Source organism: Suncus etruscus, chromosome 5, assembly GCF_024139225.1.
Source record: "Suncus etruscus isolate mSunEtr1 chromosome 5, mSunEtr1.pri.cur, whole genome shotgun sequence".
NCBI classification, from domain to species: domain Eukaryota; kingdom Metazoa; phylum Chordata; class Mammalia; order Eulipotyphla; family Soricidae; genus Suncus; species Suncus etruscus.
The window spans coordinates 155222973-155293457 of record NC_064852.1 but is presented as its reverse complement, the minus strand read 5'-3'; the positions used below and the strand labels follow the sequence as shown (position 1 = coordinate 155293457).

At 50.2% G+C, this 70485-nt stretch overlaps 1 protein-coding gene across 3 annotated transcripts; it reads left to right on the top strand.

The window, feature by feature from the left end:
• Positions 1 to 15529: 15529 nt before the first annotated feature.
• Positions 15530 to 63130, top strand: ESRP1 (epithelial splicing regulatory protein 1). Of its 3 annotated transcripts, none has more exons than XM_049773884.1 (15): positions 15530 to 15661; positions 15755 to 15883; positions 16088 to 16201; positions 20585 to 20699; positions 34178 to 34276; positions 34379 to 34433; positions 36996 to 37103; positions 37224 to 37356; positions 37433 to 37475; positions 40607 to 40908; positions 43351 to 43569; positions 49545 to 49743; positions 53982 to 54150; positions 58863 to 59013; positions 63056 to 63130. In XM_049773884.1, exons 1-15 carry the CDS (start codon positions 15530 to 15532, stop codon positions 63128 to 63130), a joined length of 2043 nt encoding a protein of 680 aa, XP_049629841.1. The 3 variants fall into 3 exon arrangements, with proteins under 3 accessions (XP_049629841.1, XP_049629842.1, XP_049629840.1); XM_049773885.1 differs by having other exon boundaries at positions 36993 to 37103; positions 49545 to 49731; XM_049773883.1 differs by having other exon boundaries at positions 36993 to 37103.
• Positions 63131 to 70485: the final 7355 nt, after the last annotated feature.

The following is a 70485-nucleotide window of genomic DNA, read 5'->3' as shown; positions in this document are numbered from 1 at the left end:
AGAGATAACATGGAGGTGAAGCGTTTGCCTTATATGCAGAAGGTCGGTGGTTCGAATCCTGACATCCCATATGGTACCCCTGAGCCTACCAGGAGCGATTTCTGAGCTTGGAGCCAAGAGTAACTCCTGAGCGCTGCCAGATGTGACCCCCCCCCCAAAAAAAAAAAAAAGAAAGGGTAAGCCCTGCGCACTGCCCAGTTTGGCACCGAAAACTAAAGAAAAAAAAACAAACCATCAGTCTTGCTCTCTGACCCATGCCTGAGTTCTTGCTTCTCTTTTGCTTTTCTTTTTATGCTACATTTTTTCCCCCTAAAGTGACCACAGGTGCGTGAACACACTGACATGACCTAGGTACCACTGGGAACCGCTGGGGGGGAAGGGATTTCTTGGGACTAGATTGCACAGTGGATAGGCATTTGCCTTGTACAAGTCTGACCCGGGGGGTGGGGGGGCCGGGCGGTGGCGCTAGAGGTAAGGTGTCTGCCTGCCTGCGCTAGCCTTGGACAGACCGCGGTTCGATCCCCCGGCGTCCCATATGGTCCCCCAAGCCAGGAGCGACTTATGAGCACATAGCCAGGAGTAACTCCTGAGCGTCACTGGGTGTGGCCCAAAAAGCAACAACAACAAAAAAAAAGGCTGACCCGGGTTCAATCCCCAGCATCTCATATGGTCCCCTGAGCCCGACCGGAATAACTTCTTAACCAGTAACACAGAACAGAACCAATATAACCCCTGAGCACTGATGGGATTACCCAAAACCAAAAAAAGGGGGGGTGGATTTCCCAGGAGCTGTAACTATAGCACAGCAGGTAGGGCATTTGCCTTGCACATAGCAGACACAGGTTTGATTCCAGGCATCCCATAGGGTCCCCTGAGCCTGCCAAGAGTGATTCCTGAGCACAGAGCAAGAGTAACACCTGATCAACCAAACACACAATATGGAGGGATTTCCCAAGCAGAACCCAGCCCTCAGGACCCCCAACCACATGACCTTCCCTTCCTCTCTGAAAAGCAAAGGGTCCCCTCCTTGAAGGCCCTGGAGTGGGGAAGGTGCTGGTCTTGCACACAGGCACCCAGCTTTGATCCCTGGCACCCCTGAGCACTGGGCTGAATCTGGAGCGGAGCACAGGGGTGGGCTGGCCGGGCCAGGGGAAGGAAGAGAAGCCCCAAAAGAGAGCCCAGAGCAGGTCTGGGGGGCTCCCACCAGCCCCTGAAACTCCTATAGGTCACAAGACTCTAACCCTGGGGCTCTGGGGCATCCGATCCTGGAGGCGTCTGATTTGGAACCTCAGGGACCTGGCCATGACTCAGTCAGGCAACTCTGGGACCCAGCAGTGGGCGGCCAGACAGGCCCAGCCAAGGGAGAAATGCTTCTCACGGGGCCAAGTGGCACCAGGCATGGGTGGAAACTGGACCAAAGGGAAAGGGAATGGGCTGAACCTAGGCTGGGGCTCCGGGCACCCACAAGCAGCGCCAGGAAGACCCAGGTGTGTGAGGGCAGGTGTGGCGACCAGACAGGGCTATGTCCAACACCCTGTGAGGCTCAGAACCCGTCCCACGATGTTCCCAGCAGCCGCTGCTCTGTGCCTTATGCCACTCGCCCACCTGTTTGCTAGGCATGGATGGAAAGTTCGAGTACAGAGTTGGGGGTCAGAGGGGGACTCCGCTGATTGCCAGGGCCAGCACAGACTTAGAGAAGATCTGGGCATCCCTGGGTCTGTCCACCCACTTCCTGGGACAGAGGTGTCCAGGTTCCAGCCTCCCAGCCACAGGTGGCATGGAAGTGCCTCCCATGAGTCCTACCTGGGCACCCACTGGCAGGGCATCAGCACTTAACTGCCTTTTGCTTGGTGTTTGGGCCTCACCTGGCAGTACTCAGGGCTTACTCCTGGCTCTGTGCTCAGGGATCTCCTGGCTTGAGGACACTCTATAATAGGATGCCAGAGATCGAACCTGGGTTGGCTGTGTGCAAGGCAAGTGCTCTCCCCATTGTGCTATTGCTCCAGCCCCCAGATTGTCAGTTTTGACCTATTTCATGACCACACATCTTTGCTTGGACAGCCCGCATGAGACTTAAGTATTCAGAGCTGAGTGGGCCACCTGGGTGACGCACTAATCTCCACTTAGTCACAAAACTTCAGGCTCTGTCAGGGGCGGGCCCTGCCCTGCCACCTCCCTGTGCCAGCCAGGACACGTTTGGCTCCTGCTTTTCTCTTCAACATTTTCCTTTTTTTTTTTTTTGTTTTTTGGGCTACACCTGGTGGTGCTCCGGGGTTACTCCTGGCTCTGCGCTCAGAAATCGCTCCTGGCAGGTTCAGGAGACCATATGGGATGCTGGGCAGTGTGCAAGGCAAACAAATACCCTACTGCTATCGTTCCAGTCCCATTTTTCCGTTTTTTAAATTGTTTGGTTTTTCCTTTTGTTTTGAGACCACAACCAGCAGGGCTGAGTCCTGGCTTTCGACTCAGTACTGAGCTGTGTTCAAGTCAAACACCCTAACCATTATACATTATAGTACTATCTCTCTGGCCCCTAACGTTCTGTTGTTTTGTGTTGGGGCCACACTGGGTGATGCTCAGAGGTTACTACTGGCTCTGCACTCAGGAATCATTCCTGGCATGCTCAGAGGACCATGTGGAAGGCCAGAGAGCCAATGTGGGTCAGCTGCTTATAAGGCAAGTGCCCTTCCCTCTGTACAGTGTTACAACTCCTGGCCTCTCTCTCTCTCTCTCTCTCTTTTATTTTTCATTTAAAAAACTGGGAGGGGATACCATAAAAAAAAAAAAAAACTGGGGGCCCGGAGAGATAGCACAGCGGCTTTTGCCTTGCAAGCAGCCAATCCAGGACCAAAGGTGGTTGGTTCGAATCCCGGTGTCCCATATGGTCCCCCATGCCTGCCAGGAGCTGTTTCTGAGCAGACAGCCAGGAGTAACCCCTGAGCATCGCCGGGTGTGGCCCAAAAACAAAAAAAAAAAAAAAAAAACTGGGAGGGGGGTTGGGGCACAATCTGCAGCTCTCATGGGTTACTCCTGGTTCTGTGTCAGGAATCACTCACTCCTGGCAAGCTCAGGAGACCATATGGGATGCCAGAGATGAAAGCTGGGTAGGATGCAATGCAAAGCAAAAGCCCTCCCCACTCTGACTCCTAATTAAAAACTTTTTATCAGCTGGAGAGAGAATACAGCAGGAAAAACATTTGCCTCACACAAGCCAATCAGGGCTCAATTCCTGACACTCCATATGGTCCCAGGAGTGATCCCTGAGCACAAAGTCAGGAGCAAGTCCTGAGGCCCCCTCCTCCAAATTTTTGCTTTGTTTTGGGGCCATGCCCAGCAGTACTCAGGGCTTACTCCTGGCAGGTTCAGGGGAACCATATAAGATGCCAGGAATCAAACTCGGGTTGGCCACATGCAAGGCAAATGCCCTCACTGCTATGCTATCCCTCCGACCCATCCCCCAGATTTTTAGTGTGAGAATTTGGCAGCCATACCCAACAGTGCTCACAGATCACTCCTGAGTGTGCCAGGGGGACCAGGTGATGACAAGGAGCAGCTTGGATCCTCACAGGCCACTTGGCCCATAGCTCCGGACTCTCAGTTGGTGCTCATGAGCAGGTCTGTGCCGGCTGACACAGTGCAAGGCCCCAGGATAGGGTGCTACACCTCAGCCATGTCCGAGGGACCCCACAGTGCCAGGTTGGCCACATGCAAGGTCTGTGTTCACATTTCTGGACCTGCGCTCCAGCCCGCGGTTCTTTGCTCCGCCCATTAAAGAAAACCTTCTGCAGTCACTTGGCTTTCCACGCACACCTTGGGCAACCTGCCTTTTCTTGCCTGTGAGTTCCGGATTGGGGCCACACCCAGGAGACAGTCCAGGCCTCCCACACTCAAAGCCTGAGACTCTCACTCTCTCTGTCTCTGCTTCTTTCTCTGCCTCTCTCTCCTCCCCCTCTTTCATTTCTTAGTTTTCATTTTTGAGCCAGACCCTGCTGGTCTGGCCCAAAAACCAAAGGGACCAAATAAAGCTGCAGGAGGGACCTGAGTGATGAGAGCATAGCAGGGAGGGTGTTTGCTTTGCACACTGCTGACCCGGGTTCGATCGTCGTCATCCCATATGGTCCTATGAGCCCTCCAATAAAAATTCCTGAGCACAGAATCAGGAGTAAACTCCTCCCCAAGACAACATTAACTTTGGAAGGTGGCAATGGTGGGGGGGGGTGGAAAGAGGGAGAGGGAGAGGGAGAGGGAGAGGGAGAGGGAGAGGGAGAGGAGAGGAGAGGGAGAGGGAGAGGAGAGGGAGAGGGAGAGGGAGAGGGGAGAGGGAGAGGGAGAGGGAGAGGGAGAGGGAGAGGGAGAGGGGAGGGAGAGGGAGAGGGAGAGGAGAGGGAGGGAGAGAGAGAGAGAGAGAGAGAGAGAGAGAGAGAGAGAGTACTTGTCTTGCTTGTATTTAGCTGACACTGGTTCAAACCCCAGCTGGTAGATTATAACCAGCTTTTGTCCTGAACAAAAAGCTGCTTCCCATCTTCCTCTTTCCTTTTCACTTGTCTCTTTGACATGTAAAAGTCCACCTAGTCTAGACTAACTTTTGTCTCTCACTCGACCCTCCCCCACCCTGTTGAGATTTGAAATGGTAAATAAAAACAACTTTGGGTTTGGTGGGCCCAGGAGACCAGGAGGGGAGAAGTCACCCGACTCCATGATTCTTTCCCTCATGACAGGCTTGGTTTATTATTTGCGCGGCTACCATGCTTCAGACTTGCCTCAGGCCCGCTCATCGCACGGAGATACATGCAGCATGTGGATTTATTCATACCCAGCAACACATACTATTCCCCCAAGCACCACCGGGAGTCACTCCTAAGCAGAAAGACAGGAATACTCCCTGAGTACCATAAGATGTGGCCCCAAATCCAATCCATCCCCCCTCGAAAAGAAAAGAGGGTGGGAAAAATAGCAGGTTTTCACGAAGAGGGCCCAAGCTCAGCCACCTGGGCCCGGTGAGATAGCACAGCGGCGTTTGCCTTGCATGCAGCCGATCCAGGACCAAAGGTGGTTGGTTCAAGTCCCACATGGTCCCCCGTGCCTGCCAGGAGCACTCCTGAGCAGACAGCCAGGAGTAACCCCTGAGCACTGCCGGGTGTGGCCCAAAAACCAAAATAAAAAAAGGATTTTTCTTTTTTGGGGGGGTGGGGGGAGAAGTTTGGTCACACCCAGTGACGCTCCGGGTTTACTCATGGCTCTGCGCTCAGAAATAGCTCCTAGCAGGCTCGGGGGACCACTGAGATGATGGGGGATCAAGCCCGGGTCCGTCCCGGGTCAACTGCATGCAAGGCAAATGCCCTACCACTGGACTATTGCTCCAGCCCCACCAACCACCACTTAAAACAAACAAGAAAAAAGCAACCCTGGGCTGGAGCCATAGCAAAGCATGTAAAGTATTTGCCCTGCACCCAACCAACCTGGGTTCAATCCCTTCATCGCATAGAGCCCCAGTCTGCCAGGAGTGATTTCTGAGCACAGAGCCAGGAGTAACTCCTGGTGTCACCATGTGTGGCCCAAAAACAAAAATCTTGTGGCATCATCCACTAGAGCCATGGACAATTCAGCAGACAGATAGCAGGTCTGGGGCCAGGAATCCCACTCAAAACAGGACCAGTGCTGTGGTCCCCTCCTGGGCCAAGTTCCTTCATGGCTTTGGTCTCTCATAAAACAAAAAGATGGAGTGAAATACCTACCAGTCTCTCCCACTCATGATATAAGTAAAAGCGGTAGTGCAAGTGGTAGGGCATTTGCCTGCAGGCACTAACGTAGGACGGACTGCAGTTTGATCCCCCAGCGTCCCATATGGTCCCTCAAGCCAGGAGTCAGTGCATAGCCAGAAGTAACTCCTGAGCGTCACTGGGTGTGGCCCTAAAAAACAAAAAACAAAACAAAGTCAAAGCTCTGATGAAACATGAGGCACCAACTCCATCGCCTCTATTTATAACAAAAGCACCAGCGAATGCCTATCGCTTGTTCCAGGCATCACCTTGATTTCCTAAATCATGCCCAGATGAGCATAAATGGCAGCTTATGGGGTGGGGGTGGGGGCTGGAGAGACAGTAGAGTGCATGCAAGTGGCATTTGCTTTGTAAACAGCCAATCTGGGTTTGACCCCATGCACCCCAAATAAAATGCAGGGAGGAAGACAGTACAGTAAGTCGGGCTCTGACCTGGAACAGAGCTAAAACCATATGGTCCCCTGAGCACATCAGGAATGACTTTGCGGTGAACACAAAGCCAGAAATAAGCCCTGGGATCACTAGGTGTGCCCCCAAAACCAACAGCAAAACAAACAAAAACCCCCAAGGGCTGGGAGAGGCCTTGTCCTCCCGAGTGGATTCAATGGAAAAACAAATTTCCTTTCTTCTTTTTCTTGTTTGTTTTTGTTTTGGGGCCACACCTGGTGGCTCTCAGGGGTTGCTTACTCCTAGCTCTGTGCTCAGAAATTGCTCCTGGCAGCCTCAGGAGACGATATGGGATGCCGGGGATTGAACCTGGCTCCATCCCAGGTTGTCGGCGTGCAAGGCAAACGCACTACAGATGTACTATCATTTCGGCTGGAAACACATATTTTCATTGTGCTGGGTATAGGGTATACGTAAAGGGGTCACTTCTCTTCTCTGTTCTCACTCCCATTAGCTCCTCAGCAGGTGTTGAGCCCCTCTCCTAGTTTTTGTTTTTTTGTTTTGCTTTGTTTTTTTGATTTTTGGGCCACACCCGGTAACGCTCAGGGGTTACTCCTGGCTATGTGCTCAGAAGTTGCTCCTGGCTTGGGGGACCATATGGGACACCGGGGGATCAAACCGCGGTCCGTCCAAGGCTAGCGCAGGCAAGGCAGGCACCTTACCTTTAGCGCCACCGCCCGGCCCCTCCTCTCCTAGTTTTTGTGGGACCTTCCAGAAAGATGACTGGATTAAATTTAGGTTAGTAGGAGGATCAGCAGGATAGTGCAGTGGGCAGGGAGCTTGCCCTGCAGGCAGCCAACCTTAGTTCCACTCCTGAGCCTCCTAAGAGTGATTCCTGCACTCAGAACTGTGAACAATGCAGCAATAGTACAGCAGTAAGGTGTTTGCCTTGCATGTGGCCAACCTGGAACAGAACTGGGCTCGATCCCTGGCATTCCATATGGTCCCCCAACCCCCAGCCTGCCAAGAGCAATTTCTGAGTACAAGCCAGGAGTAACCCCTGAGCGCCGTGTGTGTGTGTGTGTGTGTGTGTGTGTGTGTGTGTGTGTGTGTGTGTGTGTGTATGTGTGTATGTGTGTATGTGTGTGTGAGTCCCATGCAAAGAAACTACCCACTGTACCTCTATGGCCCCCATAGTTGTCTGCCTTTTGCAGTGCCAGGAACAGAAATCAGGACCTCACTCAGGCCAGGGACTGCTCAACCCCAGATATCCTGAGTGAGGGAAGGATGTGTCCAAAATAAGAGGTACCCGGGGATAGCAGGTGAGAGAGCAGCTCAGAGAGGGGAGGAGAGTGGTTCAGACAGGGATGTTCAAGCAGAGGAAAGGGGGCGCTGTCCTTTTTATGATTAAGCCCCATGTACTCTGACCTATGAGACCTTCCCAAATACTGTTTGCCTTAACGCACCCTAGTTCCGGGACTATCCTTTCTGGGGATTTTATGACCACAGAGGCCTGGCCCTGCCTGGAATCACTTCCTTCTAGGGGCAATTTAAATAAAATAATGTTTTGCTTTTTCATTTTCTGTAATGGGACAGGAGGCAAGAGGCTCAGCCCTTGTGCTCACCCTGTGGACCCTGCCGGTCACTGTGCAGGGCTCACTTGTGTAGCTTTGTCCCTGGCCCCAACTGTGGCAAGTGTTTGGGTGTTTATTTGTTTGGGGGCCACACCCAGCGGTGCTCAGGGCTTACTCCTGGTTCAGTGCTCAGGGATCCCTCCTGGTAAGGATGCTGGAGATCTAAGCCGGGTGGCCACAAGCAAGGCAACTCCTTAGCCTCTGGACTGTCTCTCTCACCCCTCTTCTTTTTGGTTTTTGGACCACACCTGATGGTGCTCAGGGGTTACTCCTGGTCCCGAGCTCAGAAATCATTCCTGGCAGACTAGGGGGTGCTGGAGATTGAATCCAGGTTAACCACTTGCAAGGCAAACACCCTACCCGCCACGCTAGGGTTCCAGCCCCCCTTTTACATTAAAGGTTGCCATTTTCCTCCTTCCCCCCCACCACTTTTCTCTCTTCTTCCCACACCCATGTTCAGGGGTCACCCTGCATACATTGTAGGAGTAGATCCTGGTGACCCTTCCAGGTTCATGGGCCATCAGGCCCAAATTCAAATCTCAACAGCCCTACCAGATGTGGTGCCTCACAGATCTCATTCCCGACAGTCCCTCTTGGGGAATGAAAGAAATGGCTTTTGAGCTGGGTTTGTCCTCAAGCATCCTCCATAGTCAACTCAAAACCAGAAACCCTCTTTGCTTTCATCCTCACCACTGAAAACCCCCATTCCCAGAACCTCTGGAGGGATGAGGGCAGCAAAGAGCCTCAATGGAGGTAGTCCCCATTTGGGGGGAAGGGGACAGGGAGCTTGCAATTCTGGACCAGAACAGCACATGGTGGGGTCAGATGGTGTGGCCATTGGAGAAGCTTCCAGTGGCTGGGGGTATTGGCTAGATGGGGATAAATGTGCTGCCCAGGGTTCCTTTTCTTGGGGAGCCCCAGCCCTGATGAGACCCTGCCCACGACCCCCACCCCTTCCTGGGCTCCTGTACTTGTTTCTCTCCCTTCTGGACTGACTAGCATCCCTGAGCTCCTCTTGGTCTTCCTTGGTGCTGCATCCCAGGTTGTGCCAGTCCTGAGTATTCAGTCCTTCTGAGCTAGTATCTGACTGTAGGGCTGGCTGGGAATCTGCAAGTTGCTTGCAATCGAAATGTTCCAGTGCACTAACTAACTACTTCCTGGGTGTAGGTAGAGAATTGGGGGTGGGGGGTCGAGCCACATCCAGTGGTGCTCAGGGTTTACTCCTGGCCCTGCGCTCAGAAATCACTTCTGGGGGCCGGAGAGATAGCATGGAGATAAGGCGTTTGCCTTTCATGCAGAAGGTTATTGGTTCGAATCCCAGCATCCCATATGGTCCCTGGCGGGCCTGCCAGGAGTGATTTCTAAGCACAGAGCCAGGAGTTACCCCTGAGCGCTGCTGGTGTGACCTAAAAACAAAACAAAACAAAACAAAACAAAATCACTCCTGGCAGGCTTGGAGAACTAGACGGGTGCTGGAGATCAAATCCAGGTCAGATGCATGCATGCAGGGCAAACTCCTTACCCTGTCCATCCTGGGTAGAGATTTTTATTTTTCTTTGTTTGGGGGCCACATCCGGTAGTGCTTAGGGGTTATTGTTCCTGGCTTTGCACTCAGAAATCACTCCCGGTTGCCTGGTGGGACCATATGGGACGCCTGGGATCAAACCCGGGTCGATTGTGTGCAAGGCAAGTGCCCTCCTCGCTGTGCTATGGCTCTAGCCCTCTGGGGAGTTATTTTGCCTTGGTCCCCAAGAACCAGATGGGTAAACGGATGCACAACCTTAGGTAAGACAACACTTCTTTTTTTGTTGTTTGTTTTTTGTTTTTGGGCCACACCCGACGATGCTCAGGGGTTACTTCTGGCTGTCTGCTCAGAAATAGCTCCTGGCAGGCATGGGGGACCGTATGGGACACCGGGATTTGAACCAACCACCTTTGGTCCTGGATCAGCTGCTTGCAAGGCAAACGCTGCTGTGCTATCTCTCCAGGCCCAAGACAACACTTCTTTCCTTTCTTTTTTTTCTTTTTTTTTCTTTTTGGTTTTTGAGTCACACCCAGTAGCGCTCAGGGGTTACTCCTGGCTCTACACTCAGAAATCGCTCCTGGGGGCTGGAGAGATAGCATGGAGGCAGGCTGTTTGCCTTGCATGCAGAAGGACAGTGGTTTGAATCCCGGTGTCCCATATGGTCCCCCGGGTCTGCCAGGAGTGATTTCTGAGCATAGAGCCAGAAGTAACCCCTGAGCGCTGCCGGGTGTGACCCAAAAACGAAAAACAAAAAAAAAAAAAAAAAACAAACACTCCTGGCAGGTTTGGGGGACTATAGGGGATGCAAGGATTCGAACCACCATCCTTCTGCATGCAAGGCAAATGCTCTATCTCCATGCTATCTCATGGGCCCCTGTTTTTCTTTTGTAAATTGTATTTGGACCACCCATGGGGTGCCAACTATATAACCCAGCACCCAAATCATGTGACAAGCACTCTGACCCAACTCACTGTTTTGTGTGGCTGCACCTGGCAGTGTTTCAGGGCTGTTGAAGCCCAGTGCTCATTCCCCAAAGTACTCAGGGCACTGTATGGTGTCAGGAATGGAACCTAGGCTTTCTGCCAGCAATTTCTATGTTCATGGCCAGAGAGTTCCTAAACTGAGTGAATGTCTTCCTATGGCAGTGGTCGGCAAGCTGTGGCTCACGAGCCACATGCGACTCTTTCCACTTTTTTTTTTTTTTGGCTTTTGGGCCACACCCGGCGGCAATCAGGGGTCACTCCTGGCTGTCTGCTCAGAAATAGCTCCTGGCAGGCACGGGGGACCCTATGGGACACCGGGATTCGAACCAACCACCTTTGGTCCTGGATCGGCTGCTTGCAAGGCAAATACCGCTGTGCTATCTCTCTGGGCCCTCTTTCCACTTTTTAATGCAGCTCTTCTGTGTGCCGGCAGCCGCTCCAGGAGTCAGACCCTGCTCCTAACCTCTGTCAGTGCACGCCCTGTGTGGCTCTCAAAATAAATTTCAATCATGCTTTTGGCGAGATTTGGCACAGTTGAAAAAAAAGGTTGCCCACCACTGTGACCTATGGGAATGCCGAATTCAATTGGCAGGAGTTAGGAGTAATGCCAACCCCCTCAGACTGGATGTGGCCCCCAAACAAAGAACACCAAACTGAAAACCAACCTAATGAACTCTTAAGTCCAGCCCCGAGCTCTCCTTCAGTGCCCCTCGGACACTGTTGAAAATCTCGGCTAGAGATCCACCGTGTAGAAGCCTATGAAGAAGGCAATAGCACAGCCTTGTATGTGTCCCATCTGGTTTCAATCCCTGCATCCATACTGTCCCCTGAACACTGAGAACTGCCAGGAGAAAAAAAGCCTACCTCCCCTGCTGTTGGGGAGCCAACAGCTCTGTTCTGTGCTACATATAGCAGGGGAAACTAGCTCTAGATTAATTGGGTGGTCATGTATCTTTTTTCATAGTTTGGATAGTTGGTCCATTCTGAGTAACCCAATTATATTTTTCCTGGAAAAGGTGAGAGTACTAAACTATTCTTCTATTAAGAAAGTACAGCCTGACACATTAAATTTTGATTTTGGGGGCTGGATCAATAGCACAGCAGGTAGATCATTTGCCCTTGCAGGCAGTCGACCCCAGGTTTGATCTCCGGTATCCCCTAAGATCCCTCGAGCCTGCCAGGTGATTCCTGAGTGCAGTAAGGAAGTAACATCAGAGCGGGTGTGGCCCAAAATCCAAAAAAGCAAACAAGGGCTGGAGAGATAGCACATCAGTAGGGCCTTTGCCTTGTGTGCAGATGATTCCAACAGATGGTGGTTCGAATCCCGGCATCCCATGTGATCCCCTGTGTCTGCCAGGAGCGATTTCTGAGCACAGAGCCAGGGGTAATCCCTGAGTGCTGCCAGGTGTGACCTTTCCAAAATAAAGCAAAAAAAAAAAAAAAAAAAAAAAAAGGCAAGGGCCGGAGAGATAGCTTGGAGATAGGGCGTTTGCCTTACATCCCAGCATCCCATATGATTCCTGGAGCCTGCCAGGGGCGATTTCTGAGCACAGAGCCAGGAGTAACCCCTGAGAGCCACTGGGTGTGACTCAAAAACGAAAAACCAAAAAAAAAAAAAAAAAAAAAAAGCGAACAAATAAAAACTGATTCTTTTTTTCCCTTTTATGCTCTCCCCTTATTAAGATTTGGGTGCTTTGGAGCCGGCGCGGTGGCGCTAGAGGTAAGGTGCCTGCCTTGCCAGTGCTAGTCTAGGACGGACCACGGTTTGAGACCCCCCAGCATCCCATATGGTCCCCCCAACCCAGGAGTAACCCCTGAGCGTCACCCAGTGTGACCCAAAAACCAAAAAAAAAAAAGATTTGGGTGCTTCATTTTATATAATTCATATAAAATATATTTATATCATATAATAAAATAAAAATGTAATGAAATATATATTTATATATGCTATATAATGCGATACATAATACATATTATTTACATGTAATGTATATGATATTGCATTTTTAAATAATATATTTATATTATATAGAGTGTATGATATAACATAATGTTTACATTATATAATTATATAACAGTACCAACTTTTAAAATATGTAAACATGTATTTATAAGTACATATATTTATGGGTCAAAATTTGTAAGATTTGTAGGTTTTATTTACCAAACCATCTGGACAATTTGGTGTACCTATTTGACTACAGTAAAAAAACAACATAACTTTCTGGGGCCTGAGTCATAGCATATCGGTTAGCGTGTTTGCTTTGCATGCAGCCGATCCAGGTTTAATACCTGCTGTGCCATATAGTCCCCTAAGTCTGCCAGGAATAACCCCTGGCAGCCCCCCCCCCCCCCCAAAGAAAACCAGCAGTGTAAAACAAGGAAGACACATGAATCACAAACAAAACTTAAGAGTCAATGGAACTGGCTCTGCTCTCTGCTCCCATAATTTGCTTGGGGCCCCACCTAGCTTACTCTCGGTTCCAGGGGGCCCCATGAGGTGCTAAGGATGGAACCCAGGCATGCCAAAGGGCCTTCCCTGCTAGACTGTTACCCTGGCCCTGCTTCAGACACTTGACCAAGGGGGAACCAGACTGAGACTTCTCAATGCTCATGACAGCCTCATTCTGCTGCTTTAGAGAAAAATGCCAAGATGTCAGGGCAGGGGAGGAAAGCGACTAGGGAACTGGAGGTAGGATACAGTCTGCTGCCTTAGGTGCTCAGGGGACCCTGAGCTGTGCCAGGAATTGAACTCTCAGGTTGGCCATGCAAGGCAAGTGCCCTATCCCTCTGTACTATCTCTATGGCCTGATTCGATTCGATTTGATTCCACTACATGAACATCTTACAGCTCTTCTTTTGTTTTCTCAGCTACAGAGGGAATCATTTTGTCTTCTGTTTTCTGAACTACACCTGCTGCTCCTCCAGGCTCTGGGCTTAGGGATCACTACAGATGGGCTCAGGGGGACCATATGGGATACCAGGGACCTAACCCAGGTCAGCCATTTGCCAGACAAACACTGCTCTCTATCCCTTTGACTCAGGAATCATTTGGGGAGTGACATTCTATTCCCTTTCATATCTGAAGACTTTTTGGGGGTCACAGATAAAAATCAAGAAATCATGATCGGTGCACTGCTGTGATTTCATCTATCACCCCAATTGAAAGGCTCCCAGTCCTCTGCGGTGGGGGGGGGGTCCTTTCAGTGTGAGTGAGTGGGGCTGGACCCGAGTTGCGGCTGCTTCCCCCACCAGAATCCGCATGAACCCCGCCTCCAGTTTCCTCCGGGCTGAGCCCAAGTCTCTTTCTCCTTCCTTTTGTTTCGTTTTGTTTGGGAGTCACACCCAGCAGTGCTCAGGACTTACTTCTGGGCTCCTTCCTGGCAATGCTTGGGGTGGTGCTCGGGGCATTTTACTGGATGCCGAAGAAGGAACCCCCGCTGTACTATTGTTCTGGCACCTGAAGGGGGGTCACCCTGGGCTGTACCGGGGAACCTCGTGGATCAGATCAACCAGCAGTTTCAGGGCCCTAGCACCCTACCACTTGAGCACCACGTGGCTGCTGTAAAAAGATCCTCTTGGGCTGGAGAGGCTGGCACAGCCTTGTAAGCGGCCGACCCAAGACCGAAGTGGTTTCAAATCCCATAAGGCATCCATCCCATGGGGTCCCCCGAGCCCTCCAGGAGCGATTTCTGAGCCTAGAGCTAGGAGGAACCCCTGAACGCTGCCGGGTGTGGATCTCCCCCCCCGAAAAAAAATAAAACCAAAACAAAATAAAAAGGATTCTTTTGGGTTTGCGTCCTCAACAGAAGGCTGGCTGGCTGTGAGAGAGCCCAGTATGTATATGTATGTATATATAGTATATTCTCACTACATACACAGGAGCCTTTCTAGGCAGGGGCCTGGACAGGAGACTGGTTCGCCAGCAGGCCTTTCTCAGGGTCCAGCAGAGGCCGGCCCGGCTGCAAGAATCACCCCTCGATAGCTCTGGTCTCCGACAGTCCGAGCCGCTCTGCGCCCAAGGGATGAGCCGTGCCTAGGGCTGGAGACAAAGGGCAGAGAAGACTCGGGGTGTGTGTGTGTGTGTGTGTGTGTGTGTGTGTGTGTGTGTGTGTGTGTGTGTGTGTGTGTGGTTTTGATTTGCTTCTCCCTGATGAGTGGTGATGTGGAACATTTTTTCACGTGCGTTTCGGGGCCATTTGTGTTTCTTCTTTGAGAAACTGTTCACTTCTCCCCCACCCCTTTTTGTCTGCTGTGTGTGTGTGTGTGTGTGTGCACGCACTGTTTAAGACAAACGCGTGTCGAGGGGTTCGCGCCCCCGAGTCCGTGGCATTCGTTCGTTGTAGAACAAATCAGAGGCGGACCGCGGCCTTGGGCCCAACATCGCCGACCTGGGCGAGTTGGACTTGCAGTTCCGAAGCGAACGCGTCTCCCGCCGGGCCAGGAGCGTCCCCAGAGCGGGTCCCCGCGCTCGCAAGGCCCCGTCGCCGCCCCCCGCGCCGGGCGTGGCCGCGCACCTGGGCTCGGGGAACCGGCTGGCCGGGCGGCCGCGCCCCGCGATCTGGGTCGCGGCCCGGGGGTGGCGCGTCGGGGGCTCGCAGGTGGGCGCGCGGCCCGTCCCACCGGCCTCGGGTCCCCGGACGGCGGCTCCTTCCCGGCGGGGCTCGGAGACAATGGGGGCTCCGCGCGCGCGCCCTTCCCTCCCGTCCGAGCCGCCACGTCGCTCGGGGCGCCGGGCTGGGGCCTGGCCGGCGGGGTCCGGGGGCGCACCTGCGAGCCGGGGGCCCCGGGGCGGGAGAGGGGTCCCCGGGGTCCCCGACGCCGCCACCTAGCCCGCACCGCACCCTGCCCGGGCAGCAGGAGCAGGCCCGGCCCCGTCCGCCGCCGCCCGCCCCCGCGTGCCACGTCGGGTTCGAAGGAGCCAATGGGCCGCGTCGCCAGGTGCCTCCTACCTGCGCAGGGCGGGCGGGGCGCGGCGGCTGGGCTGGGCAGGGCCGGGCAGGGCCGGCGGGAAGGCCGGGAAGGAAGGCAGGGACGGGAAGGGAAGGGAAGGGAAGGGAAGGGCAGGGCAGGGCGCCGGGCAGAGCCGCCTCCTCCTGCGCGCTCGCCCCTGCAGCCGTTGCCGCCCCGACGCCGGAGCCCGATCTCGCCCGAGCGGCCAGGCGCGGGGCGTCCGGGGCGTGTGTCCGGTGTCCGGGGTCCCGGCCGGGCCCGGCGCGATGACGGCGTCGCCCGACTACCTGGTGGTGCTGTTCGGCGCGACGGCGGGCGCGGGCGGCGCGCGGCTGGGCTCGGACGAGAAGGAGCTGGTGCTGCTGGCGTGGCAGGTGGTGGACCTGGCGCGCAGCAAGGTGCGGGCGCCGCGGGGCCTCGGGCGCGGGCGCGGGCGCGGGGAGGCCGCGGGGTGGGCGCCCCTCAACCCAGCCGCCCCCTGCCCGCCGCAGGTGGGCCCGGCGCACGAGCTGCTGGTGCGGCCCGACCGGCCGGAGCTGACGGACGACTGCCCCGCGCAGAGCCGCCTCGACGCCGAGGGTCTGGCGGACGCCCCGCAGCTGGACCAGGCGCTGCGGCAGGTGAGCCTCGGAGCGCGCCCGGGGTCGGGGATCGCGGGCCCCCGGCTCCCACCTGGAGCGGCCTTTCCCCGGCACCGGGGCGAGCGGAGGGAGGGATGATGTAACGCCGGGCAACGCGGACGACGCGGGCCCGGGCCGCCGGGCTCAGACCCGGCCGCGCTGCGTGGACGGGCCCGCGCCTTCACCGGCCGCCGCGCCTTGCAGTTCAACCAGTCGGTGAGCAACGAGCTGAACCTCGCCGTGGGCACCTCCTTCTGCCTCTGCACCGACGGCCAGCTGCACGTCCGACAGATCCTGCACCCGGAGGCCTCCAAGAAGGTAACCCCGCCGAAGGACGTGAAGGGGAGAGAGGGAGAGAGACAGAGAGCAGGGAGAGAGAGACAGAGAGAGGAGGGAGAGACAGACACACAGAGAGAAAGAGAGACAGGAGGGAGAGACAGAGGGACAGAAAGACAGAGAGAGGAGGGAAAGACAGAGAGGAGGCAGAGACAGAGAGAGGGAGAAAGACAGAGAGAGAGGTGAGGAGGGAGACACAGACACACACAGAGAGAGGAGGGAGAGACAGAGACAGAGAGAAAGACAGAGAGAGGAGGGAAAGACAGAGAAAGACAGAGAGGAGGCAGAGACAGAGAGGGAGAAAGACAGAGAGAGGAGGGAAAGACAGAGAGGAGGCAGAGACAGAGAGAGGGAGAAAGACAGAGAGAGAGGTGAGGAGGGAGACACAGATACACACAGAGAGAGGAGGGAGAGACAGAGACAGAGAGAAAGACAGAGAGGAGGCAGAGACAGAGAGGGAGAAAGACAGAGAGAGGAGGGAGAGAGACAGAGAGACAGAGATAGAAAGAGGAGGGAGAGAGAGGAGACGAGAGGAGGGAGACAGACAGAGACACAAAGAGAGAGGTGGGAGAGAGAGACAGAGACACACAGAGAGAGAAAGAGAAAGAGAAAGAGAAAGAAAGGCTTCTCCACGTTGCTTGATCAAATGGTCTTTTGGATGGGGAGCCAACATGCATAGGGAGAGTTCTTACTGGTGGTTAGCACGCCACAGATTACATGGACTGAATGCCGCGAAGCTGTGCCTGGAAATCCTAAAAGTGTATTTTATATAGCAGGTTAAAAATTTTTTTTAAATTGATTTGGGGTGGGGCACACACTGGCTGTGCTCAGTGACAGCTGGCTCTGCACTCTGGCCATTCTCGGCGGTACTCTGGGAACTCTATGGGGTGTCAGGGATCTAACCTGATCCTCCGCATTTAAGGCAGATGCCCTCCCTGCTGTGCTATCACTCTGGCCCCTTAAAATTGTTCTTCAGTGACTAATCAACTTGGGGAGACGGTTGATTTGGGCCACATGCGATGGCTTACTCCTGGTGGGATCAGGGGACCCCATAGGATGCTGGGGATCAAACCTGCCTGCCTGCAAGGCAAATGCTCTCCGTACCCGCACCACTACAACTCCCGGCCCCAACTTGTTCCTTTCTTCTGTTGCTAATGCTTTTAATGCTATGCTTTTAGTTCTACATCTTGAAGACAAATAACCAGGCTAAGCGACTTTCAGCATCCCACCCTTGTACAAAATAATTTCACCTGGGAGGGAGGATGGGCACAAGGAAAAGTTGCCGTGAGCCTGAAGTGTGACTCCAGGCCAGTCCAAATGCTTGCTGCTTTCCCTGTGCTAGTGAAAGGCTCAGCTAAGCAGGTGGGAATTTGCTACAGTTAAACGTTCAGATAGATGTTCAGAGCTGGAGTTCATATCCAAAGGAAACCATTGGTTTCATTTGGGGGGAGGGGGCGTTTACACCCTGCAGCGCTCAAGGGCTACTCCCAGCTCTACGCTCAGAAATGTCCCTGGCAGGCTAAGGGGACCATATGGGATGCCGGGATTCGAGCCACTGTTCTTCTGCTTTAAAGGCAAACAAATGCCTTACCTCCATGCCATCTCTCCGGCCCCTCTTTTTTTCTTTTTTCTTTTTTTTTAACTTTCTGACTTAAAAGTTGGAGGAAGGGAGACCCAGAACAAAGCCCACCTTAGGTGTATCCAATCAGGGTTAAGGCAGTTGTACTTGTAAACTTAATTAGCTTGAGCTGTCACTTTTTATTGCAGTAGGTAGGAACCAAGCTTGAAAAGATGGGAGGAAGCTTTTCTTTTTTTCAAGTTTTACTTCATCATTTTGCTTTTGGGAGCCATACCTAGCGGTGCTCAGGGGTCACTCCCTGAGTGCTCTGCACTCAGAGGTCGCTCATAGTGGGCTTGGGAAATTTTATGTGACACTGGGGATCGAACTCGGCTCAGCTAGTACAAGGAAATTGTATACTAAATGTACACCTGCTTGCGCTATCCCACTGGCCCCAGGACTAAGGTATATATTATTTTGTTTGTTTTGGGGCCATACCTGGAGGTATTCAGGGTTTTTCTTCAGGCTACACTTAGGAATCACTCCTGGTAGGCTCAGGGATCTACAGAAGATGCTGGGGATTGGGGCCAGATAGGGCTTGGAGAGATAGCACAGCAGTAGGGCATTTGCCTTGCACGCAGCCGACCCAGGACAGACCTGGGTTCAATTCCTGGCATCCCCCAAGCCTGCCAGGAGCCATTTCTGAGCACACAGCCAGGAGTAACTCGAGTGCCAATGGGTGTGGCTCAAAAATCAAAAAGATGAAGACGCTGGGATTAAATTCGGGTTGGATGTATGCCAGGCAAGCTCTGGGGGCCCCAGGAGAGAGCTGCCTCCTTTTTTGGCTTTTGTATTTAGAGCCACACCTTGTTGCACGCCTGGGTCACTCCTGGCTGGCTCCGCAGACCGTATGGGATGCTTGGGATTGAACCTGGGTCAACTGCATACAAGACAAAACGCCCTTCTTACTGTGCTGTCGCTCTAGCCCCAGGAATGAGCTATATTTAAGAAATCATAAGTTCATCTTGTAGTGAAGGTTTGATAGAATATGAGGGTCACTCAGCGGTGAATGAGAAGACAGAGCAGAAAACTGGTTTTATTGAGTATTGAAAGGGAAAGTTATGGTGTCTGTATGAAGAGCAATTTTTCCGAGTTTGGAGGAGAAACTCAAGTGTCTATGCCTGGAGAAAATCATCCCTTTCCTAGTAAATATCTTTATTTGATTTTAGAAGAGGAAGCAGTAGTTTTAAGCAGGACTGTGGAGTCGGGCTCCGACTCCAGGGACTCCAGATTTCCTCTGACTCTGACTCCACAGCCCTGGTTTTAAGTGTTAAGTCAGTGCTGTCCTCTTGCAAATTGCTGTGACCGGTCTTTTGGAAAATTCTTAGGATGTATTAGGACCATTTGTTCCCTGTGTAGTGGAGGGAAGCAACTATTTCAGATGACTCTGAATATGTGCGAGCACCTTCAGACAACTTGGTTTTTGTTTGTGGGTCACATCCAGTAGTGCTCAGGGGTTACCCCTGGCTCTCAGGTAGATGGGAGTGGGATGGGTTTGTTCCTGACAGACTCAGGGGGATTATATGGCATGCCATGGATCAAACCCTGGGTCAGCCACATGCAGGGCAAATGCCTTCCCTGCTGTGCTATCACTCCAGCCCCTAACGTCTTTGCTTTTCTTTGAGTCTCACAACACTCTGCATTTAGTAACTTATTCCTGGCTCTGTGCTCAGGGCTGTGTCAGGGATTATTCATGTGTGGGCAAGTGTCTTCCCCCTGTGCTATCTCTCGCCTAGCATCGGTAGTTTTACACTTTTTACCTAGTGGTACTGGGGTCATTCCATATGGACTTTCAAAGATCAAGCCAGGCGCAATTGTGTGCAAGACAATTACATGGAAGATTACATGCTTTGTTTTTGTTTTTGGGTCACACCAGCAGTGCTCAGGGGTTACTCCTGGCTCTGTGCTCCTGGCAAGCTCGGGGGACCATATGGGATGCTGGGAATCGAATCATCATCTGTCCTGGATCGGCTGTGTCAAGTCGAAACACCCTACTGCTGTGCTATCCCTCTGGCCCCATAAGATTACATGCTTTAACAAACCCTCTGCTACCCCTCTATGCTCAATATGTTTTATTGGTTTGGTTTGGGGGCCATACCCAGTAGTGATAAGGGTTGTTACTCCCAGATCTGTTCTCAGAAATTACTCCTGGCAGGCTTGGGAGATCCTGAGGAATGCCGGAATTTAATCTGGGTTGGCTGCATGTAAGGGAAATGCCCTCTCCACTGTGCCATCACTCTGACACTCAATATCTTTTTGTTTGCTTGTTTGGGGACAATCTCTGACCCTGCTCCGGGGTCCTGGGTCTGTGCTCAGGGATCAGCCCAGGCGGTGCTCAGGGATCAGCCCAGGCGGTGCTCAGGGGAGCACATGTGCTGCTAGGGAGTTGACCTTGGTCAGTGGCATGTAAGGCAAGCACCCTACCACCAATCCCCCCACTTCTGGACCATCACGCCAGCCCTTAAATTGCCTTAAAGGATTAAAAAAGGTTTTTTTTTGTGAGGCCAGCGCACAGCAGGGAGTGTGTTTGCCTTGCACACATCCATCTTGGGTTTCATCCCCAGCATCCCATATCCCCAAGCCTGCCTGGAGTGTGATTCTTAAATGCAGAGCCAGGAGTAAGGCTTGAGCGCTGCTGGGTGTGATCCCCAAAACAAAACAATCTTTTCTCTCAGTTCTTTGGTCTGTGGCTGGAGGGGGTGGCACTGACCCGGGCATCACATTCACCTCCCCTGTGCCCTCCACAGAACGTACTGCTGCCGGAATGCTTCTACTCCTTTTTCGACCTCCGCAAGGAATTCAAGAAGTGCTGCCCCGGCTCCCCGGACATTGACAAGCTGGATGTGGCAGCCATGACAGACTGTATCCTTACCATCACCAGCTGGGAGTCTTTGGGAAAGTTCCAGAAACACGGAGCCCCCTGGGTGCTGCTGGAATATCTACCTGGAGGTGGCCGTCATGCCTGGTGATCCAGTGGGAGGTGATCTGGTCCCCTTGTTTTCTGGGAGTTGAGCAAGTTTCTGCGTCAGCCCTGGGAAGAGCTGTTAGGGATAAGTTTGATGGAAAGGTAACTTGGAGATTTATGCTAAAACATGAGTTCTTGATTTTAGGAGGTCTTGTTTGTTTTTGGGCCACTGGGCCACACTCATTGGTGCTCAGGGGTTACTTCCCAGCTCTTCTCTGAGGAATTGCTCCTGGCAATGCTCTGGGACCCTTGGGGATATTAGGAATTGAATCCCTGTTGACCCGCTTGCAAGGCTGATACCCTAACTGCAGCGGCACCTTTGATTTTAGCCTTTAGGGCTTGTTGTGGCTTCCTTCGAATGGATAAGAAAATTGTTTTAATTTCCCACAGAACATGATTTTATGGGGTTTGCGGGGGATAGACTACCTGGCTGGGTTCAGGGCTTCTCTTTGCTCTGTCCTCAGAGCATACTCCTCACTCTCTCAACTGTCAGTTCTCTGACAATGCTGTGGGACCCTGTATGGTGCTCAAGATCAAACCCAGGTCAGCCGTGTGCAAGCAAGAGTCTTAACCCCTGGACTATTCAATAATTCCTGGATATATGCTTTTCTGGGGGGAGAGGAGTTCATAGCTGGAAATGCTCAGGGGTTATTTCTGTTGCTGCTGGGGAACCAGGATGCTAGGGATCGAACCCGGGTCGGGTGTCTGCAAAGCAAGCACCTTACCTTCTATACTGTCTGTATCTATGTTTTTTTTTTTTTTTGGGGGGGGGGGAGGGTCACACCTGGTGGTACTCAGGGTTTACTCCTGGCTCTGCGCTCAGAAATGGCTCCTGGAAGGTACAGGGGACCATATGGGATGTCTGGATCTTACCACTGTTGTGTCCTGGATCAATCACTGTTTGTCCTGGTAGGCAAACATCCTACCGCTCTGCTCTCTTCGGCCCCTGGATATATGCTTTTAGCAGAATTCCTTAGTGCCTCTTTTCATCTGGCTAGTGTGATGATCACATTTATGTTGGGTCATCTGGGATGGTAAAATGAGATGGATTTAATCCTGAGTTCTTTCATTACCCTGATGCATTATATATTGTAAAATTTATAATCATATCGTAGTCATGAGTGAGCCATTACCTGTCATCCGGTAATTCTCGAAAGGGCTAATGAGTGGTCATGTGTTGACCTACCAGCCCTGGCGCTAAGTAATTGAGGGCTTGGGGTCACTGACCCCTCACCGGTCATGGCCCGGAACTGAATCCTGGGGGAGGAGTGAACTTGCCTTTAGGAGATGGTGGTTTGATCCCCAAACTCCCACCTTCTTCAGGACTGAGAGTTTGATCTCACAATTTCTCTCCAGTTGAGGGTCAGTGGTTGGCACATTGCTTCTGGCCACTTGTTAGGTTCAACGTGACGACAGACAGTCCTGAAGAAGGTTCCAGGTCAGCCGCCTGTAAGGCAAACGCCCTCCTGCTGTGCTATCTCTCCAGCCCCAACATATCAACAAATTTAGCTGCAGGTTGGGACAGCCATTTGTTTCTTCTGGGTTGTGGTGGTTTGAATGGGGTTGGCTTATGCTCGGTTTGGGCTGTGAGGTTTGCACAGTGCAAACTTCAGCTTCAGGGTCTTATGGGGTGGGGAGACAGTGGCCGAAATGGGAGGGGCCACTGCTGGGAAGTGAGTTTGTTTTCCTCTTGGTAGCACCATCCCAGCCTGGTGTATTTGGGGCTATCTATGACTTAAATTAAGCAATCCCACAGGCACATTGGAGAGGGACAAGTTTAACGTGAAAATTATAGGGTGAGGTCAGAACGATAGAACAACTGGGAGGGCCCTTGCCTTCCCAGGTTCGATCCCTGGCATCCCATATGTTCCCCAGAACCTGGCAGGAGTGACCCGAGTACCACCGTGTATGGCCTCCCCCATACACAGCTGACCCAGGTTCGATCCCTGCCATCTCATATGGGCCCCTGAGGCTGCCAGGTGGAACCTCTGAGCAACTATTGAATGCTGCAGAAACCTCAGCCATCTTTATTTAGAGACATTGACCTTAATAGGTTAATAGGAATTGTTAATTTATTGTTGCATTTCCTCAAAGTTGTTTATCATGGAGCCAGGGATACTGCCCAGAGGGCTAAAGTGTGTGTTTTTGTGTGTTAGGGAGGTCCAGCTTCCATCCCTGTTGAAATCTGGATCCCCTGAGCAGAATCTGGCCTGCTCTCAGTTATTGATCAGGGTTGGGGGCATATTTGGCATCGGAACACCCGACCATACCTCTGGGAGGCCTGGGGTTCATTGTAGCACTTGAGAGGAACAGTCGTAAACTAGCCTTAAGGTGGGTGCCAAGGACACTCGTAGCTCTCTGTACTGCCCACACTACGCTTTTGAGAGGTGTTGAGGACTGATCAATAGCACAGCACAGTTGCCTTGCACACAGCTGGCAAGGGTTCGACCTCCAGCGTCCTATGTGGGCGCTAGGAGTGATCCCTGAGTGCAGAGTGAGGAGTAAGCACTGAGCACCTCGGATGTGGCCCCACAGCAAAAGCCAACCAAAAAATAGTTGTTTTGGAGTTTGTGCTGAAACCCTGGCCCCTGGGGCTCCGCCTCTCACAGTTGCATGGATGGAGTTCTCCCTCTCTTCTTCCCTCCACTGCCCAGCTCCTGTTCTGATATCCACTTGACCTCAAGCTTTTGAATCCGACCACAGCCTTTGAGTGCAGGTGAGCACTGTAAGGGGTGTCCTTCCTGTTTCTCGAGCCAGCAGCCTCACCACCCGGCTGGCAGCCATGAATCCTCTGAATCTAGTCTAAGAATCCTCATGAGTGAAGAGAACGAGCTGATGGTCTTGGGTGGGCACATCCTGTGCAGCGTCGGGGTTTAGTCTTGAACCATCTTTCCCTCTCCCCAACACTCTCAATTCTGCACACCAGCAGGAAAGGAGCCTGGTTGGAACTTGCCCGGCCCCTGGCAGGGGATGTGCTTGGCTCGTGTGCAGCGCCTTCTGAGAAATGCTCTCTCTGCCATGCGTTTCCAGGTCAAAAGGACCGACAGTTCTAGTGGACCTGTCCAGTGTGAGCTGAGGCCATGTATATATTGCATCACTTCTTGTTCGGGGACCTTGCAGGCTGGGTCACAACTATTCCTGACTCTGCCCACACACTCTGCCCAGGTGTGGTCCCTAGTGGGGCTGAAGTGAGGTCGTACAGAGAGCTCAGAGGTCAAATCAGCCTTGCCTGCTTGCAAGGCAAGACCTTAATCCCTGGACACTGCTCTGGCTCCCTCTCCCCCATGTGAAAGACATTTTTTTTCTTTGGTTCCTGGGCCACACCCGGTGGCACTCAGGGCTTACTCCTTTTTTTTTGTTTTTGGGCCACACCCGTTTGACGCTCAGGGCTTACTCCTGGCTATACCCTAGCACTTGCAAGGCAGACACCTTACCTCTAGTGCCACTTTTCCGGCCCCTCAGGGCCTACTCTTGCACTCAGAAATCACATCCCATAACACCACATGGGATGCTGGGGATTGAATTTGGGTCAGCCATGTGGATGGCAAATGCCTTCCCTGCTGGGCTATCCCTTTGGCCCCTGAAAGACATTTTTTTCTCTTCTCTCCCATTTTGTTTGTTGATGTGGGATTGCTCCTAGTGCTCCCTGCACGCATGCCATTGCTAGAGGCACACAAATTCTGTTGTTTCCCTAGTGGCTCGGTGGATGTCAGTGTTCCTGGTCGTAGTGCTCCCAGATCTTTTTTGTGCTTGTGTCTCGGGGGAAGGGCGGCCACACCCTTCCCCCTTATTGTGTTGCTCATTCAGATCTGGCTGCATTGAGACCAGAAGTTGGCAGTACTGAAGAAGCATAGGCAAACATTTGAGGTGCAGGTGGGGTTCTCTCTGCTGTTCCCACTGCAGGCACTGGGCTCAGGCTTGACTGCAGGCACAGGCGGGGTCATTCCTGGGAGTTGATCCTCCCTTGTTAACTCCCCTCCCAAGCTCTGCAATAGGCTGGGAACATCTTGCTTCTGAGTAGGTGCAAAGGTGATCTTGCTAGCAGCAAGGAGAAAGGAGTCACCTTTGGCATTGGTGCCCAGGTACCTGGGGAGCCCCAGCAGTAGACTCTAGATTGTGTTCGTGTCTCAGCAGCCCCTCCAGGCTAGCACTGAGTATTCCCTTCCTGATCTCGGTGGGCTTTGCTGAATCACTAAGACCCTCCGACTTTTCAGAGGCGAGCTTGAAGATTGAAAGATAGCCAAGAACTCACTCACTAACCGTTATGGGGTTATGGGCAGGCATCTTTTCTGACTAGTTACTGCCTAAGGCCTCCTGAAATTTTGTGGGTTCTGTACTGAGAGGGGTCACAGCTAGAGGCTGTGCAGGGGAGGCATCCCTCCCTCATCCAGCTACAGCCCTGGCCCCAAAGAAGCTTATTTTCAAAAGTGGTAACACCTCCATTTTGGATGAATTTGTCACTTCACAGTTGTAGGAAGTTTGGCTCCTTTTTTTTTTTGCTCTCTTTTTTTGGGGTGTTTTTGGATCATACCCAATGGTGCTCAGAGCTTATTTACTCCTGGCCCCAAACTCAGCAATCACTCCTGGATGGGCTCAGGGGACCATATGGGTCTGCCAGGTGCAAGGAAAGTGTCCTCCCCACTGCTCTGGCTCCAGCCCTTCCTTCCATCTGATTGTGCTGTCATTTAACCAGGCTCTGTTCTTTTGTGAATCACCCCTGGATGTTTCCCGGCAGCCCTATGCAGCCCATGAGTGGTGGTTCTTCTACGGGCCAGCAGGAGCCCTGGAAATGGGCAGTGGTGGTTGGAACTGACTCACCCACCCATATAAACAGAAGCTCCTCAATGCACAGGGTTTTGATACATTTCTGATTCTCTTCGATAGAAAGGATTTTTTGGGGGGAGGGGTGGTACACTTGGTGATGTTCAGGGGTTCCTCCTGGCTATGCACTCAGAAATCACTCCTGGGGGACCATATGGGACACCTGGGGATTGAACCAAGGTCCGTCCTAAATCGGCTACGTGCACGGCAAATGCCCTACTGCTGTGCCGTTGCTCCGGACCCCAAAGGGAAGGGCTTTTTTTTTTTAAAAAAATGCCTTGCAGGGCTGAAAATAATAGGAAAGTGGCTAAGGTTCTTGCCTTGCATGCTTAGGATGCATATGACAGCTGACACCCCAGATGGTCCTGCCAGGAGTGATCCCTGAGCTCAAAGCCCAGGAATAAGCCCTGAGCACCATCAGTTGTGGCCCCAAAACACCAGTACTTAGAGCTTACACCTGGCTTTTTCCTCGGGGATCGTTTCTGGCTCAGAGAATGACATATGGTGCCAATAATTGAATCCAGGTCAGCCACGTGCAAGGCAGGTACCTGATGTAATATTTCTCCAGCTCCCAGACAAAAAAGTGGTTTAAAATTTGTTGACAAGGGACTGGAGTGATGGCATAGGAGTAGCGCATTTGCTTTGCACATGCTGATGTGGACTTGGTACCTGTCATCCCATACTGGAGTGATTTCCGAGCGCAGCACAGCCAAGTGTGACCCAAAAACAAAACAAACAACGATTTTTTTTGTTGACAAGTGAAACTCCAGGGCATGAAAATTGAATGTGTCTGTTGTCACAGAGCCCCAAAAGGCTTCTAAGCATATTTTGTCGTATTTTTGTTTTGTTCCAGGGACATACTCAGTGTGTTCAAGGCTTACTCCTCCCTTTGCACTCTGGTAGCACTCTTAGCAGTATTCAGGGAACCACATGTGCCAGGAAATGAATCCAGGTCAGCCACGTGCAAGACAAGCACCTTATCTGCTGTTACTTTCTCTCCAGTCCCCACAAACAAAAAGGTTTTTGACAATTTGTTTACAAGTGAAACTCTGGGGTATGGAAATCTGAATGTGTTTCTTGTACAGAGCCAGAAAAGGTTTTTGAGCCTACCTTGTCATCTTGTTTGTTTGTTTTTGTTTTGGGCCACATCCAGGCATGCTCTGGGTTTACTTCTGCTTCTGTACTCCTGGAAGGCTCTTAGGGGACCACATGGGGTGCTGGGGTTTGAACTTGGATCAGTCCCATACAAAGCAAGTGTCTTCCCCTGTGGTATTATTTCTGCAACCCCAGATTGGGTATTTGCAAGTTTTCTTCTTCCTTTTTCCTTTGTCTTTTTGTTTTGTTTTGTTTTTGGGCCACACTCGGCGATGCTCAGAAATAGCTCCTGGCAGGCACGGGGGACCCTATGGGACACCGGGATTCGAACCAACCACCTTTGGTCCTGGATCGGCTGCTTGCAAGGCACTGTGCTATCTCTCCGGGCCTGTCTTTTTGTTTTTTGTTGGGGACCATACCCTGTGGTGCTCAGGCTCTGATCTCAGGATTCACCCCTGGCAGGTTTGGGGCACCCGGTGGGTTGCTTGTGTGCAAGGCAAGTGCCTTTTCTGATGTAGTTCTGGCCCCTGGGGTTTTCTTTTCAAATAGTTTTTTTTCCAAACCCCTCTCTCCATCTTTTCCTCTTCATTGGCATAAGGAAAGACAACACCCCCCTCCCCCCCAACTCCCCACTGCTGAAGAGGCTATGAAGTGTCTGGCTTTCCCTCAGCCCCACAAGGGCAGACTTAGCTCATGCCACAGCCTGAAATGCTGGTTCTGCTCAGCCCTTCCTCCCTTCCGCCTGGCACAGCTCTCAGGAGAGCTGGTCGAGCCTGTTCAGGCACCCTGGTGGCCGCCGGGGCAGGATGAGCCAGCAGGGCCCGTAAATCAGCGCAAGGCTCAAGACAAGACAGGCCCGAGATCGCAGGACTGAGATGACAGAGAGGGAGGACTCAGGTCCTGAGAGAGGATAGATGGGGGGGTCTGTGGAACCCACCCATGAGCCCAGGTGGGGCCTGGTGATGCCAGAGGGGAGGAGAAACTGGCCACACCTGTGTGTGTGTGCTTACGTGTCCCATTCTTACGTCTAGGGTGTTTGGCATGCCTCACACGCTAAATACACATGTACCTCATACATGTATCTGGGTGTGCATGTGAGTGCATATGTATGTCTAATGAACATGTCTTGGGTGTGTCCCTGCTTAATGTACCTCTTTACATGTGTGAGGGGCGGCGCGCGCGCGCGCGCGTGTGTGTGTGTGTGTGTGTGTGTTTGTGTGTGTGTGTAAGGGAACGGTCAGAACATTCAAGGGTTGTGGTGACTTTTTGGAGTCACCACAAAGCTGATCTTGGGGTGTGGTGCAGTGACTGAGGGGAAGCATGTTGGGGCATGTTGCCTGTTACCTTGTTAGCCCAGTATCTAGAATATAGTCTATCAGAAATACCTAGTTCAGGACCCAAGCGGGGTTTGGGGAAGGTAGTTGCCTTCCAGGGGGCTGACCCGGGTTCAATCCTCAGCATCCCATATGGTTCCCTGAACACCACTGTGTGTGGATCCCAAAAAAACCAGCCTAGTTCAGTGCTAGAGCTTTGATTACCTTTTCCTGGTCTTCATGACCCAGTTATTCTGATTTTCTCCTGGTGGTGTTTGGGTAGACTCTGACAGGCCTCCGCACATGCTCAAGGCCTTTCGCCAGCCTGGTACTTCCAATTCTTGACTTAATTCTTCTCCTTGGCTTTCTTTCATAAAGCCCAACGTCTGCTGCAGAACAGGAGACTGTCAGTGCCTGGCACCCCCCTCCAAAAATAAAAAAAAAATGGGTCTGGAGAGATAGCACAGTGGCGTTTGCCTTGCAAGCAGCTGTCCCAGGACCAAAGGTGCTTGGTTCAAATCCTGACGTCCCATATGGTGCCCCGTGCCTGCCAGGAGCTATTCCTGAGCAAATAGCCAGGAGTAACCCCTGAGCACCCCGGGTGTGGCTCAAAAACCAAAAAAAGAAAAAACAACCCTCCCTAGCCCTGTTTCCTAATATATTTGCTTTGGGTTTTTTTTTTTTTTTTTTTGCCACACCCCACTGCCAAGCTCATGGGGACTATATGGGATGTTGGGGATTAACCCCGTCCTCCAGAATCTGGTTCTCCTTGTGTGCAAGGCTTGCCCTGTTTTTGTTTTTTTGTTTTGTTTGTTTGTTTTAGGTTACACCTAGCAGGGCTCGGCTTACTTCTGACCCGGAACTAAGGCATCACTTCTAGCCGGGCTTGTGGGAATCACATGAGGTACTGGGGATTGAACCTGGGTCACAATGCAAGCACCATCCCGACTATATCCTTTCTCTCTAGCTCCCCAATTCCCTTCTCAGTTTTACTGGATCTGCCTCTGGTCAGGGCAGGAATGAGAGGAAGCATCCAGCTTAGCAAGCTTAGCAATTGAAAGCCCTTGCATCCAGTTTCTTTCAAAGTGTTGAGAGGTTGTAGAGAAGACTAGGGATAGAGGCATTTGCCTTGCACAGGTCAAGCAGTGTTCTATTCCCCAGCACTTGATTTGTGGCTCCCTGAGCACCACCACCCAAAGTGATCTCTTTTTATTTTGGGCCACACCCAGTGGCGCTCAGGGTTTATTCTGGCTCCTGGCTTGGGGGACCCCCCCCACCCCCCTCCCCCCCCACCCTTCCTCACCCCCCCTCACCCCCCACCCCCCCTCACACCCCCCCCTGTGATCTCTGAGCACAGAGCCATGAGTTAAGTCTTGGGTGTAGCCCAAACTGTTCTTCCCCACCAAAACAAAGTGACTGTGGTTCCTAGAAGGGCCAAGATGGGGCTGAGATGAGTTGGGAACAGTGCACGCCATATTGAACTGATTCTTGAAGGGTTAGAGATGGTTTTGTTATCAAGTATGACATGTAGGAATGAGAACGGCCTCTTCTCTGGGTGTTTGCTTGTTCCCTTACCCTTTTGAGAGTAGAAAGAAGAGAGAACAGAGAGGTTTAAAGAAAATATCTGTTGGGGCCAGAGTGATATCAGAGTGCTTAGGAGATTTTCTTTCTTTTTGTTTTTTTTTTTTTTGTTTTTTTGTTTTTTGGGTCATACCCGGCAGCACTAGGGACCACTCCTGGCTCTCCGCTCAGAAATCGCTCCTGGCAGGTTCGGGGGACCATATGGGATATCACCGTTCTTCTGCCCTTCCTCCATGCCATCTCTCCAGCCCTATTTAGAAGGTTTTCCTTGTATGTACTTGACCCGGGTTTGATTTCCAGCATCCCATATGGTCGCCCAGGTCTGCCAGGAAGAGATTTCTGAGCACATAGCCAAGAATAACTCCTGAACGCTGCCGAAGAAAACAGCTGTTCTTCCAACCTAATGCTTTTTGTGTTTCTTTGGGGGTGTGCCCAGCTCCAGAGCCCAGCCTTGTATGTCCCAGACATTGCAGGACAAAGTAACCTGGGGACCAGAGAGATATGGTACACGGAAGATAAAGCCTTACTTTGCCCATGCCCGACCCCAGTTTGGTCCCCAGCACCACTGAGAGCAGATGCAGCTGAGGAATTCAAACCTTCCTCCTGAGGATGCAGGCGCCTTCCTGGCTATCTGCTCTCTCTGGCCTTGTCTTTGTGTCTTTTGGGGGCTTGAACTCAAGTCCCCCGTGTGCCCTCGGGGCATTCACCTTACCTAGACCTGCTGGCCTGGGGTGTTGACCCAGCATCAGGCTTGCCTTGTTGAGACTGCAGTAGTGACATTTCCTTTGAAGGTTATTTCTCAGGGTCAGTGGACATTGGGGGCTTCCACTGGCTGGGGCTCTGGAGGGTCTGAGGGCCACAGGGATGTCCACCCACCGGCTGGCACGTGCCCATCATTCTCGCCCCACCTTGGCTTTGCCTGCCTATAGACCAGTGTGAACTGGTGGAGTTCTGTTTGGGTAGAGCCCCAGAGGGTCGCCCCGTGCAGGATTCCCTGTTTCCCCACATCCACCCTGGTTCCGTGTCAAGGCCAAATTAGTCCCACTGGCTTTTGCTGTGTAGTCGCCCCCAAATTGAGCAGCACGTTTTCTTTTTGCTTTCATTTGACTAACTAGTATATTAAACACCGTGGTTGCAAGATGGTTCATAATACAACTTTTTTTTTTTAACAGATAAAAGGTGATTTGTGATTTAAATTTGCGGCACTTTTTTTTTTTTTTTTTTTTTTGGTTTTTGGTTTTTGGGCCACACCCAGTGATCTCAGGGGTTACTCCTGGCTATGCGCTTGGAAATCACTCCTGGCTTGGACCGTATGGGATGTCAGGGGATCAAACATCGGTCCATCCTAGGTTAGTGCGTGCAAGGCAAAGCTGCTTGTGCCACATTTCCAGCCCCTACAGTGCTTTTTCTTGATTTATTGAGTTTGAAAATATTAAAAGGATCCTGGTGGTTGTTCTGAGGACTAATCTGCCTTCAGCAGTGGCCAGTGACCCCCATCTGCCTCCCTTTTTTGTTTTTGGGCCACACCCAGTGGTGCTCAGGAGGTCTGCTGGTATTTGAACCAGTTTCTGTTCTGTGTTGGCCTCATACAAGGCAATAACGCCTTACCACTGTGCTATCGCTCCGGCCTCAGGAATCACTCTTGGTAGGGCTTAAAAGACTGCCCGTATGCAAGGCAAGCACCCTCCCTGATGTGCTGTTGCTCTGGCCCCTGCTTCACTTCTTAGAAGACTTTTTTTTCTCCGCCACCCCTATGCTCCATGATCAGGACTTTCTCCTTGGCTCTGTGTTGGGGGATCTCTCCGCACAGTACTCTGTTCCCTCAGGTTGAACCTGGGTCAGCTGCATGCAAGGCAAGCTCCCTACCTACTGCACTATCATTCTGGCCTTGGAAAGATCCTTAAAGGCCCAAAACTTTTTTTTTGTTTTGGTTTTTGGATCACACCCGCCTCTGCACTCAAATCACTCCTGGCAGGCTCGGGATGTCATGAATCAAACCTGGGTCTGTCTTATGTTAGCCACGTGCAAGGCAAACTCCCTACTGCTGTGCTATGGCTCTGGCCCAACACTCTAAACTTGAGGCCAACAGTCTCCCTAACATGACCCTCACTGCTGCCCTGGTGTTTCTGCCTCACCCAGGGCTTTGAACATGCCCTAATTCAGTCACTGCAATGACAGATGGTCATTTGCAGGCTCCTGGGCAGCCACCTTGGCTCTCCCTTAGGGCCCCTCTGCTAATCTCTGCATCACATTCATCATCATGGGAAGCAGGGGGCCATGGGGAGAATGGAGGAAGTTCTGCATTTGATGGTTATCTGGAAAGGCCCTTGGGTCAGGGTTGGGATTTGTCTTGGGGTTTCCCTTCCGAGCTGATGAAGGGTTATGAAAGTCCCCCCCAGTGGTTCCAGGGGCGGGGATGTTGCTGGGGTAAATAGCTGCTTTGTGTTCCCCCCTATGTTTATCTCATTTAATCTTCACCAAAAAGCCCAGGGAGGTCAAGATTAGCACCACTCTGGCTGTGCAGATAAGGTGGAGTTCAGTGGGGTTAAGTAATTTCTACTTAATGTGGCTACTTTTTCACATAGGAAAAAAAAATTGGGGGGGGGTGTGTCACATCTCCCCAGCGTTCAGGGGTTACTCCTGCCTGGCTCTACAGTCGAAAATCGCTCCTGACCAACACAGGGGACCATATGGGGTGCTGGTAATCGAATGCAGGTCCGTCCTGGGTCAGCTGTATGCAAGGCAAACTTCCTACCACTGTGCTATCTTTTGACCCATCCATTAGCTTCTGTCTTCATTGTATATGTAGGAGGAAGGTGGGCTGTGTAGAATGGGTGTTTATAACTTGTTTACATTTGAGTGGAGAGACAGGAGGAAGCCCTGAGTGTTGCCCCTCCCCCCCCCCAAAAAAAACAGGGCCAGAGCAATAGCACACCAGTAGGGTTTTTGCCTTGTACACAGCCAACACAGGATGGACCCCAGTTTGATTCCCGGCATCCCATATGGTCCTGAGCCTGCCAGGAGTGATTTCTGAATGCAGAGCCAGGAGAAACAACTGCACACCGCTGAGTGTGACCCACCCCCCCCCCCAAAAAAAAAAAAAAAGAAACAAGGGAGAGCACTCTAAAAAGAACCGTGTTGGGCTGACGAGACAGTACTGGGGGGCTTGTGGCTGGTCTTGGTTGGAATCCCCAGCACTGAGTAGCAACCCGTAGCACTGAACCAGGAACCAACTGCTCCTGAGAACTGCTGTGTGGGTGAGCAAAAAACCCCTAAGCCAATCAAACACATAAACACAGAAGACTAAAGGGCTGGAGTAATAGCAGCATGGACAGGCAGGCATTCGCCTCACACCTGCCCCATCTGAGTCAGAACTCTGGTACCACAAAACATCACCTAGTCACTGTTGGGAGTGATTCCTGAGCATAGAAGCAGGAGAAAGCCCTGAACATGAGAGAAAGAGAGAAAAGGAGGAGAGGGAGAGGGAGAAAGAAGAGAGAGACCTACCTTAATTTCTTGGCTTTTAAGTTATTACACTGGAGTTATACTTTTTGTTAAGCACAAATTTGCATATAACCTGTAATTAATGGACTACAATGAATGCCAAAAGTAACTGAATTTCTGGGCACTAAGGGCCAGAGCCAGCACGTACTGAGGGGGAACCAGCTGACCTTGATTTGATCTTTGGTGTCCCATATAAGTACCCGAGCATCACCAGGAGTGATCCCTGAGCACAGAGCCAGGAGGATCCCCTGAGAAACCTCCCAGTGTGGCCCCATAACAAACAAAAAGGGCATAGGCGTGTTCAGTGGTGAATGCACATTCCAACTGCTCTGACTGGGCTCGAACACACCTTCCAGAATGTTCACCTGTCAGAACTTGGTGGGGTTATGTGGGTATTCGAGAAGTTGTGCATGTAAACTGTCCCCTAGACTTTGTTTTCTTGGTGATAGAATATTAGGGTGAAATGCAATCCTTAAAGCCAGGAGACATGACTTAGAACATGCTCTGTGTTGATGGTGGGGCATACTGGATTTGATTCTCTGTAGCACCTTGTGCTCATCTCCAAGGAGAGACAGCCCCCCTAGCCCCGCTAATCCGTCATCATTCCTTTGTCACAAGAGCTGTGTCTTTTTTTATTGTTTATTTTTAAGAGCTGTGCCTTGAATCGTGCTTTGAGGGGTAGGTTTGGGTTGCATGGTGGGAAGCTGGTTGGACGGCCCCATGTGGGGCCTCAGCCTGGACTGGCTTGGCCTTTCAGCCCAGTTGATGGTGTGTGACGAACCACAGCCTGGCATTGGCGGACCCTTCCCACCTCTGTCTGAAGCTGTTTGCCCATTAGTCGTGGCTTCCTTTTCTCTTCTGGACACTTGTTTTTTCTTCTAGTTTTTGGCCATACCGTGAGATAGACTGATGTCCCTACTAGCTTCATTCAGAAATCATTCCTAGCAGGTTCAAAGACCATATGTGATCAGGGAATGAACCGTTCAAGGCAAACACCCATCCCACTGTGCTATCGCTCTAGCCCCTTTCTCCAAATTTTGCCCCTTAACTGGCTTTCCCAGGCTTGAACTTCAAGAAGAATCTTTCTATTTCCCGCTACGGAGTGTCGCAGGTGGAAGATATGGGAAGCATCATCTTGGCCATGATATCAGAGCCTTATAGTAAGTGGCTGGCCAGGTGTGGGCGCCTCCTCCCCATACCCATGTGATGATGTGTGTTCTTCTGAATCACTAACACAAGGACTTGTGTGCTCTTATTCACAGATCACAGGTTTTCAGATCCTGAGAGAGTAAATTACAAATTTGAGAGTGGCACTTGGTAAGTGTTTAGAATACTCTCCATTTGTCCATTTCCATTAGGTGCATATGTGTTTTTTTTGGGGGGGGGGGGTGTTGTTTTGAGGCCACACCTGGCATTGCTCACATCTTAATCCATCTCTGCTCAGATCCTGTACCTGGCTCCTGTCGGGATGCGGCATCCATAGGGGCTACTAGGATTCAAGCAGGATCAACAGCATGCAAAAGCAGTGTTTTTCCTGTTCCTTCTTTGTTAGGTTTCATTCATAATTTCATTCCTCTTTTAGCAAATTGGTGAAGCCTTTCCAACCTGCATGTTTCAGTCTTAGGTTACTTGTTAAAAGAAAGTGGTTGTCAGGGCCTGAGTGGTAGATAAGACAGTGGGCCTGGAAGGTGTTTTCTCTGTGGCTAACCCAGGTTCAATTCGATTCTTGGCATCCTATATTGATCCTTGCACTGCTGGGTTTGGGCAAAAAAGAAAAAGGTGGCTGATTTTGTTTTTGTCTTCTGGGGGGTTTGGGCCATACCTCAGTGCTCAGAGGTTATTCTTGACTCTGCATTCAGAAATAACATCTGGCAGGCCCAGAGGACCAAATAGACACTGGGGAACCCAGGTTAGCTGTGTGCAAGGCAAAATGCCCTCCCTGCTGTGCTATTTCTCTGGCCCCAGAAATATTTTTTTGTTTCTTTCTTTTTTTTTGGTTTTTGGACCATACCTGACAGTGCTCAGGGGTTACTCCTGGCTCTGCGCTCAGTAATTTCTCCTGGCAGGCTCGTTATGGGATGCCAGGGATCGAACCCGGGTTTATCCCGGGTCAGCAGTGTGCAAGGCAATCGCCCTACCACTATGCTGTCACTCTGGCCCCAGAAAACGGTTTGCTTTAAATTTAGTATTGGTTAAATTTTAAGGTTTCTGCACACCCCAGCCTTCTCACCCTTCCTAGGAGACAGAGACCCGAGCCATCTGTGTATGTGGGGCCATTCACTCCGAGACTGGGCATACTTAGACTGGAAAACTTCCAGATGGAAAATCACAGGCTTGGAAAGATGCCGGCAGAGATAATCTTGAGGCTATCCTATCAGCTTGCACTTAAAAGCAAAGGAAATAAGTGGGGAGGCGTATTTAGGGGTTATATCTCTGTTTGGGATCACAGTAAACCTGTCTTTAAGTTCCTAAGTCTCAGGAGTGAGTTACGAGAGATTTCCCGGGTATCTGAATGAGTGGTGCCTTTTACGGTCTGGGCCCATACGAGGGATTTGGGGCCCAGGTCGTGGGAGGGTTTAGGGGCAAGTCTTAGAATGTGAAACGAGGAACAGATCATTGGGGGTCTGTTAACGACAGTTTCAAGTGTGGGGCTTGTGTCCAGCCTCGAACCCAATGTGGTTCTTCTTCCCTCCTGGCACCTGTTCACCTGCCTCTGGTGGGCAGGGGTCTTTTGTTGGTTTGTTTGGTTTTGCTTGTTGTTGTTTGGTTTTGGGACCACACCTGGTAGGGCTCAGGGGTTACTCCTGGCTCTATACTCAGGAATCATCACTCCTAGCATTGCTGGGGAACGCTATGGAGTTGAAACCAAGTCGGCTGCATACAGGCAGACACCCTCTCCACTGTGCTCTTGTCCTACTCCCACCCTGCAAATCTTCCCTCTGCCACGCCTCTCCATAGCTCTTAGAACTGAGAGGCTACAGCGGATGAATATTGAACCCCTAGGTGCCTCAAGTTTCTGGCAGTTGAGCTAGTTCGCTAAGTGGTCTGGCTGCTGTCTCTTTAAAATTAGTTGCCCTTTTTTTTCTTTTCTTTATTTTTCCTAGCTTTGATTGGATTTGGGTCTACGCATTCTTGACACTACACGGGGGCTGCTTTGCAGGCTCTGTTCTAGGTCACTGCTGCCAGTGCTCAGAGGACTATGTGGTGCTGTGGTTGCAACCAGGATTCCTGGGGCACGGTGGACAGGGCACTTGCCTTGCATGTGGCTGGATCAGGTTCGAGCCTTTGCAACCTAGAGGGTCCCCTGAGCATTGAATGATTCCTGAGTGTAGGGCCAGGAATCAGCCCTGAGCATAGCCAGGTATGGCCCATAGTATGTAGTATATAGGATAGTCTCTACTGGCTCTTCCCATCCATCCACCCCACCCCACCTAGTTCTGTAAGGCTGGAAATAAGAAGCCAATAGGCTAGGTTCTACGTTTGCCAGAAGGGCTGGTAGCAATAGCATATGGGGAGGGTGTGTGCCTTGTATGTGGCCAACCTAGGTTTGATCACTGGCATCCATAGTGTCCCCTGATATCCACTAGGGATGATTGAGTGCAGAGCCAGGAGTAAACCACTGAGCTCTACTGGGTGTGACTCACCTCTAAAAGAATCCCCAAAAGCTAAGGGGCCAGAGCTATATTCACAGTGGGTAGAGTGTTTGTTTGCCTTGTACAACACACACACACACACACACACACACACACACACACACACACACACACACACACGCACGCACGCATGCATGCGGCGCGCGCAGGGGGGCGAGGTGGGGATGACTGGCTCAGCTGTTGGGGGAGCACACTCCCAACTCTTAGTTTGGCTCACCCACAGTAGCAAGATGGAGCTCATCGATGACAGCACAGTGGTGCGTGCCCGAGGGCTGCCCTGGCAATCCTCTGACCAGGACATCGCACGTTTCTTCAAAGGCCTCAACATTGCCAAGTGGGTTTCCTTTTCCTCCCTCGTCCCCTCATCCCTGGCTAGAGGGTGGGTCGTTGGGAGGCTCCCTGCTAGCAGTCCCAGCCTGTCGCTCCTGTCCCTACTCTACCGAACTCTTTGCAGGGGTGGTGCCGCGCTTTGTCTGAATGCCCAGGGCCGCCGCAACGGGGAAGCTCTGGTCCGCTTTGTGAGTGAGGAGCACCGAGATCTAGCACTGCAGAGGCACAAGCACCACATGGGGACGCGTTACATTGAGGTACGCCCGCCCTACCAGGCACTGTGGGAGCTCAGAATGGGAAGGAAGTGCTGCTGACTTTCTCCTTTCTCCTTAGGTTTACAAAGCCACAGGGGAAGATTTTCTCAAAATCGCAGGTGGTAAGTGCCTTTTCCTTCCTTCCTGCTGCTTCTCTATGGAGAACCAAACTTTGGTCAGGAGACATTAGCTATTGACTTGGCAGAGTGATAGCATGGTGGATAGGGCATTTGCCTTGCATGCAAGGCATCTCCAATGGTTTCCCGAACCTGCCAGGAGTGATTTCTAAGTCCAGAGCTAGGAGTAAGCCCTGAACAGTGCTGGGAATGGACCCCAAAGAGACGTTAGGAATTGATGTGTCCTCAATTGGGGGAGCAGAGCCACTGGCCTAAGTGGTCTCTGTGTTCGAATGTCTAACACTTGCCCTATGTCTAACATAGGTCTATGTCTAACAAATGCGCTCAAGTGCATTTGGGGGACCTGAGGAAGGCTTGGAGCGCTGGGCACTCGCTCTGTATGTGGACGCCCTGCATGATCCTGAGCACCAGCAGCAGTCACCCCTGACTACTGAGCTGGAGGTAGACCTGGCAACTGCTGGGGATGGCCCAAAGAGGATCTCAAAACTGCTGTATAGGAGTAAGAGGCATAGTATTGCAGGGTAGGGCATTTGCCATGCATATGGCCTATAAAAAAAAAACAAACCATGGGCTGTGAGATCATCTCAGGCACCGTGTTTTCTGAACCCCACACAGGATCTGAAGAAGCAGGGTGGCGGTGAAATAATAAACCAAGCCAGCCAAGAAAGAGACATGGCACACACACAGACACACACACACCCTCCACGCTCAGAAGTCGCTCCTGGCTTGGGGGGCCATATGGGACGCCAGGGGATAGAACCGTGGTTCGTCCTAGGCTAGCACTGGCAAGGCAGACACCTTACCTCAAGCACCACCACGCCAGCCCCATTTCCCTGTTTTGATGGGATCTTGGGAACCACATCTCTTGCATAGGAGCTATTCCCAGCTCTCCTCAGGAATGACCTCTGGCAGTGCTTGAGGCACCAGGGATCAAACTAGTAACTGGGGGCTGGAGCTAGGATAGCACAAGTAGGCATCTTGCCTTGCACACTTGTTTGGCTGACCCTGGTTCAGTGTCTCGGACCCCATAGGGTCCCCTAAGCACCACCAGAAGTATCTCTGGAGGCCTAACCTAGTAGTAATCCTTGAGTACCACTGAGTGTGACACCCCTCCCCGAAAAAATAAAATACAACATGGTCTTCTGCACGCAAAGGTTCTTACCAGTGCTGTGTCTGCATCCATTCATCCAATTGTTTAGCAGTTCATAACTTTAAAGCCTATAAGTAGGGACCAGAGTGATAAGACAGCAGGTATTGCCTTATATGCGGCTGACCTGGGTTTGATCCTGGGCATCCTATACAGTCACCCAAGCCTTCCATGAATAATTTCTGAGTGCAGAGCCAGAAGTAAACCCTGAGCATGGCCAGGAATGGCCCCAAGACAAAACAAACAAGCAAAGCAGCTAAAAGTAACAATAGAAAGTACAAAATGTTAAACTGGTTTAACACATATTAATAAAAGAAAAAGCTTGTAAATTGGTCACAGAGATAGCATAACAGTAAGGCCCTTGCCTTGCCGCAGCCAACCAAGGTTCAGTCTCCAGCATCCCAAATACAAGACTTGTAAGTGCAATTACTGCAAGAAGTCATTCCCTGAGCAGAACATCACCGAGAAAGCCCCCAATACCAAAAAACTACAACTTGTCCATTGCTGTTACTCGATTCATCTCTTAACTCCTTCTTTTGGCTTTCCCTGTCACTCGGACTTTCTTTTGTGCTCATTGCTTTACACGTATTGCTCTTGATGTGTGTTTGAAAACTTTCTAAGAAGCCTGGGTCAAGCTTTTACAGCCTTTACAGTTTTCATTACCTTTTTTTTTTTTTTTAATTTGTCCAAACCCAGCTGCACTCAGGTATTACTTCTGGTTCTTGGGAAGCTTGGGGGACCTTATGGGATGCCAGGGATTCAACCCGGTTTGGTGTGTAAGGCAAAAGCCCTTCTCCCTACTATTGCTCCCATCCCTTGTTTCCAATTCTTGGCTCCTTATCCCACGGTGAAATTTTGTTGCTTCAGGGGCCGGAGCGGTAGGGCGTTTGCCTTGCATACCAACCAGGGTTGAATCCCCGGCATCCCATTTGATCCCCCTAGCCTGCCAGGATTGATTTCTGAGCGCAGAGCCAGGAGTAACCCCTGAGCGTCACTGGGTGTGGCCAAAAAAAGAAGTTTTGTCGCTTGATATGTGCCAGTTACCCGGATGAGTCTCTCCACGCTGAACTGCATCTTAGCATGTGGGAGGATCTTTTTAAGAGGCTTTGGACACTGATTGCCAAGATATACCACGAGGCAGCAAGGTGGGGCCTCTCCGGAACTGCAGAGTACTTTGTGGCCTGTGCCCAGCCCGCCCAGTGGGGCCTGGGGAGGCAGCAGAACAGTAATGTCCTGTGTGATCTCTGTTTCTGCATTTATGGGCCAGGACTTAAGATCTTTAGCGAAACTGCAGCTTCCCGAGACCAAGCTGCGGTTTTCGTGGGGTTTCTACAGTTCCATAGGCTGAGGACCAGAACTGTTTGGAGCTGTCATGGCTCTGAGGTTCCTGCAGTGGGTCACACTGTGAAACTGGCTCCTGCCCACAATGAGTGTGAGGGCTGCAGTGAAAATTGACTCTCAAGGAACCAGGGCACATGTGAGCCTTGCACTTAGCCAACCTGGGTTTGATCCCTGGCATTCTAGATAGCCCCCCAGCCTCCAATAAGAGTGATCCTTGATTGTAGACCAAACAAGGCAAAATAAAGACTGGGCGCCAGAACAATAGACAGTGGTAGGGTGCTCAGGTGGCATGTAGCGACCTGGGTTTGACCCCTTACATCTTATATAATGCCCCAAGCCCCACTGTTAGTGATTCTTATTTGTAGAACCAGGAATAAGCCCTGAGCATCACTGGGTATGGTCCCAAAACAAGGCAGAATAAAAATGGGGAGCAGCTATCCAGCTCTGAGCCCTGTTCCTCACCCAGCTGCAACAGGCACAGAACTCGGTGGTTTGCCCCTTAGGTGCAGTCGGGGGATGTTTCCCAGGCTCTCAGGTCACCTACTTGCTGGGCTGCCTCTGGGAGCTGGTTGGAAGATTGCTCACTGAGCAAGGTGGACCCGGCTGACCCTTCCTGATGTTCCCCCAGGTACGTCCAACGAGGTGGCCCAGTTTCTGTCTAAGGAGAACCAGGTCATTGTGCGCATGCGGGGGCTGCCTTTCACGGCCACAGCCGAGGAGGTGGTGACCTTCTTTGGCCAGCACTGCCCCATCACCGGTGGCAAGGAGGGCATCCTGTTCGTCACCTACCCTGACGGGAGGCCCACAGGTGACGCCTTTGTCCTCTTTGCCTGTGAAGAATACGCACAGAATGCGCTGCGGAAGCACAAGGACCTGCTGGGGAAGAGATACATTGAGCTCTTCCGGAGCACCGCAGCCGAAGTGCAGCAGGTGGGTCCTAGAGACAACGTGCGGTCTGAAAGGGCTAAAGAGATGGTGCAGTGGTTAGCACACTGGCCTGGTGGATGGGACATCCTCAGTACTGACTTTTCCTGGACACAGAGCCAGAGGTTACACTTTTGTTTGTTTTGGGGGCGTCACACCGGGCAGCACTCGGGTTACTCCTGGCTCTATGCTCAGAAGTAGCTGCTGGCAGGCTCGGAGGAGCATATGGGATGCCAGCATTCAAACCACCGTCCTTCTGTATGCAAGGCAAATGCCTTACCTCCATGCTATCTCTCTGGCCCCCAGAAGTTACTCTTAAGCATGTGCTGTATTATCTCTCCTGACCTTTTTTGGGGGGGTTGGTGGGTGGGGCACATCTGTGGCCCTCGGGTTACTCCTGGCTCTGTGTTCAGAAATCGCTTCTGGCAGGCTTGGGGGACCTTATGGGATGCTGGGAATTGAACCGGGGTCTCTCCTGGGTCTGCAACATGCAAGGCAAACGCCCTACCACTGTGCTATCACTTCAGCCCCGTGATTTATTTTTGGGAAGCAGGCACTATTCCCTAAGTAATGCTTCTCACATTTGAAACTGCTGGTAAGTGATTGAAAATAGCATAGCCATTTGACTGCCCTGCTCACTTCCCAGACCAGACCACAAGGTGTCCTGACACAGGCACTGGTTGGCCAAGAATTTGCTGGTGAGTGGGTCCCTGGAACTCCTGAGCACTGCATGGGTGACTCTAATTTTTTTTTTTTTTTGGGTTTTTCAGGCCACACCCATTTGATGCTCAGGGGTCACTCCTAGCTAAGCGCTCAGAAATTGCCCCTGGCTTGGGGGAATTATATGGGATGCTAGGGGATCGAACTGAGGTCCTTCCTTGGCTAGCGCTTGCAAGGCAGACACCTTACCTCTAGCACCACCTCACCGGCCCCGGGTGACTCTAATTAAGGGACCACAAAGAGACTAAATATAATTGGGCATAAATCATATAATAAAGACTTAGAAGGGCCCGGAGAGATAGCACAGCAGTATTTGCCTTACAAGCTGCCGATCCAGGACCAAAGGTGGTTGGTTCGAATCCCGGTGTCCCATATGGTCCCCTGCGCCTGCGGGGAGCTATTTCTGAGCAGACAGCCAGGAGTAAACCCTGAGCGCCGCTGGGTGTGGCCCCAAAAAAACAAAATAAATAAATAAATAAAAGACTTAGAAACCAGTGAAATGTAGCTTAGCAGTAGAGCTCTTGCCTTGCCTGTGTGAGATTCCTGATTTCATCTCCAGTGTGAGAAAGATAAGCAAAAGTTTTGGAAATTCCGTTACAATACAGATATAGCAAGCAGCATAACCTTAAGATTTCTAATATTTGGTGGGTGACAAACCTGTTGGTGCTTAGGCTACTCCTGGCTCTGCACTCAGGAATGATTTTTGGCAGGCTCAGGGGACCATATGGGATAGCAGGATTGAACCCTGGATGGCTCCATGCAAGGGAAACTCCCTGCTGTACTATTGCTCTGGACCCTGGGGCAAATTTCTTTCTCTGGTGATTACCCCCACCCCCGTGGGGTGAAAGAATGTTTAAGTTATTTTGAAATAAATAATTATATCTGGAAAAAAAAAAAAAAAGAGGGCCAGTGTAATAGTATAGCAGGTAGGGAATTTACCTTGCAAGAGGCCATCTGGAGCTCAATCCTTGGCACCCCATATGGTCCCCCAAACCCACCAAGAATTACCTTTGAAGAGCTGGGAAAGAGTAATCCCTACGGACTGCTGGATATGGGGGAAAGTAGATACTTAGACCTTGTACTATATAGAAAAACACATATTGCTGATAGGTTGAAGATGCTGTATACAATCTTTCATTCATTCATGAATCTCAAGATTATCTAGAGTCAAAATTGTTAATAACTTGGGATCTCAATGCCAGGCGTATTTTGAAGATCTAATCACATGCTGTAAAGAAAGGTGAATACATTCACTCATTGTTAAAACTTTATAAAGACTTCGAACTTGAAGCAGGCATTTGGTACAAATGGAACAGGATAAAAATATTTTTTTTTTTTTTTTTTTTTTTTTTTTTTTTGTGGTTTTTGGGTCACACCCGGCAGTGCTCAGGGGTTATTCCTGGCTCCAGGCTCAGAAATTGCTCCTGGCAGGCACGGGGGACCATATGGGACGCCGGGATTCGAACCGATGACCTTCTGCATGAGAGGCAAACGCCTTACCTCCATGCCATCTCTCCGGCCCCAGGATAAAAATATTTTTAAATGGGGGATCGGGCTGGAGTGATTGCACAGTGGGGAGGACATTTGCCTTGCATGCAGCTGATCCCGGTTCGATCCCTGGCCACCCCCCTTTCATTGGTCTCTGAGCCAGGGCCCAAAAGGAGGGGTGGCGAATATCTAAGCAGCTGCATCTCTGACTTGGATGTTGGGAATTCTCTTTGTGCGCAGGTGCTGAATCGCTTCTCCTCAGCCCCTCTGATCCCCCTTCCCGCACCCCCCATCATCCCGGTGCTACCTCAGCAGTTTGTGCCCCCAACCAGCGTGAGAGACTGTGTGCGCCTGCGCGGGCTCCCCTACGCAGCCACCATCGAGGACATCTTGGACTTCCTAGGAGAATTCTCCACTGACATCCGGACGCATGGGGTTCACATGGTGCTGAATCACCAGGTAAGGGTTGACCATGCTGCCCATGGGCATCGTGAGAAAGGGGCCACCCCCATGTGGACAAGGACAGTCCTTTCTCTGAGCTCAGAGTCAATTCTCTGCATCTCCAAGACTTCCCCCCCCCCCAGTACAGTGTGTGACCACCTCAGGCAAGTACATTCTCGAGACAGCTTATCTCTCACCAGATTTCCCCTACACCGCCCCCCATTCCATTGTTTTTGGCTTTTTTTTTTTGTTTGTTTGTTTTGTTTTTGTTTTTTGGGTAACAACTGGTTGCGCTGAGGTGTTACTTCTGGCTCTTTGCACAGAAGTCGCTCCTTGCAGGCTCAGGGAACCATATGGGATGCTGAGATTCGAACCAGAGTCAGTCCTGGGTTGGCTGAGAGCAAGGCAAAATAAAATGCCTTACTGCTGTGCTATCTCTTGGTCCCTCCATTGGAATTATTATGTTGTATTTTGTGGGTTTTTTTTTTTTTTATTAGATTTTTGGTTTGGGGCCACACCTGTAGTGCTCAGGGGCTACTCCTGGCTCAGCACTGAGAAATTACTCAAAAAAAAGGAGAGAGAGAGAAATTACTCCTGGCAGGCTTATGGGACCATATGGGATGACAGGAATGGAACATAGGTTTGTCTAATGAAAGGCAAAAAAAATGCCCTGGGGCTGGAGAGACAGCACTATGGTAGGTTGGTTTCTTTGCATGTGGCCAACCAACTGACTCCTAATGGTCCCTCAGCCTGAGTGCAGAGCCAGGAGTAACCTCTGAGTCCCACTGAGTGTGACCCAGAAACCAATCAATAAATGCATTAATAAAAGAAAGAAAGAGAGAGAGAGAGAGAGAGAGAGAGAGAGAGAGAGAGAGAGAGAGAAAGAAAGAAAGAAAGAAAGAAAGAAAGAAAGAAAGAAAGAAAGAAAGAAAGAAAGAAAGAAAGAAAGAAAGAAAGAAAAAGAAAGAAAGAGAGAAAGAGAGAGAGAAAGAAAGGAGAGAGAGAGAAAGAAAGGAGAGAGAGAGAAGGAAGGAAGGAAGGAAGGCAGGAAGGCATATGCCCTATCTGCTGTACTATCATTCTGGTCCCCAGGAGTGGCACAGAACCAGGAGTAACCCTGAGCACCACCAGGTATAACCCCCAAACCAGTAAATAAATAAGTAAATGCTACAATTGAATCACCATGAGATACACAGTTCCAAAACTGTTCATGATTGAATTCCAGTTATACAATGTCCAATGCCCTTCACCAGTGCACATTTCCTAGTACCAGTGCCCCCAGTCTCCTTCCTGCTCTCCCCCTGCCTGTCTCTGGACAGACTCTCTTCTCTCCTCTTCCTTTTTATTCCCTTTTAGAAACTGTGGCTTGTGGTACTACTTCACTCTTTTCACACCCAGTTCTTGTCCAGAGTGATTATTTCCAACTCTCGTTGTCACAGTGGTCCCTGTTTTTTTCTCACCAGATTCTTTGTGTAGGCAAGGAAAGTTGCAGACCTAGTAAAGTCCCCTTTTTTGGTGCCCCTTGATTTTCGGCAGGTTTTTTTTGGGTGTGGGAGGCACACTGGTGACACTCAGGGGTTACTTGTGACTATGTGCTCAGAAATAGCACCTGGCTTGGGGGACAACATGGGATGCCGAGGGATCAAACTGCGGTCTGTCCTGGGTCAGCCTAATGCAAGGCAAACACCCTATCGCTGCGCCATTGCTCTGACCCCAATTTTTGGCAGTATTTTATGCTAACACAAGCACAACAGAAATTTCAGGTTCCATTACTGGAGTGGAATCCCTGAGTTTTTGGAAACTTTGGGGTGTTTTAGTTATTATTTTGGCTTTTGAGCCGCACCTGATGGCTCTCAGGGCTTGGCTTATTCCTAGTTTTGTGCTCGGATTAGTCCTGGCAAGACTATATGGGGTGTTGGGGAAACTTGGGGCGCTAAGCAAGTTCAGTCCCCTACCCCATTGTATTGTTATTATTATTATTATTATTATTATTATTTTTGATTTTTGGGCCACACCCGGTAACGCTCAGGGGTTACTCCTGGCTATGTGCTCAGAAGTTGCTCCTGGCTTGGGGGACCATATGGGACACCGGGGGATCGACCTGTGGTTCGTCCAAGGCTAGCGCAGGCAAGGCAGGCAAGGCACCTTACCTCTTGCGCCACCGCCCGGCCCCAATATTGTTATTATTTTTTTGTACTATTGTTTTTGTACGGTTGTACTGTTTTTGTCTGTCACAAAACTTTTATTTTGGATTTTTTTGTTTGTTTCTTGTCTTTTTTGTTTGTTTGTTTTTGTTGTATTTTGCTGTTTTCATGGCTGTGCTGGGGATGGAGCCCAGGTTGGTCTCAGGCACTCAAGTCCTGTGTTTTACTGCTGAGCATCATCTCTGGCCCTGGAATTCTGTAGTTAAGCCAGGGTTATGTGAGGTTCAGGAGACATTTCTCCCTGTGTCCTGTGAAAGCCTTGGTGTCACTGGCACCCCAACCATCTCCTGAAGCAGTTATCAACATCACCCACTTTTTTTTTAAACTTGATTAATTGACTTTTGGGCCACACACAGCAGAGCTCAGGGATCACTCCTGGGTCTGCACTCAGAAATTGCCCCTGTCTAGCTTGGGGACCATGTGGGATGCTGGGAATTGAAATGGGTCCTTCCCAGGTCAGCTGCATGCAAGGCAAATGCCCTGCCGCTGTGCTATCTCTCCAGGCCAAGGATCACCCAATTCTGAGCTTCATTACATAGCAATGTTTTTTTCCGTTTGGGTTACACTCAAAAAAATAAATAAACCACTTATACAACCCACTAAACAGAGTTGTATGAATATAATTTTTCCTACCCATGGAAATGTAAACATGTAGGGAGTCCCCAACTTTAAATCAAGCCAACCCTCTGGGTTGGCTCTTTTTCTTTTCCTTGTTTTTGTTTTAGGGCTACACCCGGCGATACTCAAAGGTGCTCCTGGCAGGCTGGAAACCCTTTGGGATGCCAGAGATTGAATCAACCCAGATCAGCTGTGTACAAGGCAGATGCCCTACCTGCTATGCTCTTGCCTTGGCCCATGCCTTTTCTCTTTTCATGTGCAATGTGAGATCCACTTATGCCCGTGATCCTGTCTCCGGGCAAGCTTGTGTTCGTAGAAACCAACTCAGAAGTAGCCCTGAGCAGCTCAGTTGTTTGGCGTGGATATACACGCCTTGTTCTGACACTCGCCACCTGGCTGCTCCTCTGGCATGGGAACAGGCCAGCAGTCTTGGCACACACTGCCCAGTGTAGACAGTAGCAGTTGAACTTCCCACCCACTGGGTGATTTCTCCACAGCTCTAGATTTGCCATATCTGATGAGTTCCGGGGCTATTAGGGGTCATGACTTGAGGCCTGCAGCCCATCTGAGGGCGCAGCTCTGATGGTGGCCTGGGCTTTCCCTGGTATGTTAATATAATGGGAACCTACATGGTCACTGTTACTTTAATATAAAATATCTAGTGTCTTGGGTAGATCGGTAGTGCAGCGGAAGGTGCTTTGCACATGGCTAACCCAGGATGGACCTCGGTTCAATCCCAAGCATCCCATATGGTCCCCCAGCCTGGAGCGATTTCTGAGCACATAGCCAGGAGTAATCACCAGCGTCACCAGGTGTGGCCCCAAAACCAAAAAAAATGAAATAAAATAAAATAATGTCAATAAAGTCCTAGTGTTCAGGTGAGGCCTTTCTCGGTCCGCTGGCGGGTCTGAAGAAGAGTAGTAGTGGCAGTCAGTTAAAAAGTTTCAGGGGTCACCTAGAGAATGACTGGAGTTGGACGGACTGGTATGCCTGGAACCCAGAGTCTGTCTTATGCCAATAAACTTATGGGGTGAGGCCTTTTTGTAATCAGGTCAAGGATTTTTTTTTCATTTTCCCCATTTTTCTGGACCTATGCAAACAACGGCGATTGCCACTATCACATCTTTACTATATTTTTTTACTCATCCTTTAAGGAAAAAAAAATACAACTTACTGAACTTAAAAACAAATAACTGTAGTAGAATGCCTGTCTCGAATACAGGCAGGGGATGGGAAGGGGGAGGGGGTAATGTTGCACTGGTGAAGGGGGGTGTTCTGGTTATGACTGTAACCCAAATATGATCATGTTACTTAAATAGAAAATATATTAAAAAAAAAGTTTCAGGGGTCAGCCAGCTTTATTTTATGGCTCTCACAGCCATGTGCATTTCCTCACATGGCTTCTATGCTAGCCCTTTTCAAGCAGCCTTTCTCTGCTTCTCCTGGCCATCTGCCTCTTTCTCCCTGGAGCTGTCTCTCCCTTTCACCTAGTCTCCTTGATCCCTCACTGCCTTTTCTGCTTCTTTCCCCATAGGCCACACCTTTTATATTCATTATTCCAAACTACACCCACATCCAGGTGTGGGTGGGTCTGACCATCCAGGTGGGATAAATAGGAAGTTGGGGGAGGGGATACCCACAGGTAACTATCAGCATGGAAGTGCCAAGGCCCCCCCCCCCCCCCAAGAAAGCCTTCTAAATCTGGGTGTTTTTTCCTCCCTCACAAAATGTTCATGCCCCAAACCAACAAACAAGGCGCTCTGGGGGGAGAGGGGGGTGTCACACCCAGTGTGCTCCAGAGCTACTCCTGGCTCTTCGCTAGAAATCACTTCTGGCAGTCTCAGGGACCTTTGGGGATGCTGGGGGTTGAACTCAGCTCCGTCTGGGTTGGCTGCATGTAAGACAAACGCCCTACTGCTGTGCTATCACTCCAGTCCCATTTTATTTTACTTTTCGAGCAAGCTTCTCTATGACAGTGCTATCCCATCAAGCTTGAAGCTTTGAGATCGGAATTTCAGCTCTCAGGAATCCTGTTTTTTTTTTTTTTTTTTTTTTTTTTTGGTTTTTGGGCCACACCCGTTTGATGCTCAGGGGTTACTCCTGGCTAAGTGCTCAGAAATTGCCCCTGGCTTGGGGGGACCATATGGGACGCCGGGGGATCGAACCGCGGTCCGTTCCTTGGCTAGCACTTACAAGGCAGACACCTTATCTCTAGCGCCACCTTCCCGGCCCCCAGGAATCCTGTTTTTAACCTCATATCTAACTCATTGTCTCCCATGAAACCTGCACCCACCCACAGTCAGACGGTTGGGTGCTTGCCTCCAGCTGCTTACCTGGGTTTGATCAGTGGCACCTTATACAGCCCCTCCAACCAAGTCAGCCAAGAGGAAACCCTGAACACCATTAGGTGTGGCTCAAAGGCAAAATGACAAAACGAAAACAAACCTACCCAGAACTGGAGAGATAATAGAGCAGGTGGGAGCTTGTCTTGGTTGCAGCAAATCTAAGTTCCTTCAATCTCCAGCTTCCCCCCTCTGGTCCTCCGAGCTTGCCAAGAGTAATTCCTGACCACAGAGCTAGGAATGACCCTTGAACATCACAGGCTGTGTGTGTGTGCACGGAGGGACTTTATTTAAAAAAGAAAAAGAATAAAAGACAAAAAAGATATAATGGAGGAGGGATGCCTATTGGCTCCGGGATAAATACTGGTTGGATTTCCTGTGGGACAAGAAGCCAGTCTCCAGTCCTTTTTCTGTTCTCCCTTTTCTCAGTTGAGGGAGGGGCTGTGATCGGATTTTTCTAAAGGGTCAAGCCCTGTTTCCCCAATCTTCTGCTTTGAAACCAAGGGCACAAGGACGCTTTGAAAAGTGGTCACTTGATCCAAAATCCATGCGAACCCACAGGGATCACGCTGCACCTCAAGCCCTCGGACAGGGTCAGGATTTTGTGGGCCCTGCTGGTGATCAAGGAGGAAATATGGGTCCTTCTGTGAGATCTCGGGGTACGTTTTGTCCCTGTGTGCGTGCCCACCCCCCCCATCTTGGCTTCTAAGGAATCTGCCCACCACGGGATTGCTTGGTGCAAACCACTTCCTTGTTGAAGGAGAAAAATCTCCTTTTGTGTTTTGTCTTTATTTCTTGTTTATTCTCTCCTTCTCTCCCCCACTCCCAGGGCCGCCCCTCTGGAGACGCATTCATTCAGATGAAGTCCGCAGACCGCGCCTTCCTGGCTGCACAGAAATGTCACAAAAAGAACATGAAAGATAGATACGTGGAAGTGTTTCAGTGTTCAGCTGAGGAGATGAACTTTGTGTTAATGGGGGGCACTTTAAATCGAAATGGCTTGTCCCCACCACCATGTAAGTTACCATGTAAGTCTTTCTCTGGTCTCCGCTCCTCCTCACTCTGCGTGGCTGGTAGGTGCTTATTCAGCTGCTTCTGCACCCTCTGGGTGCCCCTCTCCCCACCCCTGTCCCCAGGTTTCTTCTGAGGCAGCCAACCTGCTTCCAGAAGGCTTTCCGCCCCTCCCCCCAATCATCTGGAGTTGCTGGTGATCGTGGCGATCTGGGTTGTGGGCCCCCATCGTTAGGCTATGGGACCTGTTCCCTCCTTTCAAATTCCTGTCTTGCTTCCCCAGTGATGAGCTTGATTTCTGAAGCTTTAGTGTTATAACAATAAGCACTGACCCTGGGAGGCAGCCTGGCTGCATAGTCTTAAAGCTTTTAAGACTTTTTGTTTGTTTTTGGTTTTTGGGTCACACCCAGCAATGCTCAGGGCTTCTTCCAGGCTCTACACTCAGAAATCACCCCTGGCAGGCTGGGGGACCATATGGGATGCCTGGATTCGAACCACTGTCCTTCTGCATGCGAGGCAAATGCCTTACTTCCATGCTATCTCTCCGGCCCAAGACTTATTTTTATTTTATATTACTTTATTTTGATTTTAGGGTCACATATACTGGTACTTAGGGATAATTCCTGGCTCTGCATTTAGGAATCACTCGTGGCTGGTTTGGGAAACAGTGAGATTCTGGAGATCCGGCTGTGTGCAAGGCAAAAAAACACCCTCCCTGCCATACTGTTGCTCTGCACAGTCAACTTTTGTTTTTGTTTTGGGGCCATACTTAGGGGTTACTCCTGGCTCAGCACTCAGGAATCACTCCTGGCGGTGCTCCGGAGACCCTGTGGGATGCCTGCCAGGGACGAACCTGGGTCAGCCACGTGCAGTGCAAAGTCTCTACACTCTGTGCTATCACTCCTGCCTCTCTCTGTTTGTTGTTGAGTTTTGGGCCACATCCGGCAGTGTTCAGAGGTTCCTCCTCGCTCTGTGCTTATAAATCACTCTTGCCAGGCTCATAGGACACGATGGGATGCCGGAGATCGAACCCAGGTCCAGGTGGGTTGCATACAACCCTGCTGTGCTATCACGCCAGTCCTGCCTGTGTTTTATTTTTTCAAAGATGCCCAAACCTTTTCGTTTCCCCCTTGCTGTAACATAAAGCCTTTATTTTCCCACCTATAAGAATGATGGGATACTCATACCACATGGTTCATGAAAGGGTGGTCTGAAGGCTCTCCTGGCCCTCCAGGGGGCCTGGAAGAAAGATCCCAGTGGTGGCAGATGTAAGCGTCCACGTGGCTCTGTGAGCCCAAGTTCCCACTGTGTCGCAGGATCAGTGCTTCATTTCCAGCCTGCTCTTGCTCCTTGGCAGCTGGGGCCAAGCTGTCTGGCATCTGGTTTTCGGGGACTAAGCCCTAGGGGTTGAGAGAAAAGCCCTCATTGGGGCCTGAGCACCGCCCTTGGGCTTCTGATGTCCAACCAAACCTTGGCAAGTTGGTGCTCACTGCCTTGTAGAATGAGACCGACTATGGCTGTAAGGAGCTGGGTCCCATGCGCCCCCTCTCAATAAGCCCCAAGGGTCCTTCCAGAGAGGCCGGAGATTGTCTGCCAGGTTCCCTGCTCACTCTCAGGAACCGCGGCTTTTACTGGTGCTGATCCCTCCTACTGAGAAAGCGTCATCTGACGTGAGACAGAAGAAGTGTTTGGGCTTAATCCTTTTATACCCCTCGGAATTTCTCAGTGCTAATATTCCACTTCTGCTTGCTCTGGGTGAATGTTTCAGGTGAATTGAGAGTATATCAGGTTTTGGAGAACTGTTTGGGTGAAATTTGGTCTCTGAGAAAAGCCTGAGTTTCTGGACTCCTGCCCTTAAACCATTGGGGAAATGGGCCATGAATGACCTTTACCCAAAGATCTTACTCTTTCACTAGCCCCAATATAATAGAAACTGGGTTAGATGCCCTTTTCTTCCCCACTCACACTTTCTTTTTTTTTTTTTTTGTTTTTTTTGGGCCATACCCGTTTGACGCTCAGGGGTTATTCTTGACTATGTGCTCAGAAATCGCCCCTGGCTTGGGGGGACCATATGGGACGCCGGGGGATCAAACCGCGGTCCGTTCCTTGGCTAGCGCTTGTAAGGCAGACACCTTACCTCTGGCGCCACCTTCCCGGCTCCCCCACTCACACTTTCTAAAAATTTTAAAGAAAATCTGGACATTTGTTGTATTAGTAGAAGAATTTAATTTACCTGTGTTTTTTGGGATTTTTTTTTGGGTGGGTTACAGACTAAGGGGTTACTCCTTAGTCTGCTCTCTCAGGAATCATTTCTGGCAAACCCAGGGACCTTTTGGGATGCTGGAGATCAAACCTGGGTCAGCACCATGGAAGGCAAACACTCTACCTGCTGTGCTATCGCCCCATTACCAAGGGTATTATTTTGGGTCACACCTGACAGACCCTGCATTCAGGAATCACTCCTGGTGGTATTCTGGGACCATAGTGGGTCCTGGGATTAAATCCTAGTTGGCTGTATTTAATAGACACCTGCCCTACTGTACTATCACTCTGGCCCCTTCCGTTTATGTTTTGTTTGGGGACCACACCCAGCAACCAAATGGGTTACTTCTGGCTCTGTTTAGAAATTATTCCTGGCAGGTTTGGGAGACTCTATGGGATGCCAAACATCAAAACCAGGTTGGCTGTGTTGAGTCAAACTCTCTCTCTCTCTCTCTCTCTCTGTATCCGCTATGCTATCGCTCTGGCCTCTTCTGTTTGTTTTTATTTTTATTCTATTTTATTTATTTTATTTTATCTTTTGGGATCACACCCGGCCGTGCTCAGGGGTTACTCTTGGGTCTATGCTCAGAAATCGCCCCTGGCAGGCACAGGGGACCATGCCTTGTGCATGCAAGGCAAACGCCTTACCTCCATGCTATCTCTCCAGCCCCCATCTGTTTGGTTTTAAGCAGCATTGTAAGTTACTGATTTCTAGATAACTAGATTCTATCAGACCTTTTTCCTGCCAACTCTGTGTAGATGATTTGTTTATTTATGTAGCAACCAAAAAACTTAAAGAACTCTCTCCATCTTCATCCAGGGGCTGGAGCTATAGTACAGCGGGGTGGGAATTTGTCTTGCACTAGGCTGACTCATTTGATCCTGGCATCCTATATGGTCCCCCAATACTGCCACGAGTCATTCCTGAGTGTACAGCCAAGAGTAAGCCCTTAGCACTGCCGGATGCAATCCAAAACAAAACCAAGATCCATCTACTTTTATTTGTGGGAAGAGGAAGAGCAGACCTCCAGTGCTCAGGGTTTACTTCTTGCTCGTTAGTCAGGGATCACTCCTGGCTGGTGTGGAGAACCATATGGGGTGCTAAGGATTAAACCCAGCTTGGCTGTGTGTAAGACAAACACCCTTCCTGCTGTCCTCTCACTCTAGCTCTAGAAATTAGCTACTTTTTAAAAACATGGTCTCCAGAAGGAAAGCACCAAGAATAGCAGAGGACTCTTGCCCACTCAAAGAGCATCTTGATAATGGGACAGAGCAAGTCACTGACTATTTTTGCCTCGCCTCGCCTCGTGAGGCTATTTCAGGATCTAGAGGCCCTGAGCCTTCCGGTATCAAATTACTGCATAGTTTACATGGTGAGCACAGGTGTCATCAGATTGTCTAAACCAGTGGTCGGCAAGCCGAGGTGCTCGAGCCACATGAGGCCGCTCCAGGAGTCAGGACTCTACTCGCCCTGTGTGGCTCTCAAAATAAATTTCAATCGTGGTTTTGGCGAGATCAATTGAAAAAAAAAGGTTGCCCACCACTGGACTCTAGACTCCTGTGCCTCAACTTGTCCCTTAAGGCCAGGAATCAAGTTGAGTGTGAGAGGACCAGAGCAATAGCACAGCGGGAGAATGTTTGCCTTGTCTGTGGCCGACCCGTGTTCCATCCTCGGTATCTCATAGGGTCCCCTGAGCCCTGCCAGGGGTGACCCCTGAGTGCAGAGCTGGGAGTAATTCCCCGAGCACCACCGGGTGTGACTCAAACAAAACCAAAAGTCCCCTGTTGGCAAGTGGCAGTCCCTGAGCCCAGTGTGAAGCCAGATCCTTGACTCAGTGGCACGTGACTTGGCAAACATGTGGGGCATCACCTGGAGAGAGAGAGAGAGAGAATGGGACCCATTGGGCATGGCAGAAGCATCTGGTTTGCAAGATGAGTGTGTATATGTTGTCACCAGCCCAACTCAAAGCCTCCCTCTCTCTCGGCTCCACAGGCCTGTCCCCTCCATCCTATACCTTCCCCGCCCCTGCAGCTGTCATTCCCACCGAAGCAGCTCTGTACCAGCCTTCTGTGCTCCTGAACCCACGGGCGCTGCAGCCGTCCACTGCCTTCTACCCAGCAGGTGCCCAGCTCTTCATGAACTACACTGCCTACTACCCCAGGTAAGGAGTCAGGGGGTGGCCCTGCCTGCTGCTACCCCGGGGCTTCTGGCGGCACCAGCCTGGGCTTCTGCTTCCTCTCTCCAGCCTTGAAGGTAGCATCGAACCACATTTCCCCCCCTTTTTTCTCACCAATCTGTGCTCACAGCCTGGCCTTGTGCAGCTGACAGGTAGTCGCTTCCCTCTCTCCTCTCAGACTTTGCCCAAGGTGGCAGGCCTGTGGAGCGAGCCAACCCTGACCATTCAGTTGGCAGCAGAAGAGACATGTTCTTTCTTATAGTAAGAACTGCTACTCTTTGATAATGCACAGGGCTATCTGGGTTTGTTGGGTTTAGGGTCAAATCCGCCAGTGCTAGGGGTTTCTTCTGGCCCTGCTCCAAACTGGGAACAGATTGAGGTCAGGGGTGGAGCCTAGGCCTCCTTGCATACTCTGACAAGGCCTTTATTCTCTTTTCGTGTTTTGGGGCCCACACCCAACAGTACTCAGGGCTCACTCCTGGTGACTTTTAAGGGGACCGAAGCAGTGGACAGAGGGGGACAGAGGCAAGTGCCTTTCCTGCTGTGTTTTACTTTCTGGCCTATTTCTTTGCTCTATAATTTATTCCCCACGTGAAGTAAAATAGTTTTATTTGGGAAATATGAGAGTGAAGAGGATTGACAGGGAGAAAGTGGAGGAGTCGCACACCCCTCAGGTGTGGTCATTTCACCTCGCACAGCTCTGGGCCTGGATCTCAAAGCTGCAGATTCCGAGACTTAGTCAGTTCCTCAGAATAACTCAGAGTCGCATTCCTGCCTCATTCACTGTGTTTCTTTCTGGACAGCACCATCATGGAGAGAAAGTTGCTTGTTGGGAAATTGGGAAGCTCGGGTTTTATGTTTTGTTTCAGGCCATACATCTGAACTTCTGGCTCAGCACTGGGTCTTTCCCCGTTTCCCATGGTGCTGGAGTTCTGGCCTGGGCCCCTCCCCCAGGCGAGTGTGCGTCCCACCCTGGATCCCACTGCCCTCCTGAGATGATGTGAGGACCGTCTTTTCCTCCCTACCTTGTGTATTTTGTAGTGATAACGATTGAACACTTGGTTGCTTGGGATTCAGTTTCGTTTCAACTTGAACATAAAAGAAATTGTGGGGCCGAAGAGATAGCACAGTGGTAGGGCATTTGCCTTGCATGCAGAAGGACGGTGGTTCAAATCCTGGCATCCCATATGGTCCCCCGAGCCTGCCAGGAGCGATTTCTGAGCATAGAGCCAGGAGGAACCCTGAGCGCTGCCAGGGGTGACCCAAAAACCAAAAAGAAGAAGAAGAAATCATACTCTTTTTCTGGTTTGTTCTAAGGGGCTGAATACAGACGGGATTCCCATCTGTGTTGCTAGTCCTAATTGAATCCTACACAGCATATGACCCCATACACACTGCTGAGTATGGCTCAAAGCAAACCGGCTTGTTTGGTTTTTGAGCCACATCCATTGATGCGAGGGGTTACTCTTGGCAGCCTCTGGGGACCATACATAGTGCCAGTGATCAAAGCTGAGTTGGATATGTGCAAAGCAAGCCCCTTAGCCTCTGGGCTATCACTCCAGCTAATTTATTTTTGCTCTCTTTCATTTTTAATATTTTTGCAAATTTTAGTTTTTCACAAAGGTATTCACCTTGTCTCTATCCTGTACTTTTTTCTTCTATGAATTATTTTTGCTGTTTTTGATTTGTGAAATCTGGACTCTTGGGATTAAGATGGGGGAATCCATTTTTTTCTTTCCAGTTTTGGGCCACTCCCAGAGACACTCCAGCCCTATGTTGTTGTTTCAGTCCTGGAAAAACTTGTTAAGTAGAGCAGTTTCGTTTGTTTTGTTTTTAGGGTCACACCTGGTGATGCTCTCAGGAATCACTCCAGTACTCGGGGACTGTATGGGATGCTGGGAATTGAATCCTGGCTGGCTGTGTGCACGGCAGGTGCCTTCTCCTAGAACAATTTTGTGTAAAGAAATTCACTTAGAAAAATGTGAGAGAGAAGGAGAGAGAATTTAGGTTTCTCAGGATAGAAGAAGCTGAATAAAATTCTTTGGTTTGTTTGTTTTTGGGGCTACTCCTGGCTCTGTGCTCAGAAGTCACTCCGGCAGGCTTTTGTGATCACCTGGAGTGCCAGTGATAGAACCTGAGTTCTAGAACCACTTGTAAGGCAAACGCCTTCCCTACGGTGCTACTATTCTAACTCCTGGATAGAATATTCCTACCCTCCTGCCCGGTCCGGTGATTGCACTCTCCTGTCCTATGAAGCCTCCTGCATTCCTGAACTGACAGTGGCAGTGCAAATCATGCCTGGGTTTTGACTAGTTGATGCCTCCTAAAAGTTTCGACGCTTTATTTTGTTGTAACTTAAAATTCCTGTGCAACTTTGACCTTGTGCTTCGATCTTGGTTGGAGATGACTGGATGGCTCGATTTTATTTCTCGGAGAGATGTTTTAGCAGAGGGGACAAGAGAGAGCACATGCTCCAGAAGTGGGTCATGAAAATCCATTCGTTTTTGTTTGTTGGTTCTGATTTTGGGATACACCCAGTGGTACTCAGCGATTACCCCTGTCTGTGCTGAGGAATCACTCCTGTCAGGCTCAGGGGACACTATATAGGATCCTGGGGATCAAACCCAGGTCAGCCGCGTGCCAGGCACATGCCCTTTGTGCTGGGCTGTCTGTCCAGGTTCCCATGAAAGTCCAGTTTTGCTTCCTGTGCACATAGACAGGAAGTTAGGGAAAAAGTGGCACGTTTGCTGTGAGCAAGACTAGCCTGGTGAGAGGCGTTTGCATTCATGAAAAGCCCTGAGCCAGCCAGCCAGCCAGCCCGACGGGTCAGACTGGTTCTTGGGGTGGTTGGTGCGTGACCCCTGGGCACTCGTTGAGCAGAGTTTTTGTTTCTGCCTCTGTGACCATGGGAGCATGTGATCCAGTGGCTCCTATTCAAGTTCAATCCCACTCTCGGGTTCCTCTTCGCCACGCAGCTCTGGAAGTTTCATCTCCCAGTTAAGCTCATCTGGTGTCTACATGTTCTGAGGCTTAAATGGCTTCAAACATAAGCACTGCTGTTCTTTTTTCTTGTGTGTTCGTGTGTGTGTGTGTGTGTGTGTATGTTTGCACGTGCACGTGTGTGCCTCTGCCTGCCTGCCAGCCGAATCTAGTTTTAGTGCTCAGGGCTCCTTCTGACACTGTCCTCTCTAGGATTTCTCCTGCTGGAGATTGAGCTGGATCGGCCTGTCCCCGCTTCCCATGTATTAGCAGTGCCCCTCTTTTTTCTAATGCTGCTACCCATGTATTAGCAGTGCCCCTCTTTTTCTAATGCTGGGACTGAGGCTTGGCCCGAGACAGCAGGTGTGAGACAACCTCAGTTCGTGGCTTGTGGCACTTAGTGAGGTATTGGGTCGATATCAAAAGACACAGCCTATGACGGACTGCACCCGGCGTCCTGTATGGTCCCCCAAGCCAGAAGCGATTTCTGAGCTTATAGCCAGGAGTAACCCCTGAGCATCACTGGGTGTGACCTAAAAAAAAAAAAAAAAAAAAGAAAAGAAAAGAAAAGAAAGGAAAAAGAAGACACAAACCTCAAGAAAGTTGCTCTCTGCTCCAGTTCTCTTGCTCATGTGAGAGGAGTCGCAGGAGGTGACCACGTGAATTTGGGGGTCTCTCATGCTCTTTAAGGTAATGACTAGGAACCTAAGAGCTATTGCAAAAATAAAACCTAGCATATATCTACTCAAGCTCAATTCCTGCTGCTTCCTATGTTTCTCCAAGCCCAAGCAGGAGAGTGACCATGAGTGACCACATTAGCCTCCGCGTGTTCAAATGACCCTGTAAATATATTTTGGCCATTGAGTCTCTGAACACTTGGCTATGAAGGCAAACAGATGGGGTATGGGTGTGCAGGATGAAGCGAATTTCTAACAGGAATATCCTTAGCATTTGGTCCATTCACCCCTTGGGCTCTGGGCACCCTTTTGCCCCCTCTGTGGATGGTTATGGGCTTACATTGTTCACATCCCTTAGCGTTTTGGGTTTTTGGTTGATTTTGGTTTTGGTTTTGGTATCACATCCAGTGGGTACTCATGGCTTTCTCCTGGCTCTGCACTCAGGAATTACTCCTGACAGGCTCAGAGGACCATGTGGGATGTCAGAGCAAACCCAGGTTGGCCGTGTACAAGGCAAACACTCCCCAGTGTGCTATGGCTCTGGTCCTTCATTCCCCCTCCCCCCATTTGGGGGGGTCCCTCCCATCCTCCCTGCATCTCATGGATGCTCGGGTGCTTTGCTCTGACTGTTCTGCCTGTGCTTGACTTTGGTGAATCTGGCATTCTCTGGTGCGCCTTTTGGGCCCCTTTGGCTGTTGGTTGGGGCTCTGGCTCCCCCGTGGTCTGTGCGTTTATGCCATCTCCTGCCTTGACATTCTTTATCCCAGCCGTGCTCAGTGGTGACAGAGGCGCATTTCCTCTTTGCCTCTCTCCTTCCTCTCCTGGTGCTGGTCTCAGAGAAGTGGGTCTATTGGGGGACAGAGGGCAGGGGGCGGGATCGCCGTGTTTCCCTTGACCTGCGTCCTACCCTCTGACTTATACATCTGAGCCTTTTATAGAGCGGCTCTGTGGAGAGCTCAGACGTGTGTCTTCTCATCGCAGGAATAAGCGGCCCCGTGGCCCCTGCGTCCCACCGGCTCACTGTCCTTTCTCTCCCTCTAGCCCCCCAGGTTCGCCCACTAGTCTTGGCTACTTCCCTGCGGCTACTCTTGGTGGCGGCCCTGCCGCGCAGCCTGGCGCGGTGTTCAGGATGCAGGGCCTGGCCTACAATACTGGAGTTAAGGAAATTGTTAATTTCTTCCAAGGTTATCAGGTCAGTAGCTCCAAGGAGAAGACTCCCCGAGTTCTGGGGGTTTTCCAGTTGATGTTCCTTAAGCATGCAACTTGGGGGCCCCCTTCCCTCCCTGCTGGGGGGTGCAGGAGTCTGAGTAAAGGCAGGAGCACCAGCTGCTGGGCACTAGTGGGGCTTCCCCCTTGCTTTGTTGCTGCTTCGTCAGTTTTGGGGGAGTGGGGTTTTCTTGCCAGTTGGGGGGTCACACATCAGTGCGAGCTTCTGATCACACATACCCTTCCCAGGTCCAACAGCTTTTTTCCCTCCCAGCCAGACTTGTGTGTTTGCCTTGTTGTTTAGGGAACACCGCGCCTGGGTTTGTGTTGACTCATAAGGTTTCAGTGGAGAGTCCTGTGGCTGCTTCTCCCCCACTCGAGGTGCCCCAGACCGCCCACCATCCCCGGGTCCTGCTGGTTTCCCCGCTGCTTAGCTTTGTCCGCTCAGGATGGTTGTGACCAGCGCTGTCTAGCTAATGAGTTTCTCTGGTGCTACAGATGAATGGGCTCCTTCTCATCAGGTAGTAATCTTCCCCCTCGCACTCCAAGCTAATTTTTTGGGGGAGAGTCATAGGACACACCTGGCTGTGCTTTTTTCGGGCTACATAAGGATATGACTAGTGTTGGTACCGTAGCCACATGCAAGACAAGCACTTTAACCTCTGTGTCTTTGGCCTAAGCTATATCCTTAACTAAGAAGGAAAGTAGACATGCAGTTAGTTTGTCTTTTAAAAAGGAAGCTGAGGGACTAGAGAAGTAGCACAGTAGGGAGGGTGCTTGCCTTGCATGTGGCCCACCTGGTTTTGATCCCCAGCATCCCATATGCGCCCCAAACCCACCAGGGTTCTTGAGTGCAGAGCCAGTACTAACTCTGAAAAACAAAACAACCCCCCCCCCCCAAAGAAATTTGATGGGCCAGAGAGATAACAGAGTAGATAGGGCATTTGCCTTGCATGTGGCTGACCAGGGTTCTATCGGCAGCATCTCCTGTGGTCCCCTGAGCACTGCTGATGTAGAGGGTCCCCCCTCCAAAAAAAAATAGAGAATGAAGTCAGACCCAGAATTTGGTTGGAAAAGAAGTGAATTGTTTGGGCTGCGAAGAGTGTCACCTTGTGCCCTTGTCACCGTCTAGTCTCCAGCCAGGGCTTGGCACTGAAGTGGTTTGTAGGTTTGTGTCTGGCAGAGCCACCTGTTTCCACACTGAAATAAAATGAGCTTTACTCTATAGTCGAACCTCCCAGAAGCTTCTAGTGAGTTCTTGAAGACCCAGGGGAGTTAGTCTGATCTAGTGAGAGGCACAGACCTCCTTCAATAATGTGTCCTTTGTAGGTGTCAGACCCTTCGTTTCTGGACCATGTGGAATGTTGTTAGTAGGGAGCGTGGATTTGGTTTACTCAGGCAGTGCCATGATCCGAGGCAGCATTTCAGATGAGTCTAATGGAAGAAATTTGGGTTTGAGGTGGTTTCTTTTCTTTCTTTCTTTTTTTTTTTTTGTTTTTGTTTTTTTTGGATTTTTTGGGCCACACCCAGCGGTGCTCAGGGGTTACTCCTGGCTGTCTGCTCAGAAACAGCTCCTGGCAGGCACGGGGGACCATATGGGACACCGGGATTCGAACCAACCACCTTTGGTCCTGGATCTGCTGCTGTGCTATCTTTCCGGGCCCTTGAGGTGGTTTCTAATGCCACAGTCGGCTAACTTCATTTTGTGTCACTTCTTCGTAAAAAGCTTGTTTTGTGGGCTGGAGAGATAGCATGGAGGTAAGGCGTTTGCCTTTCATGCAGGAGGTCATCGGTTCGAATCCCAGCATCCCATATGGTCCCCCGTGCCTGCCAGGAGCAATTTCTGAGCATGAAGCCAGGAGTAACCCCTGAGCACTGCCGAGTGTGACCCCCCCAAAAAAAAAAAACTTGTTTTGTATTGTCTTGAATTCATGCCTTGTTTGTTTTATCTAGTCCCCACCCCCCTTTTTTGGGAGGGGCCACACCTAGTGGTTACTCCTGGCTATGTGTTCAGAAATCGCTCCTGGCTTGGGGGACCTTATGGGACGCTGGGGGTCAAACCGAGGTCTGCCCTATGTCAGCTGTGTTCAAGGCAAATGCCCTATTACTGTGCCACTGTTTTGACCCTTATCTAGTTCAAGTTTTTTTATATTGCTCTTACTCACTAGCAGGATGGATCATTTAGGGATGGCTTTGTCACAAGGTAATTAGTGGGAGATGCTAATTTATGTAAGAGTGTGAGTGTGTGTGTGTTTGTGTGTGTGTGTGTTTAGGTTTTCTTGGGTCAAGGAGATCATTCAAAGGTTTAGTGTTTGTACATGCAGAAAATTTCACTTTGGTCCTTTGAGCACTTGGGAATAAACTCCAAGTAAACTCTGAAGTAGAGCCTGAACACCAACAGGTATCTGTGCATGCGTGTGATCTCACACACACACACACACACACACACACACACACACACACACGTCTTCCGGTGTGGTCTCCTTTTCCACAGCATCTTTATCACTGGTCTGGTTTTAGCCTTGTCTCATTGCTTTCTGGCCATGTCTAATTGGTTTACGCTTAACTTGAAGTAATGGTAAAATCATCCAGCAAAACTGAGGTAGTCGGTTGAGAGCATAAGCTAACAATTTTTTAAAAAATTCATCTGGGCTGGGGTGGGGGGTGGAGCAGTCTATTGTACAACATGGAGAGCATTGGCCTTGGCATGTGACCAACCCAGGCTCCATCCCTGGTATTCCAGAGGGTCCCCTGAACTCCGCTGGGTGTAGCCCAACAAAACGAAAAGAAAAACATTTCATCTCAGAGTCCACAGAGATAATACAGCAGCAGATAGTACAGTAAGGCGGCAGCCAGCTTGGCTTTGATTCCAGCACCACAGATGATCGCCTGAGCAGAGCCAGGAGTAAGTCCTGAGTATGCTTGGTGTGGCTCAAAACAACATATACATATATATATTAAATTAGTAAAAGAAATCTTATGTACCTGAATTATAGAACAGTGGATAAGGGGCATGATCTTGCATAAAGCTGATGCAGGTACCCAATCCTCTTAGGTATGTGCTAGTCAGCATTAACCCCTAAGTACTGCTGGCTGGGTATGTCCCTTACCCCTCCCCCAAATACATGTCATTTGCTACAAGCTTGTCACTGTTGTCATATGTGTCCCACCCTCTGTTATATCCTTCCCCAAAGCATCTCTGACTTTATGCTCCCTTTATGGATATATTCCTGGTATATCCACTTGGGACCAGGGCCATAGTATGGTGGATAGAGCATGTGGCTGACTAGGGTTCAATCTAGCATCACCAGAAGTAATGATTCCTGAGTGCAGAGCCAGGAGTAACCCCTGAGCATCTCAGGGTGTGGCCCCAAAAACTAAAAAGAAATTTAATTAAAGTACCCACATTTAGCCCCTTTTTGCTCTAGTAGAGGCACGTGAGAAAGAGTAGGTTCAGAAAGTAAAGCCCTTGGAGACGTCTTAGAGTGAATGGGCTGTGTCTGCCATGGGTGCAGGCAGCCTTGAGATTCGTTTAGGTCTCCTCTGGTCCTCGGCTCAGTCTTTCTCTCAGTGTTGTGGTGGGCTTCCCTCTGGAACTACTGGCTTCCTTTTAGTCCTCTTGGGCCTCCTCTTTACGTTTCTGCCTCTAAACACATTCAGTGTTTTCTGTGTGGAAAGTTTCAGGTTTGCATGCATTTCGTGTCTTGCAGAGGTACCTGGTGGCCTTGGTAGTTCTCTCTGATCCAGGGTGTTGGATGGGTGTTGAGGACAGACTGTACGCTGCAAATCTGGCTCACTTGGTGGTTGTTCATTGTGGCCCAGAATTCATCTGAGCTTCCCTCCTAGACCCAATTTCTGTGACCTCTCAAGTGAGGTTTGGAAACCCCCACCCTGGTCTGGTGGTGAGCTGCCGGGCCCAGAGTGCCTGGCCTGCTGGGGGCAGCTTAGTACTGTGGCAAGGTTGACCATCCATGTGAGATGGGCCTTGACAGTCTTTTGATTCTGTTTGCTTTGACTTGTGTTTTTAGTATGCAACCGAGGATGGACTTGTACACTCAAATGACCAGGCCAGGACTCTACCCAAAGAATGGGTTTGTATTTAAGGGCCCGAGCAGTTAAACCATCCTCAGAAGAGAGAGGTAAGGTTCTATGATGATAAAGTTGCTGTCACTCCCTCTTATTTATTTATTTGTTTGTTTACTTATTTACTTATTGATTTTGTTTTGTGGACCATTCCTGGCTTAGGAATCACTCGTGGCGGTATTCACAGGACCCTGTGGGATACCGGGAATCAAACTTTGGTCAGGGGCCAGAGAGATAGCACAGCAGTAAGGTGTTTGTCTTGCACACGGCTAACACAGGACAGACCGTGGATCGAATCCTGGCAATCTTATACGGTCCTCCATGCCTGCCAGAAGCGACTTCTGAGCACAGAGCTAGGAGTAACTCCTGAGCACTGCCAGGTGTGATCCCCCCCAACAAAAAAAAGCTTGGGTCAGCTGCATGCAAGGCAAATGCCCTCCTCCCCTATGTGCTATAATGCTACCCCTAAAGTAGCATTTCTTAAAGGACCAAAGAGCCTGAATGTGTTAAAAGAGCCAAATAGGAGGTTCCTTTCATTCCTCGGTATGAGGTCAGGAGGTCCCTGTCCTAGGTGGAGTTAAGTCCCAAAAAAGGTGTCTGAGAGTCAGGCAACCTTCAGTCTTACAAGTGATTCTGGGAAGTTTCTTGGTGGTGAGCAAGTTTCTTTGTGATAACCACAAAGGAACTTTATTCCCAAATATTTCTCCTGGCTGGAACAGTCCCACTAAATAGGGATAGAATAATAGCACAGCAGAGAGGGGAAGTTTTGCCTTGCATGCAGCTGGCCAGAGTTTGCTCCCTGACACCTGATGTGGCTGAGAAACAAAATTTTTATTTTTAACAGGGCCTGAGAGACAGCGTGGAGGTAGGGCATTTGCCTTGCATGCAGAAATTCGGTGGTTCGAATCCCGGGATCCCATATGGTCCCTCGGGCCTGCCAGGAGTAATTTTTGAGTGTAGAGCCAGGAGTAACCACTGAGCACTGCTGGGTGTGACCCAAAAACAAACAAAAAAAAAAGATTTTTTTTATTTTTAACAGATAATCAAGATTGTGGATGCTTTTTGTTTTTGTGAATGGGGACACTAGGAAATGTTTCTCTTGTTGAGTTGAATTTGTTCCCCCTCCCCCATTTATTTTTTTAGGGGCCTCAGGGCTTTGCCCAGGGTGTTTAGGTATCTGTGAGGTGCCAGGAATGGAGCCAGTACTGACCCCAGGCCTGTCTCCCCAGCCCTTTATCCTTTGTTTCTCACCCAGAAGGAAGCAGAATTGAGTCCTTGTGAACCTGGCCAAGCTTAGGATCATCTCTAAGACCACTATGATTGGGATCAAGTGTGACTCTTGGTGGTGTCCTGGGTCACCTATCACAGATATAGAGACTCTGGACTTGACATGGGGCGATGGGGCAGTTACTTGAGGAAACATCGGGTACAGTTGTCAACAGAACAAGAAAATAGGGAGAAAGAGCTCTTAGCTAGAGTTTGTTTCGGTCTTTGTTTGGTTTTAGCACCTGAACCAGTGATGTCCAGGGACTGTTAGCTCCTGGTTCTTGGCTGATCAGAGACCTTTCCAGTACTAGGCTCTAGCATCAATAGCAGGGCCATTGCTTTTGTCTCCTCTGCCCTATATTTGCTCAACTACTTTCCTTTCAAAAGCATTTGATGTTATACACTAAACGACAAGTCACTTTGCATGTCATTTTTTTGTTTAGTTTGGGGCGACACTCAGCAATGCTCAGGGGGTCCTTGTGGCTCTACACTGGTCTCTACACTCTTGGTGGTACTCAGAGCTGTTGGGTTACACCTTATTTTACCTGAAATACAAATCTTCCAGGACAGACCGCATTTCAATCCCCAGCGTCCCCAAGACAGGAGCGATTTCTGAGCGCATACCCCTTGATCGTCACCTAGTGTGGCCCCAGAAAACAAAATAAAACAAAACAAAAAAACCTTGGCAGTTCTGGCAGGCTGCTTAGGCTCCATACAGCCAGACTACAAATGTTTCACCCTCTGCCTGATCTGGACTATTTCCTTCACGACTCTGACTCTGATTCAAACTCATTCACCTGGGCTTGGAAATAAGGCGTGTGGGGTGATTTTACACAGAACACCATATGGAATGTCAGGGATCGAACCCTAGATTGCCACGTGTAAAGCAAGCAAGCTTCTTCCCTGTTCAAATGTTCTGGCCCCAGCAAGCCACATTTTCAAAGTAAAATCCTTGGCCAGGGCAATAGTATAGCAGGCAGGATGCTTACCTGACTACGTGACTGGGGTAAACCCTGAATACAGCTAGGTGTGTGTGGCTCAAAACCAAAAAAAACTCTGGCAGAGTTGGGGCCATATGGAATGTGGGTGGTGGCCTCAAACCCAGGTCCACTGCCTACAAGGCAAATGCCCTCTTGCCTACCGCTGGGCTTTTGTTTCTGAGCCACACCCAGGAGTGCTCAGAGGTTACTCCTGGCCAAACTCTGGGGAACATATTGGGTACCAGGGATCAAACCCAGATTGGCCACATGAAGAATAAATACCTTCCACACTGAATTATCCTCTGGTCCACCTCAGGTTCTTTTTTTTTTTTTTTTTTTTTTGGTTTTTGGGTCATATCTGGCAGTGCTCAGGGGTTACTCCTGGCTGTCTGCTCAGAAATAGCTCCTGGCAGGCACGGGGAACCGTATGGGACACCGGAATTCAAACCAACCACCTTTGGTCCTGGATCGGCTGCTTGCAAGGCAAACACCGCTGTGCTATCTCTTCGGGCCTCTCACCTCAGGCTCTTGACATGAAGTTGTTTTTAATCATTTTGATATTTTCTCTTTTTGTTTGTTTTTGGGGGCCCACATCTGATGATCACACCTGGCTAATCCTGGCAGGTTCAGGGGACCAAAAGGGGTTCCAGGAATCAAATCTGAATTGGCTGCATGCCAGATGTTTCTTCTAGAATTATTAGAAATAATGGGCCGGAGAGATAGCATGGAGGTAAGGCATTTGCCTTTCATGCAGAAGGTCATTGGTTCGAATCCCGGCATCCCATATGTTCCCCCCGAGCCTGCCAGGAGCGATTTCTGAGCGTGGAGCCAGGAGTAACCCCTGAGCACTGCCAGGTGTGACCCAAAAACCAAAAGAAAAAAAAAAAAAAAGATAAATGGAGGATAAACCGAGGAGAAAGTAAATGATCATACAAGGAGTCGATAGTTAATCCCATGACAGTATACTTAGTATCTCTTAGGCCAAGGGAATTCCCTTCATAATGTCCCCAATAGTTACTGTGCCTATGCAGGGGGAAAAAAAAGCACAAAATAATTCTTTTATCTACTTATATATTTACTTATTGATTGATTCTTTTGACTTCTTTATTTTTTATTTTTACTATTATTATTATTATTATTATTATTTTGTTTTTTGTTTTTTTGGGCCACACCCGGCAGTGCTCAGGGGTTACTCCTGGCTATCTGCTCAGAAATTACTCCTGGCAGGCATGCGGGACCATATGGGACTCCGGGATTCAAACCAACCACCTTAGGTCCTGGATCAGCTGTTTGCAAGGCAAACGCCACTGTGCTCTCTCTCCGTCCCCACTGACTTCTTTATTTTGATGTAGATATTGAAGTTGATGTCTCCAATTTTATTTTATTTTATTTTATCTTTATCTTTCTTTTTGCAATTCGGCATGGTTTGATTTCAGGACCAAGACTATTGTGTGCTGCTTGTCTTTCTTGCTGTAGTGCTCACTGGATATTTTATTTGATATTTTTCTGTATTGTTGCGGTGTTTCGATTACCTTTTTCCTGTCCTCTCTCAAACTGAGGTTGAAAGCCTCTAGAAGGACTCCGCCCATTTTCAGCTTATTTGATTTTTTTTACTCTATTCTTTTTTTTTTTTTTTTGGTTTTTGGGCCACACCCGGTGATGCTCAGGGGTTACTCCTGGCTATGCGCTCAGAAGTCGCTCCTGGCTTGGGGGACCATATGGGACGCCGGGGGATCGAACCGCGGTCCGTCCTAGGCTAGCGCAGGCAAGGCAGGCACCTTACCTCCAGCGCCACCGCCCGGCCCCTTTTTACTCTATTCTATTGCTTTTCTTTCCTTCAAACAAAACCACATAACTCGAACTATTTAGCTCCGCCTCTCAAATAGAGGGGGATACAAGGGAAGGGTACCAGGGCCAAACAGATATATGATCACTAGTAGTAAGCCAGACACAGAGGGGACCACTTACTCAAGCAGCCTGGGGGTGAGGGTGGGGGATATGGGTTGCAGGAAGGGAACGGGGGTGGAGGGAGGACAAATTTGGTGATGGGAATTCCCCTGATTCAATGATAATATGTACTTAAAATACTACTGTGAAAGATATTTAAGCCAATATGGTCAAAATAAAAATTTAAAAAAGAGGGCCTGGGGAGATAGCACAGCGGTGTTTGCCTTGCAAGCACCGATCCAGGACCAAAGGTGGTTGGTTCGAATCCTGGTGTCCCATATGGTCCCCCGTGCCTGCCAGGAGCTATTTCTGAGCAGACAGCCAGGTGTAACCCCTGAGCACCGCCGGGTGTGGCCTAAAAACCAAAAAAAAAAAAAAAAAAAAAGAAAGAAAAATTTAAAAAAGAAGAAAAAAAGAAGGGACCGGAGATAACATGGAGGTAAGGCGTTTGCCTTTCATGCAGAAGGTCATTGGTTCAAATCCCGGCATCCCATATGGTCCCCCTAGCCTGACAGGAGCGATTTCTGAGTGTGGAGCCAGGAGTAACCCCTGAGCACTGGTGTGACCCAAAAACCAAAACCCCCTACCCCCAAAAAATAAATAAGTGTTAAAGTTTTAATATTAGGGCCCAGAGCGATAGCACAGTGGTAGGGTGTTTGCCTTGCATGCAGCCGACCTGGGGTAGACCTGGGTTTGATCCCTGGCATCCCATATGATCCCCCGGACCTGCCAGGAGCGATTTCTGAGTGCCGAGTCAGGAGTAAACCCTGAGCACCGCTGGTTGTGACCCACCCACTCTCCCCATAAAAGGTCTAATATTAAACAATTTCTAGGGTAGTTGGGATCAGACATGATCCTTGACAAAAGAAATGACCAGAGTAACTTAGTCTGGTAGAAGGTAAAAGTTTGCTTTGCTTTGCATGCTCACAGGACCACAGTGTGTGTGAGGAGTTAGTCAGCGCCAGCTACCACAAACCCTTTGCATGAGGCCAGTTAAGCCTTCAACTTCTAGGTTTTTGCTTTTTTAATGGTTTGTTTTGGGGCCACCCCCTTCATAGCTTTAATTACTCCTGACTCTGCACTGAGAAATTTCTCCTAGCAGGCTTAGGAACCCTATGGGATGCCAGGGATCAAACCTGGGTCGATTGCATGAAAAGGCAAATGCCCTCCCCACCCTGCAATTGCTCCAGCCCCAGGCCTGTCCAATTCTGGTGTAGGCGTTCTAAAGGCTGTTGCAATTCCAATGTGTCCTGTGTGATGTGCATACATACATGTGGCAAAGGTGGATTCTAATTTTTCCTATGTCTTCCCCCTCCCCCAGTGTTTGAAGAGTGCCTGGTGGTCCTGAAACCCAGTGGACACAAGAAACCTTCTAGAAACTTCAGGGAGAGTACGTGACCCGCGGGCTGCAGTATTCTCAGCCAGCAAGATTGGATCTGGGGCCCTTGCCCTCTCCTATGGTGGAGTGAAAATTTCGAGCCAGTGAAGCCAAATTTTGAGCACCAGCGACATGCCCAGCTCTTCGTTCATCGCATCTAGGCCTTTGAATGTGAATTGGACTCAAGCATCTCTATTTCTTACCAGGGAAAATGGGAGCTTCCCTGGTATAAGTCTTGAAAAAGCCAAAACACTCCATTTGCCGCTTTTGCTGAACCCCCTGCTCCCACAAGATGCCCCCCCTGTTTTTGGTTTTTGGGCCACGCCAGTTGATGCTCAAGGGTTACACCTAGCTATGCGCTCAGAAATCGCTCCTGGCTTGGGGGGACCATATGGTATGCCGGGGATGGAAGGAAGCGAGGTCCGTCCTAGGCTAGCGCTGGCAAGGCAGATACCTTACCTCTAGCACCACCGCTCCTGCCCCAAGATGCCCCTTTTTGTGCCTTCTGCTCGCTCTATCTTCTCTCATCTTGTGCATAAGTATACCCACTGACCAGCTGAGGAATTCAAGAACAAGGGATCGTGTCCCAGACCTCCAGAAAGAAATGAAATAGATCATGATGTTAGAAACTCACTCTTGATTTCGAAACAAAACAAAAAGTACCCTTAGGTGGATACAAAACATTGCTCATTACAAAATGTGGGTGGGGTGCCAGGGGGAGAGGTGGGTGCAGGGGTACAGTTCACAGACGGAACTTAATTCTCAGCTGATACCAGTTGTACATAGGAAGTAACAAGGGTTCCCCCCCCCCCAAAAAAAATGAAGCCACTATGGTACTTAGTGATTTCTCATTGGAATTGTATTCAATTATGACTTCGTATATGTCATTTTAGCTATTGTCTATTTTTCCTCACTGATGATGGGTTTGACTTGGGTTTCAGGAATTTCATCAGTTTGTTTTGGTTTTTTTGACTTCAAAAGAAAAATTATTCTGAAGTGCATTCAGAAAGCAATTCCTGAACAGAAACGGAACATTTGTATATAAGTACATTCTGATGGCCTTAACTTCTTTTCTTTTTTCCTCAGATGCCTCATCTGTTGTTAAAAGTGGTAAGGGGCTGGTCGGGCAGTCAGGGCTGACATAGCCCGTTGACTGCGTCCGTGCTCAGAAGTGCAATATGAGACGCCAATAGCGCTGCCTCATGTCATTTCCCAGAGGAAAGTGACTTCAGTGCACACGTTTCTTTGACTTGCCTTGTTCCCCTTGGCTTGGCTGCACTGCCCTGCCAATCATGACGGCTGCTATTTTGATTTCCTTTATCATTGCTTTGCTTTCATACCTAGCAAGGAGAATCACACAGACAGCCCCTCTTCTACCACTGACCACCCATGGCCCTTAAGCTGCAGTCCAAAGAAAGGAAAATCAAAACCATTTTGTCTGCAATTGGTGAAAACTGGCACTTAAGATCTGGAACAAAATTGTTAATTGTCAATGCTTTTTTTTTTTTCCTTTGTTTTTGGGTCACACCTGGCAGCCCTCAGGGGTTACTCCTGGCTCTTCACTCAGAAGTCACTCCTGGCAGGCTCGGCATATGGGATGCCGGGATTCGAACCGAGGTCTGTCCTGTGTGGGCCGCGTGCAAGGCAAGCACCTTACAGCTGTGCTGTCGCTCCAGCCCAATTGTTAATACTTGATGCCTTATGGCTCTGCCGGCCCAAAGCTCTGAAGCCTTATAAGCCAGGCAGTAAATCCTACAATACTACTGAGTTTTTGTAGAATTGTTACATTTGATAATAAAATTCG

Coding starts and splice junctions, on each gene's coding strand:
- ESRP1 (XM_049773883.1), top strand. CDS start 15,530: ATGACGGCGTCGCCCGACTACCTGGTGGTGCTGTTCGGCGCGACGGCG. Junction 15,884..16,087: donor TGGACCAGGCGCTGCGGCAG/GTGAGCCTCGGA, acceptor CGCGCCTTGCAG/TTCAACCAGTCGGTGAGCAA. Junction 16,202..20,584: donor ACCCGGAGGCCTCCAAGAAG/GTAACCCCGCCG, acceptor TGCCCTCCACAG/AACGTACTGCTGCCGGAATG.